This window comes from Hoplias malabaricus, chromosome 14 (assembly GCF_029633855.1).
Source record: "Hoplias malabaricus isolate fHopMal1 chromosome 14, fHopMal1.hap1, whole genome shotgun sequence".
Taxonomy (NCBI): Eukaryota; Metazoa; Chordata; class Actinopteri; order Characiformes; family Erythrinidae; genus Hoplias; species Hoplias malabaricus.
In genome coordinates this window covers 18,296,218-18,357,165 of record NC_089813.1, presented here as the reverse complement: position 1 = coordinate 18,357,165, position 60,948 = coordinate 18,296,218, and the positions used below count along the sequence as shown (strand labels likewise).

Below are 60,948 nucleotides of genomic sequence, written 5' to 3'. Positions count from 1 at the left end.
TATTGAAATCTCCTACAATTATAACTTTGTGATTACACACAGCTAGGTTTGCAGCAAAATCACTAGATTCTTTCAGAAATTCTGAGTAAGGCCCTGGTGGTCTGTAAATGTTACATAATAAAAATGCATCCTTTTTTGTGACTGGATTTGTAATAATGGTGGAGAGAACCTCAAAAGAAGTGAAGGTGTCACATTGTTTAAGACTAATTTCTAGGGTATGTTGGTAAATTACACATACTCCACCTTCTTTGCCTGATAATCTACATAATTATAGTCTAGGGGGGGTGGCTTCATTTAGTGCTGAATATTCATCTGGTCTAACCCACGTTTCCGTGAGACAGAAAACGTTGAATTTATGATCACTTATGATATCATTTACGATGACTGCTTTTGAGTTTAGTGATCTTATGTTGAGTAACCCAAAGTTTAGTTCTGAGGTGTTGCTGGTATCATATGTGTATGATTTAATATTGATTAGCTTGCTGAAACAGTTCACTGCAGTAGATGGGTTAAATGTGTAAGACACAAATTATGTTGTACAATGACAAATAATTGCAGATTTATTTTTGGAGGTAGAATTTTTTCTTATTCTTGCTTGATGTACAACTTCAGTTGCTGAACAGTCCGAGGTCTTCTTTGTCGTGTTTTACGCTTCATAATTCTCCACACATTTTCAATGAGAGACAGGTCTGGACAGCAGGCAGACCAGTCTAGTACCTGCACTCTTTTACTAAGAAGCCATGCTGTTGTAAGACATGCAGAATGTGGCTTGGTATTGTCTTGCTGAAATAAGCAGGGACGTCCCTGAAAAAGACGTTGCTTAGATGGCAGCATATGTTAATCTTTCAGCATTAATGGTGCTTTCACAGATGTGCAAGTTAAGCATGCCTCGGGCACTAAAACACCACCATACCATCAGAGATGCTGGCTTTTGAACTTTGTGCTGATAACAGTCCGGACCGTCCATTCCTCTTTGGCCCGGAGGACACGTCCATAATCTCCAAAAACAATTTGAAATGTGGACTTGTCAGACCACAGGACAGTTTTCCACTTTGCGTCAGTCCATCTCAGATAAGCTTGGGCGCAGACAAGCTGGCAGCGTTTCTGGATGTTGTTGATATATTGATTTCGCTTTGCATGGTAGAGTTTTAACTTGCACTTGTAGATGGAACGATGAACTGTGTTCACTGAAAATGGTTTTCTGAAGTGTTCCTGTTAAAAAATATACCAAGTATTTTGGAATCAAAATAAATAAGTATTTAGAGTTAAGAATGAATATCCTAACATGAATGATACTAACATAAAGAACAGTCAAGCAGTCCCCTGAAATAAATATTTTGCATGAAGCAAAAATAACATTTTGATTGATATATCCAGAATAATAGCAAGTCTCAATTTAAAATCAATAAAAACCTGTATGAATTAATTTGGAAAAACAAGCAGCACTATATTAAAAATGCAAATAAAGTCAAACCCTTTATTTTTTTCCTTGGGAGGTTTAAATATGATTGACTATGATGTTATGATTGGTAGCATTAAATTGAAGTGGTCTTTTCTAAGAGATGGAAAGTGTGCCTAGTTTAGTCTTCCAAATATTATTTTGGAATTACTTCTTTGGATTACTTCTCCAATCCTATTCCTTCTATCCTCAATCCATAGTCAGGTCTTACTGGAAGTTCATTAGCGAATATTTTTTTCTTCACACAATTATATGGTGGAATAACAGATAAAAACAACTTTATTTTTTAGGGATTGGACAGAAATAGGAATTCAACAGATAGTAAAGGAAACTTTCTTAGCTGCACAGAGCTTTTGAAAAATATAAGATAATTTGGACTTAAAAAATGTTACTGATGTTGATTAGAAGTATTCCAATGGGGTTTATACAATTACTCAAATCTGTAGTAGTGTGTACACTTTTAAAAAGTGTATTTGTTCTTAAGCAACTTTGTTGAAAGAGATCACACACACATTTGCTTTTTTCTGCAAATGGAAAAGGCATTTGACTTTACTACTTAAAGCTCAAGAAATACAAAAAACTTTGATCTAAAATACTAAAATGTTTGTTATTTTAGTTAATGATGAGAGAAATCGTAAATGTATATTTTTACATTTTGGAATAATAAACTCCATCCAGACAATGTTTATGAGCAGATGAATGAGCTCTGTAGTGATCAGTGTAGTGACTGATCTTCTCAGTCAGTGACTGGACGAATGGAGTTTAAATGGATTGGCTTTCAGGACCGGCATGTGGAGCTCATTATCTTATTTTAAAGCAGCTTTTAACGCAGTTGGTTTGGCTTTGGAACAGTATAAAATATGGTGCCCTGGGGGTTCAAAATGGCGGTTTTTTTTTTTTGGTTTTTTTTTTACTGCGTTTTGAACCTTGGTATTTTAATGGTCTAAAAGACGGTGGTATTCGTACTTTTACGGCGTAATTGACTGCGCACTCTTTGTTTGAACGTTATGTGTGTCCCACATTGTTATTTGTAATGTTTTTTTTTAGCAGAATATTACCTCAACACTGATATTGCAAGTTATAAATAACCATTTATTTAAAACTATAAAGAATATATGAAAGGCTAACACATGTTTATGTGTGTTTAAAGTTACTCATTCTTTACTTTGGAAAACAATCTTTGCGGCTACATATGCGTGAAGGTCAACGCATGCGCCGTCGAAATCGGGCAGGTCGCGCAAATCTGGTATTGGTCGGTACGTCTCGCCTTCCGTAGGACGTTTTACGAATCAAGATGGCTGCGGCCAGTCTAAGAACGATTAATAAGTTTGGACGAATGGTTTATGACAAACCAGCCTCAAAACTTACCGCACTTGTCCAGTCATTTCGAAGCCTAGGGAGAACATATGGAACCGATCGGTTAGGGTTCGCAGCGAGACTTTCGCTACCTGTTCTTATGCGCTGCGGCAGCTTTTGGGGTTTTGCATTCCTTGGCGGAGGCTTCGGATTCGGTTTATACCATACAGTGAAACTCACTCTTCAGTTTCACCTGGCAGAAGAAGAAGAAAAGGTGAGTTTTATTATCGTGACACAATACTCTCTTACAGTCTTAATTGTTTTTGTCTTCATTCAAATATGTACACAACGTACAAAAATGTTTTAAAACTACGGTCATTTGTTAGTAAAATATCCAAAGTAATCTATACACACTTTGTTTATTCTGAAGTCTACGTGAACTTCGTATAAAACAAAATTTGCAGGTTGCATATTTCTTCATCAAGAATTTTGCCTACATAGTGTCATGATTTATAATTCTTTATGCTTCACTCAAAATATTCAGCTGAAATAGCAGTGACTTGTTAAAAAACTGTCATTGTGCATGTCAATATCTGTTTTTACTTAACAAATGCCACATTTTCAGTTGTGCAACACTTACAATTTTATCTATTACAATTTTTTTTGTAGGCACCAGACCTGGGAAAAGATCTTCGGCTGACATTGTACCAGTACAAGACATGTCCATTCTGCAGTAAAGTGCGAGTTTTCTTAGACTACCATGGGATCCCATATGAAATTGTGGAGGTTAATCCTGTTATGCGACAAGAAATCAAGTGGTCTACTTACAGAAAAGTTCCCATTCTTATGGTGGATGGAACTGTAGTAAGCATCCTTTTTTTTAATAAATGTTTTGGGCTTCAAATTATAAAACAAGTACGTCATTCTCTTCCTCTACCATTTGTTTCTTTTATACAGCAACTTAATGACTCATCTGTCATTATTAGTGCTTTGATGACCTATCTAATTAGCAAGTGAGTATGTTTAGTATTGGCATTGAAAATAGTGTCACTGACTAATTAAAATCACATATCTCCATTTTTGGGACTGTTTAGTTGAACACAGTAACTATCCTTCGAACTGTGAAAATTTTGTGATGAATAAACCAATAAAAATGCTCAAAATATATTTGGAATTAAACTTTGTTACATTGATTTCCATTTAAAGGTTTTTCCTTTACCTATAAGTTATTATTTTAGGAGATTTATATACTGCTGTTAAATGTTTGAAGTAATATGGATTATTAGATTAATGTATACCTTTCAAACCCCCCCATCAGAGAGAAGACAATTCCTCAGATTCTTGCCTGTTATCCTGAAATGAAGGCAAAAAATGAAAGTGGAAAAGAGGTCACGGAGTTTTGTAATAAATACTGGGTAATGGTGAATGATGCAGAAAGTGGGCGCCTATATCAAGAAAAGGATTCCAGAAAGTAAGTGATAAATTATATTGATCACAATAATGCTTACATATGTTTAATTTGCAATTTATAATCTAAATGCTGTCTACTTTTCAGAGAGGAAATTCAGTGGCGTAAATGGGCAGATGATTGGCTTGTTCACCTCATTTCTCCTAATGTCTACCGCACACCACATGAGGCTTTGGCTTCATTTGACTACATAGTGCGTGAAGGGAAATTTGGCAGGTTTGAGGGATTTTTTGCCAAATATGTTGGAGCAGCTGCAATGTGGATCATCTCAAAAAGGCTCAGAGATAGGTAAGTAAAATTGTTAGCAAAGTACTGATAATTTGTGTTCATAATATTCTCTTATTTAAAATTAAATTCCATTTTGTAAAACATTAGAAAAAGACTATGCTTATGCTTATAAATGGTTTACAATATGTTTATTAATGGGCATTTAGTAGGCTGTAACTAGGGCTATCACGATACCAGAAATGTATGTCTGTTCCATTATCACTAAAATTCCACAATTCTTAATACCAATTTCGATACCACAACAAAAATTAAACCAATGAAACGAAGGCATGTCAACATAAATGCTTTTATTTAAAAGTCTTTCTTTTTTTTTGTTTTGTTTCGTTTCTAACCCAGTGCTCTACACCTTTTAAATGTCAGAGTTGTTAGAAGGTGGGAGGTTCCCCCTGATTGGCTGTAGAGCTAGGCAACCTCCCTCAGACCTCTCTTGTATTAAAATGGTCTAAAAAAGGTAGCTAGTGAAAAATCTAAGCTTTGAAAACATATTTATTGTCTTGATTATATGCAATTATGCAAAAAAAACACAAAGTTTAAAAATGGGTTTTAAGTACAGATATACGAAAAAGAATTAATTACATTTGCTTCGTTAGTGTACACCTCTGCTTTTACATCAGTCTACATTCAGCTTCTCAGCTCCAGCATATATTTGTTATGAAGTTTAACCATGTAATCACTAAGATGAATCAATTCATCACAAATACAATGTGTTTTTAGACATTAAGGATAATGTGGTACACCTTAACATACACTATATTTCCAAAAGAACTTACCCATTCAAAAAATTGAATTCAGGAGTCCCAATCACTTCCATGGCCACAAGTGTATGAAACCAAGCACCTAAGCATGCAGACTGCTCAACAAACATTTGTGAAAGAATGGGTCACTCTCAGGAGCTCAGCGAATTCCAGAGTGTTACCATGATAGGATGCCTGTGCAAGTCAGGATGTGGAATTTCTTCCTTGTTACGAAATAATCCACAGTCAGTATTAGACAAAAAAGAGGTTACTGTCACCCATTCTATTTTAAAAATGATTAATGACTTTTAATGTGCTTACATCTGAATTAATAACCATGTAATAAACAGATTTACATTTTTCTGTGTTTTACAATAATCAGTATTAAAGATTTTTTTATTATTATTGTTATTAGTTTAACAATTGTGTGCTGGTCAGAGGCTAAGTGTTTGGACCACAGCTTGAAGGAAAAGGAAGATACATTTTCAGAAGATGCGGTCAGCCCTCATTGTGGGCTTGTTTCTTATTATTAACACTGGGGGGGGGGTGTTTTGGGTATGTGCAATAAAATGATGATGTGCCCTCTAGAGCAAGAAAAATTTTCTTAAGAAATGCCCTTATGTTGTTGCCTTTCAATAGATAAGGGTGCATTATTAAGTGTCCTCTGTTGTGCCTCCTTGACTGTGCCTTCTCCAAAGTTACAAATAATAAATTAATTTTGGGTTTACTGTTTTTATGGTACTAATTTCTAATAACCCCCCAATAACATAGATATAACCTGCAAAAGGATGTGAGACAGGACCTCTACAAGGCTGTCAATGACTGGGTGGCAGCTATTGGAAGGAAGAGGAAATTCATGGGAGGAGATAGTCCCAACCTTGCAGATCTGGTATGATTTGATATTTATTAAGGAATGATTAATTTTGAACAACAGTAATGCACCAAGATCCAGATTTTGTATGAAATACACAATGTAGCATACAAATCAAAACACAACCAAATTGCAAAAAATTAGTGTGTGCATATTAACAGCAAACGTATAAAACAAATATACAAACAAATATGGTCTCTTGTATTAGGGTCATGATTTTTTAGATTGTTAAAAATTATAGTGATACTATCATGAGCAATACTATATGGCACAGCCTTAAGTCTAAGACATTAGGCTTCATGCATTTTTATTTGATGCCAGCAACATGTTCAAAAAATGTTAGGACTGGGAATAAAATTATGGTAAAGCTGTGTTTTTGATTATATGTTGTGAATGTTGCCTTTAAGTGCACTCATTATATATATATAGCTGTGGTTCTAAGTCACAGTATGTTTTGTATGGGAAGTTCATATTTACCTTTACATTTACATTTATGCATTTGGCAGACACTTTTATCCAAAGCGACTTAAAAAAGAGGATCTAACATTCAAACTACAGCACAATTTATACAAATTACCTTACATTGAGTGCAATATGCCAGGAAGTAATAAGTGCATTAAAGAAAGACTTTCAGTGCAAGAGATACTCTCGGAAGAGCTGGGTCTTCAAGGATTTCTTGAATGCGGAGAGGGTTTCTGTTGCTCTGATAGTGCTTGGAAACTTGTTCCACCAGTGTGGTACCAGAGATGAGAATAGCCTTGACTGACATGTACAGGGGGTTGGCCATGTTAGTTGGCGCTCCTTTGAGGAATGGAGAGGGCGGGCGCTAACATATGGTTTTAAGGGTCTATTGAGGTAGATGGGAGCAGAGCCAGTGAATACTCTGAAGGCCATTATTAGTGATTTAAATTTAAGTAAATCTAAGTAGCCAATGCAGCTCAACTAATAGGGGTGCGACATGTGCTTTTTTAGGCTGGTTGAAAACCAGGCATGCTGCTCAAACCACCTGCTCCTCCAAATATACTAACATAAAAATATTTCACTAACTAGTGTTGACAGTGGAGCTGACTAGCCAATCAGCACGCTGTCCACTCACTAACCAATCAATCATCAGAGGGCAGAAGATTCCCACGTGTACTGCCTTCAGCTTGAGTCTATACTAAACACAATAAATATATTTAATTAAATGTGTGGCAGGATATGTTATAAACAGGCTTTTTTGTACAACTCTTATTTAGTGCATTTTTTTTTCTTCACAGGCTGTGTTTGGTGTTCTAAGGGTTATGGAGGGACTTCAGGCTTTCAACGACATGATGGAGAACACCAAAGTTAAGAACTGGTATAGGCGTATGGAGAATCATAAACAATAATCATAGCCATGCTAAATAAATATTTATTTTCTTTTTGAAGCTGTTTGCTAAAAGGGTAGCTGGAAGTCAAAGATGCAATCTAAAATCTTACTTTAAGTTAACTGAAAGGTTTCCTCCTAAGTTAAAAGTAAAGTCTGTGGTGTTTTTCATTATGGTTTTTGTGTTTTTGCCCCTTTATAACTTTTCCTATTTTATTTTTCTCATTACAAGCTGGAATTAAAATGTATTTTTGGGGGCGTGGATTGGATCTTTTCCTTTATACAGCATGCCTGCCACTTTGAAGGTGCAAACTATATTCCTTATTAATTTTTTTTGGTGTAAAATGAAACAGATACCTTTTAGTGTGCCTAAGTAACTCTACCCACTAATACAAAAAAAAAAATAAAAATACTATGTTGACCCACAGATTGCTGCATTTAGAGCTAAAAGTCTCTACATATGTATGTACAGATTTAATAGCATTTATATTTACAAACTGAATGATCATATAAAACATTCAAGCAATACGTCTGTGTCACTAATTAATCTGTTTAGGCAGACTAATAATAATAAATAATTAAAATAACACCCTTTTCATACAAAAGTTTGCTTTACAATTCAAGGAGAAAGACCAAAAAAAGACATTATTAACTGGTATGAGGAGACAGATGAATATATTGTTTAAAAGGAAACCTAAGATTTAAAGGAGGCAAATGATGAATATGGGCAAAAAGTCTTTGACAATACGTTCCATATTTTGGGAGCCATGACACTAAAGCATCTGCGCTGGAGGAGATTAGTCTGTATTTTGAGTTATGGAGAAGCACGGCATTGGAGTATGGAGAGAGATTAGCCTCAAAATACTTTACGAATGCGTAAATGTTAATTCACAAATTAAACACAAGTCACATATGTTTCACTATTCACAAATGAACACACCAGTATGTGTCTCACAGACTGCAATTTGTACAAATACAGTTACATTTATAAATACATGTTTAGTTTTTCATAGATATATCATACTTTTGTGCAAAAATAAATACTTTTATTTAAATTGACATTGCAAATATTTGTAAAGTCGAAGTCCATCCATAATCTGTAACCGCTTATCCAATTTAGGGTCACGGGGGTCCAGAGCCTACCTGGAATCATCGGGCGCAAGGCGGGAATACACCCTGGAGGGGACGCTAGTCCTTCACAGGGCAACACAGACACACACACATTCACTCACACCTACGGAGACTTTCGAGTCGCCAATCCACCTGCAACATGTGTTTTTGGACTGTGGGAGGAAACCCACGCGGACACGGAGAGAACACACCAACTCCTCACAGACAGCCGGACACCCGGAGCTGGAATCGAACCCCCAACTCCCTGGAGCTGTGCGACTGCGACACTACCTGCTGCGCCACCGTGCCGCCCGTAAAGTCGAAGTGTCGACTTTTCCGTGACGTGCATTTGTTCACTTCCTCTCACGGGTTTTTGGATTTCGAGACTTTCCTTTCGCATTTCACCCGATCCAAATACAAATGCAGCCTGATCCACAAATGTGGTGAGCAGGCGAAAAAGCCAACCCCCCCAGTGTTTCAGGACTGACATGTTCCTGTGAGGGCCAGCAAAACAACCCCCGGTAGGCGGGACTATGACTCAATTGGCTGCCGCAGTAAACGATAGACAAAAAACTCTGGCTGTGGTTTGGCTAAATAAAAGTGGTGACTAATGAGAAGCGCATATTCTGTTTAGGAGCGGTGGGGTACCCGCCCTCCGGGTGAGGGTGTCTGTCTGAAACAAATCACCCGTTTTAACAGTCCAATCGCAAAAATACGAAACACCGCTTTTAGTGTCCAAATAAGGAATGATTTTAAAGTATTTTATTTAACAACCCTATCCTGCAGCGAAATTAGGGAAGTTCCGCTGGACGTTAACACCGTTAAATTTAGGACACCTTCAAGTGTTCCCCAGTGATCCCCAGCTCCTAACTGTCTGTGATATGAATCTGAATTCAGCGGCTGTTGTTCGAACTTCCACTTTAAATATTGCGCACATGCGTCTCCATTTAAGTTGTCCCCACACGTCCTAACACAACAGTGCCACCTAGCGATGGCTTGTTCGCCTGCTGGCCACATTTGTGGATCATGCTGCATTTGTATTTGGATCGGGTGAAATGCGAAAGGAAAGTCTCAATATCCAAAAACCCGCGAGAGGAAATGAACAAATGCACGTCACGGAAAACTCGTGAGTGACTCAATTCACAAATGCAGATTCAACAATTTACAAATAAATTTTAAATTCAAGACTTCGACTTTACAAATATTTGCAATGTCAATTTAAACAAAAGTATTTATTTTCGCATAAAAGTATGATATATATATGAAAAACAAAAACATGTATTTATGAATGTAACTGTACAAATTGCAGTCTGTGAGACACAGATTTGGATGTATTCATTTGTGAATAGTGAAACATATTTGTGACTTGTGTTTAATTTGTGGATTAACTTTTATGCATTTGTAAGGTATTTTGAGACTAATCTCTCTCCATGTTGGAGAAGTATTCAAGCAGATAGTAGGAATTTGGCTAAATTTGTTGGTGTTGACGGGTGTTTAAAACGAATAGATTGTAAGACATTTAGCCAGTGTAAATGGCTTTATTTGGACTTAAATTCAAGCAGCTGAATTTCAGACAAATTGAACATGACTGGTAAAAGCACATAAAGGTATGTACATTAAAGGTAAAGGCAATTTTCCTTTGCAATATAGGCTAATATTTTTCTGAGGAATGCTACCAGAAGCTGGTGCCTGGCTATGCGGCATAGGTTTTGCAGGTCATAATAGCATATTATGAGAACATAGTAGCAGAGTGCTCTACAATGTACTAAAGATGCCTGTCATGAAGGGCTCGAGTAATTCTAATATGGCATTTGTAATTAAAAGGGGCTTTTTATGTTAAATTTGTAGAAACAATGTTGTATTAGTTTAAATTAAAACAGCTAAATGTTTGTATTTTAATTTATTTTTTATCAAAGCTAATTTTGACTAGGAGTGTAATCTTTTCAATTACATGTAATAAATTAAAATGATTGTTTTTATGTTACAGTATTGGCAAGTCATATTTGAGTAGATTTAATTTCCTTTTAACCATATACAGCGTGTACATTCATTGTCTATAACCGCTTATACAGTTCAGGTCATGGTCCGTCTGGAGCCTACCCGGAATCACTGGGTTCAAAGTGGGAACACACCCTGGAGGGGGCGCCAGTCCTTGACAGGGAGACACTCACATTCATTCACAAACTCACACCTAGGGACACTTTGAAGCGTCAATCCACCTACCAACGTGTGTTTTTTGGACCGTGGGAGGAAACCTGAGCACTCAGAGGAAACCCAAATGGACACAGGGAGAACACAGTGTGTACAGTAGAAAGTGAAATGAATCATTGTTCCTCCAAGGCCAAGGTGCTACAAAAACAAGTCACACAAGACTACATATAATAAGTGCAAATGTGCCATTTTTCCATGATAAGTTCAGTGTGTGGGTGGTATGTGTGGTTGGCCACAATGGTTGCTTTGCAGCAGTGGCGGTTCCAGCTTGTGTGACGTCCAGGGCAAATCCACCTTTTAGCACCCACCCCACTACCGCCGACAGAGAGAGTGACAGACACAGAACAGAGGAAATGTTGCAGCGCAATTTGGTGGGGATGCTGCTACAGGCGTTTCTATTGGAAACCACATGGGCATTTTATTTTATATTTTTGTATTCACAGTATTTATGACGATTAAGCATATGAAGTGTTTTTTTTTTCTTTTTTCGCCAAATCATTAATGCATTTGTTGTCTGTAACCGCTTATCCAGTTCCATTACCAATTACCAAAATGTGTTTTTGGACTGTGGGAGGAAACTGGAGCACCTGGAGTAAACCCATACAGACACGTGGAGAACACGCCTCAGTCAGTCAGTCACCCAATTTTTTTTATCTTCATAACATTTTTTTCGTTTGTGCACTCCAGGTAAAATGAAAAATAAAATAAAACAAATTATTAAAACTATAGATGTCTGTTTTTGCAAATGCTCCTGTTTGCTCCCACAGTCCAAAAACACATGTTGGTATGTGGATTGGATAAGCGGGTTACAGACAAGAAAATAATTTTTGTTATGGACAGTGTGAAAACTTCACACATCATTTCACAAACTCAGAAACAATTTATAAAGACACTTGTGGTTAAAGAGGTTACTGGCAGAGCCAGATACACTATTTATTGTTGCACAATATACATTTATTACAGTAACTGATAATGCATTATATTCACCAAATAACGGCATAATAGCTAATTCAACTACAGGAAAATCTTATGATGTTACCTCATCAAATACAGTTTTAAGTTGTGGTACAGGCTAAGTAATTCCTGATAGAGACTACACATATATTTGTAGAAAATAGTGTAATTATTAATTAAATACAGTAAATACAGTATTTATTCAACACCTTCAATCAATAGTCTGTTTATATATTGTACATTATTACTCTTGGAAGAGTGCTATTTGACACAAGCTGCATCTCAGTTCAGGGGCTACATCCTTCCAAGGACACAGTTTAGGAAGGTCTATCCTTTGAAGACTGCTGAGTGTCCTTGGAATGCTAAACCGAAACGGACAGTCTAGTCTACAGCAGATTTTCTGTTTGACTGCTGTTATCATCAATAAATGCCATCCCTGTTCACTTCTGCGCCTTAAAGGTGGAGCCAGAAACTTTCATTTAATTGTTTTTCTCAATTTATTACAGTAGAAGATGAAAGTTTTTTATTATAGTGGATCCCCTCCCTGGATCACCACCTTAAAGTGGTGGAGGGGTCTGTGTGCCTGTGTGGGCCTAGGAGGTATGTTGTCGGGGGAAATAGCCCCTGGTAGGGTCTCCCAAGGCAAATTGGTCCTAGGTGATGGGCCAGACAAAGAGTGATCCATAAAGACCCAGATGAAGAGAATAACAAAAGAGGTACCGCTTCCCTTGAAGTTGATTCTTAATATACACTTTACAAGTTAATGTACACTTTAATATACACTTTACAACTTCATTTCTTAAGTTGGACTCCATCAGTGCTGCCCGTTGTCACTGGTTCTGTGCATAATTTTTTATGATTGACAGGTGGATTGGTGCAGCATCTGCAGTAATGCGGACTCTGTGCCGGTCCGTTGTGGTGAAGAGAGAGCTGAGCAGAAAAGCATAGCTCTCGATTTACAGTTCAATATACATCCCAACCCTCACTTATGGTCATGAGCTTTGGGTAGTGACTGAAAGAATGAGTCATATATGCTTTCTTATTAAAAAATGAAACATTTCTAGTGTAACATTTTTTTTATTTATTCATACTGACAGAGTAAAGTTGCTACAGTTTAAATCTATATTAAGACCATTGTTTCTAGGGAATGCATACGATTACTGTGTGGTTTGATTGAAAATGAAGCATGATTGAAATGGTAAATAAACCTGCTTTGTGTTTTATGAATGTGCAGGCATATTGCCTTATAACTTACCTCATTGTGTGGTTACAGAATTTTCCTTTTTGTGTAGGTGCAGTGTGAATTGTGCAGTAGATGCGCATATGATAAACAGAAATGTCCTTCATATTTATGCAAAAATGTTTTAAATAATATATTTTCTCTTGTGCTGTTTGTTTACAATTTATATGGGCAGTAGGTGGCCACATTTTGAATTTGCCCAATATGACAAACAAACTTGCCCTCCATACTTTTATATATATATATATATAAACAACTTCAGAATAGTCTTCTTTCATCCCCAAAGTAAGTCTTCTATATAGCAATTCTGTTCTGGTAGCATTCATTGGTAATAAGAATCAGATATTTTAATACATATATTATACCATCAAGACATACTTGTCTTGTTCTTGCTGTGAACATGTAGTAAATATTGCGGACTTGTTGTATGTAACAAATCCCTTGCACCAATAAGAGTACTATATGCATCTGTTGCTATTAAATTAAAAATATCCAGAAAAATGACTTCACTCCCAGGCTGATACTGATTCAGATATACATTGTATAATGTAACTTTTTGTTCAAGTTATTAGTCTGTCAAGATATGCTTCCCCAGAAATATCTATTAAAATGGTTGTAAAAGAGTGGTATGTATTATTCTGGTGGTATGTATGAAGTAAGTAATTCTGTAGCATAATAGGACAGTCTACTGGGAGCATTGTTTGGTAGGGGATATTAATCTATCAAGATATGCTACCCCGTAATCTCTATTAATATAGATAGAGTATAAAACTGTGCTCCCTTATTATTACTTCCGATGGGGTAGCACAAATCAATACTCTGCTATCGATTCACACTACGGTAGCATTTTTCGACAAAGCGGCACAAGAACACCAGCAGCTCTCACAAATCAGAATGAGTGAGAATGTGCAAAAAGTGCTGCAAAAGACATGTTTGCTTCCTTTCACGTTGAATTTATTCAGGGTTTTTTTTAACTCCAGAACTGAGATCACATGATTGAGACGTTCAGCATCATTCAAAAAGTAAACACGTGTCTATGAATGTATGACACGCGACCGAAAGTGCGACTGAACCCATGAAATGGCGTGGCATCACATTTAAAGTGGACACATACATTAATCCACTTCATTGAGGCGAACAGCTGCCTCTCTGAGCAGATCCGACACCAACCTTTGTGTGAAGTGTATTCTGTGTCAAACGTTTTACAAAAGCACAAATAAATCTTTTAGGTCCTTTACACCTTTATTTGCTACACAAAACATCGGAATTTCTTTTTTTAATTCATCTGAGAACTTACATTTACGTTTCGGCACAGCTGCTCGAGATGAGGGTAGGTACACGAGCTTTGCCTGACGTAAACAAGGACTACTGACGAATGACCAATTAAATGTTTACAGAGAAGGTTTTCGACCAATAACGGTAGCACTACAGTCAGACCGTACAATCCGAATATTCTAGGCTACTTCACCACGCCCCCTTCTCACTCAAGCGAACCAAACGGAGTAGGGACGGCGGGACTAGTTTGTGAACGAAACGCTTCTCGAAATCTATGTAAGCTCTAGAAAAACAAAATCCCAGACGTTTGTGAAATTCCGCCCGGACATTTTTTTAAAGTCTAAAAAAAGAGGACATGTCTGGGTCACACTACCTTTTTATTCTTGGCAGTTATTTGGTACTGATTTTTGTTTGCATTTTGCCAGTCTTTGCTTTCATTTTTTTTATCAAGGTCTTTTAATTCTGCCTCGTATTTTTGCTTCCGAGCAAAATTTTGTTAAATCAGTGATTTCTCTGCATTCAGTTCACTGGTATGGTCATGTAAAATGCTGTAAAAATATTTGAATTAGTTTCCATGTGTATGATGTAAATGTGGAGGGGAAAGTGTGTGTGTAGAGTAATATGTATTTGTTTCTTTCATGACTTATTTGTGCTTTTCTTTATTGATGTATGTTTTGTCCTCAGTAAATGAACACTTGGCTAGATAAAATATTCTGGACAAACTTGCTGCTATATATTGTGTTATTAAATGTGTCCTTATGGATTTGACAACAAGAAATTGTGTAATCCTTTACCTACATGGTATAACTACATTAAGCACGACAATGAATAATTAGCACACTTCACTAACATGAGATTTTTAAACTTCTAGTCAACTGAATGGAGAGAAAACACTGAAGTAGGGAAGGAATATGAACATCTGCTATATCTACTTAGCAATGCAACTATTTAGCAATCATGTTTGTAGCAACTTTTTAATGCTAAAATTTATTTTTCCAAAGCACACTCAAAAAGTAAAAGTCCTTAACATACACTTAAAATACTTGTGTCAATAGTGTTTTATGGAAATATGCTTTTGAACAGTTTTTCTAGGACATTTTGATGTTTTAATCAGTGAAATACATGGCTTGACAATCAACTGCATAGATACATTTTCAGTGCATGTTTTTATTTAATCTTATTATAAAATCAGACAAGTAGAATGGGTAGAGGCACTGATGTCTCACTGGCAGTCCCAAGCACCAGTCATGAAGTAATCCAAAGAAAACAGCTATGTTTGTGATGGATAGAATTCTTCAAACCCTCCCTTTATGACTTTCCCCCAGAACTGTCATTTTTTTAAATTAAATTATTGAAATCATTTTCATCAATTATGAACTCATCTGTGTGATTTCTCCTGCATTTTAAAGATGTAATTCTATTTTTTGCAAATGTCATCTCATTCTAATCCTCCGTCATTCAGATATGTGCAAAATTTTAAACACTCTGAAACAGAAACTCATCAACCATCAGTCTGAAAACTGAGTAGCGGCTGTGAAGGAAATCCGCCAAAGCAATGGAAAACTTAAATCCCTGTGGAAAAATTCGTCCCAACATATTTGAAAATGCATGGAAACTGGTGGGGTAGGCGTGGCTAGGTCCCATAGGCAGTTTGAGAGCACCAAATGAGTTACCAATGGAGATTCAAAGTATATATATATATATATATATAACATTCCTCATTTTTTCATTCCACTTTAATTTATTTATTTTTCATTTTGGCAGGTTTGGTGCCCCACAGCCAAGTAATAAAATGATGAGAATAAATCCCTTATTTGAAAAGAACGTGTACACCAATCTTCAGACACCTTTCCAGTTTCTTTTTATTTCAAGGTAACATGACAATTTAGAGGCGTTTTGAAAACAAATAAGAATATGGTGGTCAACATGAAAATACACACTTTAAAACAGCTTATTTCTCTTGCAATACAAGTTGAGAAATCACAAAGAAAATTTAGCAAGGCTGATCACTGCCAAGTTTTTCAACATTAAAAGTAAAAAGGGCAAATATGTAAATTAATGTCCTATCAACTATAACAAGAATGATGTTGAAAATATTTAATAAAAAACATTAGAAAAAAAAAATCCTGATTAGTAGGTATAATTCATTGCGGTCTCAATTTCAAAAGATTTTTTACCCACTATATTTTGGACTAAGATCTGATTAATCAGAGTCGCTGTCTCTGTCACTGTCAGCCTCCTTCACATCTACACTGAATTTGTACTCTTGGTCACAGCCCATGTAAGCATCACTCATGAAATACAATGTATAGTTATGGACTCCAACAACAGGGGCAACAAAGTCCAGTTTCACCTGAACAAGACAAAGAATGGAAATTATTTCAAAGCTACACCCAGAAAATGTAGTTTAAACACTCAAACATTTTGGTTATCTCAGTGTATTAAAATAGTTAATTCTAAGATTATGAAAATATGCAATATTTAGAAAGGATACGTGTGAATCAAATGTAAACTAAGAGAAAACTAACCTTGGCTTTCTGCTGTAATGTCAACCTTTTAATGGAGATGAGACTGTTAGACTTGGGGTCCCCAATAACAACCCACCAACCCTCTTCACGTTTCTGCAGAAACAAAAATCACAACAAACTTAAAATCCTACAATTATTTGAAACAGAAAAAATAGCATTAGGGTTTTAAGCAGCATACTTCTATGAACATATTACTGACCTGTGGAAAGAGTGGAGCAATGACAGGTCCTGTAACTTCTTCTTCTCTCTCTAACTGAACCTGAACCAGAACTGGACTGCCACTGCCGAAAGATCAGACAGATCAATGTAGTCATTACATCATTAAACAAATACTTCATAAAGCTAAGTACGCAGCTGACTGACCTCTCAGTCATTTTATTTTAACATGCAATCAATTAAAATTTGCAAATTAAACAGCTGTTTATTTGAATAATATTTTTGCCTCTGTTTTTCCATATTGTACAAGAATGACAGTTTCATACATTAAGCAGCAGAAACAAATCATGCCCCAAGAATAATCCACCACCAACTGTTGGTGGTCCTGACGATTGAGGAGCAGGATGAAATGGGGATAAGAAGGTATGTAGAATAAAGGTGGACTACAGTTTGTAGGTGCTCCTGAATGGTCAGTGCAGCTGATAAAACGGACAAGGTAGGTGTTCCTAAACAAGTGATTGTTCAGTATACATTGTGTGGGGACACTGCATTACTGTGCATCTGATTTTATACATTTGGCAATGAGTGTGGCTTAAACACTTAGATTTAATTATTAGAAAGTGTCCACACATTTTGGTGCCAAAATGTATATGGTAGAACAGATCATATAAATGATGTTTCACCAAACAAAAATAAGCACAGGGAGAAAATAAGCACAAGGGTGTCAAATTTTAGATGACCAATTTTCATGCAGATAATTGCAATTAAAATATACTATGATATATGAGGTTCAGAATTGCTAGTGCTGTCCCCTCAGATAGTGGAACTTGCGTGAGTATGAACTTTCCTCATGTCAATCCATCCATCCACCCACCCACACCCACACTCAAGCCCAAAATGATCCATACCCCTGGCAAATTTTGACTTAAATTTACTTTTATTCACCAGTAATTTTATTTTTGACTGGAAACAACACAGGTATCTCCCAGGAGATAATACGATGATGTACAAGAGGCATCATTGTGGAAAAAAAATATTTCTCAGCTTTTATTCACATTTGAACAAAAAAGGCATGTCCAAAATTATTCATACCCTTTGCAAACTGTCAATCTCTGGGAAAATCCAAAGTTCTATACCATTCCAAATAGTCCAAGCTGTTTTAAAGCATCCTAATTACCCAGATTCATTGGGAACAGCTGTTTTAATCAACTCAACAGGTGAAAAACAGCAGCTCTCTGCAGTTGGTTTGTGAACAGTCATGGCTAAGACAAAGGAGCTCACTAAGGACCTGCGGCTGTGCATTTTGGCCGCTTACAAGTCAGGAAAGGGCTATAAGGCCATATCAAAATGTTTTCAAGTTCCAGTGGCTACAGTGCCAACGGACACTGCACACTGCTGGGTTCCACGGACGCAGACCAAGGAGGATGCCACTTCTCCAGAAAAAGCACACAAAAGCCCGCAAATGCTCATCTGGACAAAGACGACGACTTCTGGTCTTCTGTTTTATGGTCAGATGAAACAAAAATTGAATTGTTTGGCCACAATGATGTGTCCTTCATTTGGCATAAAAAAGAAGCCTTCAACCCTAAGAACACCATCCCCACTGTCAAAGGTGGTGGGAACCTAATGCTTTGGGGGTGTTTTTCAGCCAATGGACCAGGGAACTTGATCGCAAGAGCAATACATCAAGATTCTCAACAACAACATTGAGAATCTGTGGAGGAAGCTAAAGATCAGGGTGATGGTAAGGAGACCTTCCAACCTCAAAGAGTTGGAGCTCATTGCTAAAGATCAATGGGCAAAAATACAAGTGGAGACATGCCATTTTGGTTCAAATGTGAATAAAAGCTGAGAAATATTTTTTTTCCACAATGATGATGCCTCTTGTACATCATCGTATTACCTCCTGGGAGATGCCTGTGTCATTTCCGGTCAAAAATAAAATTGCTGGTTGAATAAAAGTAAATTTAAGTCAAAATTTGCCAGGGGTAAGATTTTATTTATATATTATATAAACCGGATTCCAAAAAAGTTGGGACACTAAACAAATTGTGAATAAAAACTCAATGCAATGATGTGGAGGTGCCAACAACTAATATTTTATTCAGAATAGAACACAAATCACCGATCAAAAGTTTAAACTGAGAAAATGTATTATTTTAAGGGAAAAATATGTTGTTTCAAAATTTTATGGCGTCAACAAATCCCCAAAAAGTTGGGACAAGGCCATTTTTTACCACTGTGTGGCATCCACCCTTCTCACAACACTCAGACGTCTGGCGACAGAGGAGACCAGTTTCTCAATTTTAGAAATAGCAATGCTCTCCCATTCATGTCTAATACAGGCCTCTAACTGTTCAATCGTCTTGGGCCTTCTTTGTCGCACCTTCCTCTTTATGATGCGCCAAATGTTCTCTATAGGTGAAAGATCTGGACTGCAGGCTGGCCATTGCAGTACCCGGATCTTCTCCTACGTAGTCATGATGTTGTGATTGCTGCAGAATGTGGTCTGGCATTATCTTGTTGAAAAATGCAGGGTCTTCCCTGAAAGAGATGACATCTAGATGGGAGCATTTGTTGTTCTAGAACCTGAACATAGTTCTCTGAAATAATGGTGCCTTTCCAGACATGCAAGCTGCCCATGCCACAAGCACTCATGCAACCTCATACCATCAGTGATGCAGGCTTCTGAATGGAGCGTAGATAACAACTTGGGTTATCCTTGTCCTCTCTGGTCCAGATGACATGGCGTTCCAGTGTTCCATAAAGAACTTCAAATCGTGACTCATCTGACCACAGAACAGTCTTCCATTTTGCCACACTCCATTTTAAAAGACCCCTGGCCCAGTGCAAAAGTCTGAGCTTGTGGAGCTTGCTTAGAAATGGCTTCCTCTTTGCACTGTAGAGTTTCAGCTGGCAACGGCGGATGGCACGGTGGATTGTGTTCACTGACAATGCTTTCTGGAAGTATTCCTGAGCCCATTCTGTTATTTCCTTGACAGTGGCATTCTTGTTTGAGGTGCAGTGATGTTTACGGCCTTGACCCTTACGCACAGCAATTGTTCCAGATTCTCTGAATCTTTTGATTATGTTACGCACGGTTGATGATGATAACTTCTTTGCTGATGATAAAGTCTTTGCTATTTTACGCTGGGTAACACCATTCTGGTATTTCTGCACTATTTTTCTGTGCAACAATGGCGGAATTGGTGATCCTCTTACCATCTTGGCTTCAGAGAGACACTGACACTGAGAAGCTCTTTTTGTACCCAATCATGTTGTCAATTGACCTAATTAGTGTTAATTGGTCTTCCAGCTGTTCGTTATATGCTCAATTTCTTTTTCCAGCCACTTATTGCTACTTGTCCCAACTGTTTTGGGGTTTGTTGACACTGAAATTTTGAATCAACATATTTTTCCTTTAAAATGTTTAAAAATTTACTCACATTAAACTTTTGATCTGTCATCTATGTTCTATTACGAAAATATTGACATTTGCCATCTCCACATCATTGCATTCCGTTTATATATATATATATATATACACACATACACACACTAATGAGACAGTAATAAGCATTATTCTTGCTTAAATGCAGCAATTCACTGAAAAGAACCAAGGTCCCACGAATCAGGAACAGAACCAGTTCAAGAACCGGAGTTCATCTGGTGTAAAAGCACTATGGTTGACAGCAACAAATCAGTGTTCTGATTGGTTCAGCTAGAGCTTTCCTATTGGTCCATCAATGGGCTGTCAAAACAGGGTTTTAAATCCGCAACTGCAAAAAGATTCGCACACGCAACAGAGAAGGCGAATGTGTGGATTTTTTCCACCACATTCAGAATCTCCCACTGTCACATTTGGAACCTTAAAAAGGTTTGCTCTTGCACATTTTAAGCCGTTTGAGAAGGTACTGATTCAAAGTCTGTTACATTTGTGAGTATTGTTTTACAAACTCAAACTCTTTTGACCCTTTTTTGACTCCATAGAATAGTGGTGGGTAATATGCTTGTTCACCTCTGCTGTTCCAGTGCTCAAGTCAAATAACCTTTGCTTTATATAGCACATTTAAAATTTTGTTTTGACCAAAGTGCTGCACAATAGCCAAAACAGTTTCCTTTAAAAAAACAAACTAAGCACAACAATACAATGCATAAAATGATTACTGCCATCTGACCATGGAAAATGGGTGTCAATAGAGATAATATTGTATATCTATTCCCCCACAGAGAATGGAAGTTTATAAACTCATTTCACATGAAGTAAATTTGTTGACTGACTCAAAAAAAAATTCTCAACAATGGCAAGAATCTTATCCTCAACAGTTTGTAGATTTATTGACAACCTTCTGGTTTGATCCATTTCCACTAGCTCTATATCAAAGCTCTCTAATTTGGATAATATAACTGAATGGTATTCCAGTCCGCTGTCTTGTAGACTACAAAAGGGCACATGTCCCTACAACTTTGTATGTTCTGTAGTGTATACCTCTTTATATTGTCTTTGTCAGCTACTTCGTAGGACAGCTCAATGTTAGGGTAGCGGTTACAGAAACGTGCCACATCAGCCATCTGAACATCTGACAACTGCAGAAGAGTGGTGCGGTCTTCATCCTCCATTTCCATAATGTCAAAGATACTCTCAACACCCTATACACATAATAAAGCAATGTAAGTCGAAAAAAAATCTTTTACAAAAGCCCCTTACTCCTAAACACGCAGCTGCTTCTCACCTTCTCAGTGCAGCGTTTGATGTGCTCTGAAGTGAAGTGTGGTAGCTGTTTAAGATACGAGTCTTTAGACCACATGGCCTGGGTTACCATCTGAGCTAGCTCCATAGCTGCAAGAGCAGGACTAAGCCAGCCATTACTAGAGAGTACATCCACGCATGCTTGAATGAGACGTACAGCCTGTATCCACACAAACATGAACAAAAGTAGTAAAGGAGAGGTAACAACAGCGTTTATCCCAGACTTACAATACACTGGACCACATGCATAAATTACTGTATGTATCTATGATTCCAGGCTTTGCTCACCTTGCTAAGGATTTCTTCAGTGTCAGACTGAAGCTCAGCACTGAGCTGCATACGGGAAAGATGGGACTGCAACAGCAGGTTTGTCTTCACATGGGGGTCGTTGAACTTTGGGCTGTTCAGCTTGTGAGGCACTTTCTGAGCCAGCTACAAAATCAATATGTTACATACCCAAGCCAGTTCAAACTTTTCATTAAATTTGTGAATTTACACAACATACCTGGCGAAGCAGGGTGTCTTCATGGTGTCTGATGGGAATGTTCTTGTACTCAGCTGCATTTGAGATTATCTCGATTAAGCCACGGATCTTAGTCTTGGCATTCAAGGACATGCTAAACAACTCTGCAAAAAAAAAAAAAAAAAAAGGAAAAATACACATCTAACCCTGTGCGTCTCGAGGTATTTCATTATGGGGAATCTACCTCTTAATGATCAAACAGACATCCTTGGGCACTTTGACCTTGGACCCCAGAAAACTCAGTGGACCAACACCAGCAGATGAGATTGTGCTCCAAACCATCACTGACTGTGGAAACTTTACATTGGACCTCAAGCAATGAGATTCTGTGCCTCTACTCGCTTCCTCCAAACTCTGAGACCGTGATTTCCAAAGAAATGCAAAATTTGTTTTCATCAGAGAACATAACTTTGGACCACTCAGCAGCTTCTGAAGCTGTCTCTTGTTCAAGAGTGGCATGACACAAGGAATGCGACAGCTGAAACCCATGTCTTGTTGCAGTCCAGTCTTTGTGAATCTCCCCCACATTTCTGAATGGGTTTTGTTTCACAATCCTCTCCAGGGTGTGGATATCCCTATTGCTTGTACACTTCTCTACCACCTCTTTTTCTTCCCTTCGCCTCTCTCAATGTGGTTGGACACAGAGCTTTGTGAACAGCCTCTTTACAATGAACTTTTGTGTCTTGCTCTGCTTGTGTAAGATGTCAATGCTCGACTTTTGGACAACTGTCAAGTCAGCAGTCTTCCCCATGATTGTGTAGCCTACAGAACTAGACTGAGCAACCATTTAAAAGCCTTTGCAGGTGTTTTGAGTTAATTAGCTGATTAGAGTGTGGCACCAGGTGTCTTCAATATTGATCCTTTTCACAATATTCAAATGATCTGAGACACTGAATTTGGGGTTTTCATTAGTTGTCAGTTATAATCATCAAAAAAATCATAAGAGAAACTCTTGAAATCGGTCTGTGTGTAACGAATGAGTATAATATACAAGTTTCACTTTTTGAATGGAATTACGGACGTAAACAAACTTTTTCATGATATTCTAATTTTATGACCAGCACCTGTATATTCTATGTAAAACTCTTCAGAATAACTCACCAGGAGAAACACTAAGTTGCTAAGAAACATTTTATCACTAATATACTCCGTGACGACCAGACAAATAATAAATTGACTTGGTGTAAAAGATTCCTTTGTTTTAGTTCCTGCCAAATCGAGAAGGCGGAGCCTCAGGACTAAACTGTGACTGAAACGATGTGGACCAATCTGCCCAAACCCCAGGGTCCAATCGGCGCACAGGCTCCTCACTTGAGGGGGGAGCTAATCAACCCAAGAAAAGCCTGTGCACAGATTGAGCCAACAGTAAGAGTCTACAACCAGGAGTCAACGCTTTTTAATAATAAGAACAGTGTGTTTCCATCTTTACCATCTTGGTGTTAAAACTAACAAACAAATCACATCTGCTGAATCGGCACAGCATGTATATGCATGCCACAAACCATAGCAGGATGCTAACCGTTCAAACTGTATGATGCAGATTTTTGCTTAAGCTGGCCTCGCTCTATAGGTTTGAAAGATGTTACATTAATGTAAATTAGGTGTCTGAGTGTTTCACATTTTGACATTCACATGAACATATGTCAAATATTAAATACTTGGTTTACTGGACAAAAATGTTCCTTTCCTTGTTTAAGATGTGCACATCTCAGGGAACTGAACTGCCATTCAATCATGTTTATTAGGGTAAAATATTAGTGGGTTGCCACTTATGTTTAGATGTGTGGTACACACCTATGAGAATATGTCCTTGTTGACAAATATATCATTGGCAGAGAGGGTGGGTAATCTGGTGTCAATAAATCTCAACACCTGCTTAATTGAAATATTAATTTTCTTACCAATGGTGGTATAGTTAATGTAGTAGTATGCTGCAATCATGCCCAGGTTAAGAGGAGCAACATCCATCTCATCCTCTATGCTGATGCACTTGGATTGCTCCAGGTCTTGAAGTGTGTTCTCCACCAATTCTGACAAGTGGTCGGACAGGTGCCGATGAGACATGCCTGCCATATAAATAGTCAAAAAATGTTGCAAGACATGAGAAAATACTATGGCAGATGCAACAAATAAAATTCTGGTCATTTACAGCTTTAAAGCTTTTACAATCTTGGCTTGATCCATCATGCTATGATTAGGAGGTCCTGATACCAGACATTTTGTAGTCTGTACCAATACCACTGAAATTGTATGATTCTATTGGTAAAATATTTAAATACAAATTTTAAAATACAATTGTATTTAGTTGCAAAACAGCAATAATGCAAATAAATACCCCAGATGTGTTGTGACAAAATATTCATATTAAAATAAATTAATTGAACATATTAATATGACATTTTGTTTCATAAACCTCTGACATACATTAATTAATTCATTTTATGTAAAAGCTTATATAGTTCAGGGTTGCAGTGGGTCAACAGCCTACCTGAAATCCCTGGACACCAGGCAGAAATCTCTGATAAATTAAGAGAATTTGTACCCCCCCCACACCTTTTTTTCCCTCTGTAACTGCTACTCTAGGCTCAGCACTGCAGAAAATGCACTATGTAACTTAAAATTGAATAGGAAAGACATCCCACTCCTTCTCCCTCCTTCATTGATTTCAGTACAGTGCTGTAAATATGAATCACACTAAAAGGAGCAAACAACCCTAGTGTTCCTTTAAATGTCACCCCCCCCCCTTTAAATGGATTCAGTGCAACAGTAGAATAAATTTACTCAACATCTTCTCAGTCACTCCACTATGCTGATTTACATTTAATTACATAATTAAAATACACAAATTTGATTTCTTAGTTTGGAATATATTTACCTACCATGACCATTTTATCATGGTATTATTATTAATATGTTCACTAGCTTCAAACAGGTTAACTCATAAGCTAAACAAGGTCCAGAAATATCACTCTACTGCTGCCAACCACACTAGTTATACACTCCTTACAAAGCATTCAGTGTGCAGCGCACAACTCACCAGTATCCAAATATAATTTGTCATAATTTTTATAATTTATTAGCTAGCCAATGTCAGCTTAATTGATTAAATAAATGAATAAATCATAGACGTCATACATATTGGAGATTGTTTTCCTCAGTTAGTAATTTGAAGAAAAACAAATTTATTCTGTACTCAACTCATCAGTTATACCAGTATCGTCTCACCTTGTAGGTTGTAATAATTGGGGTTCTGTGTCATGCGGCGATAAAGAAAAGTCCATGTCAAGTAATCCACGGCATCCTGCTTATTTTCCACTGTCTTGGTGACAATCTCAGCATTAAAGTGGTCATGAAGACAGTGGTCCAGGTGAGATTCAACAGGCAAGGGTTCATAAAGGAATTTCTTAAAAAAGTCCTTGTGAAATGGAAAGAAAATGTGTTAAAAAAACAAAACAAAAAAAAAACAACAAAAAATAGAAACTGGAAAAAAGAATTTTGGTATACCTTTTTGGATCCTTGGCACATAATGACACAGCGCCCTTCGTCATCCTGTAGAGGGCGATTAGCCTTCCCCACCATCTGAAGCACATCATAAATGGGGTAGTCCACATACCTAAAAAAATTGCGATATAATATTAAATTAGCTAAACCAATAATAAAGAAGATTTATCACAGTTACTGAATAAAGATCAAGAATGTCAAAATACACACGCATGGATTTTTCCGTTGTAATACTGTGTGTCCATGACGATCACCAAGTGGGCAGAGATGTTTGTTCCCCAGCAAAGGGAACGAGATGCCACAACAACCTGAATGGCTCCTTAAATACAACAAAGACAGAGAGAACATTATTAACAGGCAAGTAAATGTTTTGCAATGTACAAAATAAAGACCACAAGGTAGTATGAGTATGTGGGAAAACATGATATATTTTTACCAGAGCTAAAGAGCTGCTCAACAATTTTGAGTTCTGTGGTTGATAGTCCCTCATGCAGGTAGCCCACACCATTAGAGAGTGTCTCCTTTAATGTTACATCAGAGAGTTTTTCCAGGAATGGGGCCAGCTCTTTCTCAGAGCAGTGCAGGAACCTAAAGGTTCAGTGATAAAATAAGGCAATGACTGGTCAGCACACAAATGTTCTGAGTGTTCAAATTACTCAAATTACTTTATCATAACTGACCATCTGAATATTACGGTAGTTATTTTTGATTGTCTTGATTACTAAAGGCAGGATGAAAGCAACTGACAAGGACAAAGTGTACCTTTGAGGAACCACATCAGCAGCACAAAATGTGAGGATATCAATGGCTGTAAGGCGGGTTTGGCGCCTGGAAGGCACAAACACCAAGACTGGTTTCGATGGAGAATGCTTCATTATAGCATGATACACAGGTTTAGCCATAGACAAAAGACGGGTCTGTGTATGGCTCACATTGAAACCCTAAAAATATGGCAGACAAGGAAAAGGGGAGTAGACAGAAATGGGAAAGCAAGGAGAAACATTTATTAAAAAGGTCACCATGAGGACAACATTAAAAGTGACACGTCTTTTATAGCTTGTATTGCATGGCATTATTATTATAGCTAAAGCTAGTGTGCTCATATTGCCCAGCACAACATCACAATTAATTGTACATTTTACACAATTATGATTAATAACCTATTATTTTGTTTTTGTATTTTTGTCTCCTCATCAATTCAGTGATGAGGCTCATACTGTAAATATGCTATAGTATTAAAGCTGGGATGTTTTCTAATAATGCAGGGAGCTTGTTCCTCTTTTTTTTTTTGAGTACTGTTTATATTTGGTGTGTGACTGTGCTTTGGTCACTGCTATGGTTTCCTCAGCATTTGGCTTTTTGTTCAGTGTTGTCTTAATTACAGACAAAGCAGCAGCTGTGTTTTTCTTTTGTATGAGCTGCTCGAGTTGACTGGTCAGCCTCTGAGTTTAGGTTGCTTCCATGTGGCAGGATAGGGGCAGAATCTCATGACAACAGCTTGGTAGTGTGGTTTTAAAAGGACAGTACATGAACACACAGTGGGGACATAATCTTGTCTGTATCGATTTTAAGTTCTGAATGTCAATTTCAATTAGTTTTTGATTAATTGCCCAGCCCTATTTAAAACTATTTCAGGACAAATTTAAAACAGCATATGTCTGAGAATTTTTACCTGAATGTGGAGCTCCAATGGCACAGGCCTGACATTGGGGTGGAAATTAAAGGTGGCTGTGGTGCTGCAACCAAGCCAGTGGGCTACATCTTTAGCATTGGACAAAGAAGAACTCAATGCCACAATACGGATCGGTCTCTCAATCTGAGATGAGATGTACCTCATTCTGGAGCAGATCACTTCCAGCACAGGCTGACACATTAATAAAAACAAGCACACAGAAGAGAGTCAATTTTACAAAGCCTCAAGGAGAAAAGAGGGAAGCTCTCACAATAAGACTAATTCATAGTTTCACCTTTTGAATTTCTACTACTTTCAACAAGTCTTACCCCATTTTCTCCTCCAATAAGATGCGTCTCATCCACTATAAATAGGCTGACATTCTGGACATTCTTCCTCTGTTTCCATCGACGAGAAAGTATGTCCCACTTGTCAGGAGTGCTGATGATGATGTCTCCTTTTCCCAAAAGCTTTAAGTCAGTGCTGGTCTCTCCAGTGAGTATGACTACTTTCTTGTTCAGAGCATCCTGGAACTTCTGGTGCCAATCCACAAATACCTATGCACAGCCAGGAAGTATTATAAACCAGCTGACAAGACAGTGTCATATGTATAAAACCCAATTGTGGACAAAGTATACAAACCATTTACAATTAAAATACAGCTAATCAATGTAAAATAATACTCCAGTAAAAGCAGAAGTCCTCAATTTAGTTCGCCACTTGGATAAAATTACAAAAGTATTTACCTTCAAATGTACTAAATTATCAAATGTAAAAGTAACATGATTTATTAAGGTTCTAATGTCCTATTACCATTTTACAGATTTTGAAGCGAACCCTATGCTGTAGCCTGACTCGCACCTCTCCAGAAATATAACACTTTGAATCAACACAAAATGCAATGACTGATTGGTCTGCAGTCAGGTCAAAATGGATCAAACTGAATTAAAGTTTTGAAATATTTCTTGTTTTGACCCTGCCTCAAGTATTGTGTTAATTTACTGTAAATTGATAAACACTCTTAAATAAACCTGCAACTGATTCTCACCCTTGGTTTGGAGTGATTAATGACAGCTACAGATCCGTAAACCATGTACTATGAATGAATAGTATTCACTGTGTGATGGAAATTTGTTTACATAAATGATTCATTATCAATAGAGACATTTAATCAGCAATGGCCACGCATGTTTGTGTAAACTGAAATTGTTTTATTCCTAATTCTCTGTGTGAGACCGCAGACTTGTGTGTATGTGTGTGTTTCAAATAACATATCGACACCTCCCTTTGTCTCCAGACCAAGGAGGTAGAGGGGGAGGCACAGGCCACGTCTGGAAAGGTGTTAGAAATACAGGAGTCAGGGAAAAAATTGGTGGGAAACTGAGTTTTGGGAACAGGATACAGCGAAAGATGACTGAAATGTAAAAGAGCGAACAGATGGTGTACTTCAAAGGGTTTTCCATGTATAAAAAGACGCTGATCAAAAATGGTCAGCAGAGAGGTGAAAAACAGCGTTGCGCGCACGTCTCTCTCTCACGTTAATTAATAAATGCTGTCTTACTTGATGCCGACTCAGAGACTCAAAGAGCTGTCTTATTTTCTGTCATGATTTTTCCACCAAAACTGCTAACTCTAAAATGGTACAAATTATTTTGTTAATTCATAACAGTTTTAAGAACTAAAACAAGTGATTACTTACAGTCTCAAATACGCACAATAAAATAGATAAAAAGATAAAAAAAAAAGATAAATCTATACACTTGCCTTTCCTAAAGGAAATGCGAAAATGTTTGTGCAGCTTGGATCGTTCTCCCACCCTACTTTGAACACATCGTCCCTATACCCATCTTTCTTTGTGTGACACAAATGGGGCAGGACACCATCTCTCCCTTTCCACCTCACTCTCTCCCCTCCCCCTCCTCGCAGGCATGCACACAGCTCTGGCTTTGACAGCTGTTCATTTCAATGCCTTATGGGAGTGTACACACTCAGAACAAACACTTGTAGAAAAATTCTTTTGGAAATTCTTTGCAAAAACACTTGACAAAAGACCCTGATGATCAATTTGTTGCAAATATTATGCAGATTGGGCATAAATTGGTCATGTTATCACAAGTTAAACACAGTGAAAAAGCCTGCTCAGAATTTACATTGAACTCTATGGCAGCAGAGACGCTCTGTAGTGCCAAACCAATGCTTGTAATTTGAAAAACAATGTGAAACCATTTCAAACGTACTGGCGTTAAAAAGGGGAACCTTTCTCTACCATGTAAAGTTTAAATTAAGTCTATGTGAAAATATAATGATTTTATGCGCTGAATAAATCGGTGACAGGGAAAATGAGCATAAATTACAAGCATAAACATTCTGACTATGGGGACTGTACAGTTATGTAAACTGCTGCACGTTACACATGGGCAAAGTGATATCGCCACACACAGTCTTAAAAAATATGTATATTGTATTTTTTATTGTATAATATGTTAATATATATAGGAAAGCCAAATCTACCTACCTGTTCAGCCAGAGCCTCCATTGGTGTGATGTAGACACAGCGCCCTTCTGCATTATGCAGCAGCATCCTGAGAATGGCAAACTCGGCACAAATAGTCTTCCCACTGCCAGTTGGCGCTCCCACAAACACATTATCATCACTGTTGTACACCGCATTGAACACTAGAATGCAACACCAAAAAAAGAAAAAAAAGTTTAGTACACTGCTGCAAGCAGCCAACATTTGTTTGAATGCACTAAAGTTCCCTTAAAATACCTTGAGGCTACATTCACACATCAGATATTGTCCCAATCTGATTTTTGTGTGATCTGCTGTAAACACTGTCTATGTAATGTGACCAATATCTGACCCACATGCGCAAAAGGATGTTGCTTTAGGCCCTAACAAGAAAGAAACGGAACTGGAATGGTGTTATACTGTTCAGCACTGTATCGCATCATCATCATCTTTTCCGCTTATCTATTTCAGGGTTGTGGTGGCAGCAGGATGAATAAAGAAGTCCAGACGTCTGTGTCCCCAGCAGCTTCCACCAGCTCCTCCTGGGGGAGGTATTCCTAGGCCAGCCAAGAGATATAATCCCTCCAGCGGATGCATGTATCTGCTATCTTGTTCTTTCGGGACATTACCTAGAGCTCATGACCATAGGTGAGAGTGGGTACGTAGACTGACCGGTAAATTGAGAGCTTTGCTTTATGGCTCATCTCTCTTCACCACGACGGTTTGGTACAGTGACCACATCACTGCAGACGCTGCACCTAATCTACGGTCAATCTCACTATACCTCTTCCCATCATTCATGAACCCCTAGATACTTGAGCTCCTTCGCTTGGGGTAGGTTCTCACCCACTACCTGAAGGGAGAATGCCATCTGTTTCCAGGAGTTAACCATGGCCTCAGATCTGTAGGTGCTGATCCGCATACCGACCGCTTTACACTCAGCTGCCAACTGCTCAAGTGAGAGCTGGAGGCCTCCGTACAAAGAAGCCAGAAGAATATCGTCAATACACAAACAGCAGAGATGCCACCTCCTGAGCCCATGAACATCTAGACCAGGAGTGGAGACAAGGCACAGCCCTGACAGAGTCCAATGCCCATATTTAACAAGATTGACTTACTGCCAAAGATGCAAACACAATTCAAACTCTGAGTACAAGGACCGTACAGCTTGCCGGACTAACCCTGGCATCCCATACTCTCAAAACACCTCCCACAGAATCTCTCAGGGAATGCGGTCATACGCCTTTTCCAAATCCACAAAGCATGTGTAGAGTGGAGTAGCAAACTCCCATGCCTCCTCAATCATCTGTGAAAAAGTAAAGAGTTGGTCCATAGTTCCACGGCCAGGACAAAATTCGCATTGTTCCTCCAAAATACTAGGTTTGACTATTGTTTATTGATTGATTATAGTTGCCTTTTCAGGCTGAGCCCGGCCACCAGACGCAGAAAGAAATCCCGGTTTTAACCTTGCTAACATGTCCATGAGCAACATTAGCAGACAACCTATCGCGAAGCATTTCAATGTATACAAAGCAGGTTATCAGGACAGCCAGATTTTAACATCTCACATACCTAAGGTGCCAATTTGCAACAAGGCTTTACATCCACATTTAGCATAATAGTATTGTGAAACGAGGGGTATCGGATGGCAATTACAGCTACATATTAACTTGCAAGATTCTTCACAATTGTCTAAACAATAGCAGAGATGTGCCCTTTCATTTGCAAAATTTTAAAAGAAGGTCAGCCTTCATGAAATAACAATGGTCCTAAAATCTGAGAATATGTAGTAGCTTACTATGAAAAATAATTGGCATATTTTGGAATCAGTAAAGGATTAAAATGATTTTTGTCTTTAAACAAAGTTAGTCTTGTGTTTTGAGAATGTATTCTTTTGCAACTACAAATTATCAGACAGTTCCGATGGCTGTTTGACTAACCAATTTGAAGGCAAGGAGTGGTCGAAGCAAGTAAGATTAATCTCTGAAGTAGCCAAGTACAAGCAACTTAGTATATTTATACATATTTTATATTGTATATATAGTATTTATTCAATATTTTTTCATAGTGAAAATACAGATTCAGTGGTGTATGTCTAAATTGTTACTGGTGCACGTGCAAGCCTACCCTGGGTCTGAATGGGATTGAAAAATGGAAATTTGTTCTGATACAGGCTCTCAAAAGCAGCATTTCTCAGGGCAGATACTGGCAGTGGTTGCAGATCCAGGAGCTCAGTCGGAGGAGGATATTTCTCTGGGAGAATGAGGTGACGAAAAGATACAGGCAGCTGGGTCTCGCATGCTACCAGTAAGTGAGAAATATAAATAATAAAAAATTAATGTAAAAAAAGTTAATGAGCATACTTGAATAAGACACAAAGCATGAATGGAAATCTAGACAAGTCAGACTTAAAAAGGATTCTCTCACTTACATAGCCAGCGGTCTGAGACCACTCTGATAAAGTACTGTGGAGGCAATGGTTCAAACACCGGCACAAAGAAAGTGACCAGGTGTTCGTCCTGAGCATACTTGGCCTTGAGAAGGAAGTATTCATGGTGTAGGATCACCTCACTATCAACGTCCTCCACCAAGATCCAAAATGCCTCAGAGGAGCCATGCACCTGATGCAGAACAATATTTATTGTACCTCCATGTTTTCTTTAATTTGTTTCATTTTAATGTAACAAAACAAATATTTCAATATACCAGATTATAAAATACAATTTAGCAGACTGACCTTATCGTCCCACTGGAAGTCTGGCGTGATGGTGAGCTCCACCTTAAGTGTGGATCGGGTGATGGGCTGAAGATGTACTGCCAGGTCCAGTTTTGGGAACTGGTGCACATATTTATGAATGGTTTTACCCATCTTTGGCATGCGTATTAACTCACCTAAGAGAAATCACTTATTATATTTAAGCAAACAAGAAAAACCCAATAATTGAAAACAATTTTAAGAAAAACAAACTGCCTTATATGAAACTGAAAGGAAGTACTCAAAATAATAGAAAAATACCAATTTCATTGTGGTTAAGATCATACAGACGCTCAAAGGGAAAGCTCTTCTTCTCAATCTTTTTGATGACTTCTTCTGGAAGCTTGCGGAATTGGCGAAGAGGGGACATAGACTGCCACCTATGACAGAGTGGACAGAGCAAATGCTACAAACATAATGAAGTATTTAAAATAATAATAATAAATAAATAAATTGATGTGTTTGGATAATGCAAAGGATTGCATTGCTGAATGTATGAATATATGTCTAAAAAAGCTTAATTTCTAAATTCTGGACATCATTCATTTATGAAATATGCATACATATGCATACAATTGGTTTAAATTTGTTTAGATGTTTGGAAACTGCTCTTAGTTGTTGGCCAATATTAATCAGTCAATAACATCAGCAATTAATATCAGCAACTACTCTATAAGGGGATGGATGTTATTCAGTGCATTCGAGGCACTTTGGGTCTTACACCATTAACATGCATTTGGTATCAGGATAGTGTCGATAAATATTGACCGGATTCTGTTTACACTCTGTTTACACTCGGCGCACTAACACACATGCATAATTTCCATTTTACTTTCTCTGACTGACTGTAAACATAGGTTCTCACATACTGGTATAAGTGTATATGTTCTCAAACACTAAAGAATAAATATTTAAATCAGTCAGTGGATCATCTGCATTGGCCGAAGAAAAAGGCTGTCTATGCATATCAAAGAATATTTTGATTAGCCAGAGAAGTCAAAATTAGTGGGCAACACTTGAGTCCAGTTTTACAGAGATAATTCCTGACATTTCTTTGTGTATGAAGACAGACATTCAAGTTAATCTGTGAAAACCCTGGCCACTGGCTTAATTAAAAAACACTGGTTTGGCCACCTATGAACTTAAAATGAGCTTAACAATCTGATCACAATGTATATTGAGCTTTTCATGATATGATAAACTAAACAAGAATATTATGTTATATCTTATGAAATTCATTTATTCTATCTTTTTATCATGTTTATATATTTAAAAAAAGAAAAAAAAGGTTAAAACAAGCAATGTTAAAAACTAGGTAATTTTTTTATGTTGTTTATAAAAATATGTAAGTTAATGTCATGGTTATCTGCTACAAACAGGTACAGGGGAGACCTTTTCAAAATACTGATTGTGCCTAAAATACAAACTCAAACTCCAGACAACATACATCCTTTTGTCGATCATCTTGCAAAGGTTCATTGTTTTGTCTGTGAGCTGGGCCCAGCCTCGGCCAAGAACAATCTCAAAAATGGCCCTCATCAATCGACCTGCACTCTGGAAACAAAAATAAACAAACAAAAAATTTGTTCCTCATCTAAAATTCTAATTCTCTGTACAGTAATTGAAACAAACAACCTATATATTCAAACAGGACTAGGCTTCACTGCAGACTTTCTGTAGACATTTGTAATATTCCAGTCTGATCTGATTTTATTAGTTAGGAACAGTTTTTGTAAAGAGTTATCACTGCAGACTAACCTGGGTAACATAGACCATGTCAGCCATTAGGGCAAAACCCTCCAGTTTGAGCTGAGAAATGTAAGCCTGCAGCAGCACATTTATCTAAGAAAAACAACAAAATTACATTATCCTCAGCTTAATGAACAGAGTTTTGATCAACAATGACTATCAAAAAACTCATTTTTTTTTATATAAATACACACCTTAGCACTAGGTTCCTCAATACTTTCCTTTACTGGAATTGGCACCCTCTCCAGAAGCTTCTGAAGCTCCAGTTTCTCCTCCTGTTGAAAGATGACAGCCATATAAAGGTTTGTACTTTCTGGAATACTGTTCTCTCATGGTGGTGGTTTGTTGCATTGTGCACGTATTTTATACTGTATTTGCATGTCTTTTAATTTTTCTAGGTATCAACAATTATGAGCGTTTGACTTCTTATAAAGCACTATATAAATATTATTATTATTGTCTTTATTATGACTACTATTATGACTACAAATATTACTATTATTCCCTCTTCACTATTATCAACACTTACACTGTTGACACACTTTGCAGTTGTAAGGTCAGAGACAATATCTCAACATTCCCTGCGTTTTGTGATTCTATTGTCCTTTATAAGTGGACACATAACACTTCAGTTTGGTTGCTTTTGGTTGATAAGTGTATTCCCAGCCCAGTACAAACACTGAAGTAATGAAAAAAACACAGGGGTATTGCTGTGGCTGATTGACACTAGCTTTGTGGTGGTTCTGTAGGTTTCCCATTTATTGGGACGAAAAAAAAAAAAAACCTACAAATGCACGCAGAACAAGATATCGACTACAATCTGTAATTGAAGTGCAAGGAGATCATATTTTATGGCTGATTGATTTAACTATTTAAATCTGGCTAACTATGTTTGATTTTACAGTTCTATGAAAAATGTTTTATCCAAAATTAACTTTATTAATAACCATGAAAAAAAAAATATCAAAATGTGTGGGCCACAATTAGAAATCTTAACTGAAGTATATGAAATTTAGTTTGAAGTTCATGGGTGATAAGCACAATAATTTTGTTTTACTGTGTTTTAAATATAAGAATACCATTTTATTTGCATGCATTATTTTATTTTACATCTGGTAAATTTTAAAAAAGCTAAACAGTTTGAAATTACCATCTTTATAATACTCCATTTAAAACTATCAGACATGGAGAATGTCCCAAAAGAAACACTTATGTCTATATTGACCCCAAACACTGATAAAAATTCTTCTGTTGGTCACAGTGGAGGAAATTACCCAGACTACCCCGATTCCATCTACATTATAGTTCTTCGAGCTAGACAATGATCCAAAGCACATCTCAAAATCAATAAACAAAAAATGGTTCAGTAAATGCAGAATCAATGTTTTGCCATGATTACCCCAGTAATTATAAACTTAACTATGAATGTGACTTTATAAGTGTTTATTACTGAACTTCAAATAGTAGCTTAATACAGTAAGGGTAGCAGTAAATGTCATTCTGAACTAAACTAATTATATATTAATACAAGCTGAAATTAATCTTAATTATATGGAACAGAGCACAAAAAGATGAAATTTTACCTCTCTGACGGCGATGTTCCTAAATTCTGATGAGAGGGAGAACACCCTGAAGAGTTCAATTTCACTTAGTGTAGGCTTTAGCAGCTGGTTGTAGGTCATTATAGACTCATGGGTGATGTAGAAGTGACTGGCAATGCGTCCAAGGTCAGTCACCTAAGGAATAAGATGGAGGTGTCACAATCTGTAAACAAGTATACAATACACTATGCAGTGGTTTCCCACATGGGGATTAAGGCCAGTCCAAGAATAAACAGCATTTTGATTTGTAATTACCTATATAAAGGAAAATATAATCCTTAGTGAAATCCTTGTCTGGGAAACCACACCTATATGTATGATTTTGTTCATACAGAATTAGCAATTAGGTAGCTAGGTATTTTGACAATTAAACAAGGTAAATAGGCTGATCAGAATATTTAAGCATAAATACATAAAAAAGGAGTGGTATAACTGGAGTGTTAAATTTGACTGTATTATTGCTTAAAGGAACACTAGATAAGATCTGGTATTTTTGCTCCCCTACAGTTTCATTTTTATAGTACGGCTCTGAAAATGGGATAGAGGAGTTTTCTACTTAGTTTCTGCACTGCTGGGCCCAGAGTGTTCACAGCAGAGGCTCTATTATACCCATTACATGTCACTGGACGATCACAATGAATTTAATGTTTCAATTTTAAGGTGAAAATACTACCTATTGTGCATTATTGAGCAATACTGGCACTCCTAGATTATCTCGCAGTAAATCAAATCCAGGCATGGAACTAATTGTTGTATAATCAGTCTTGTGGCTTCATAGAAATTAAACATTGATCACTGAAGAGCACAAATTGCAAGCCTGAGGTCTCATTTTGTCTTTTATCTTTAAATATTACAAACAGACCGAATCCTAAACACAAATTATGCAAGAATCATTTGTTTGTCATTCCCTCAGAATATGTAATTAGGGGTCCAAGCACTGCAAGTGCTGGAGCCCTATTGTTTTTGTTCCGGTTTTTCTTCTTCTTTTTTCAGTTGTGCAACTGCAAGCCTAGGGGGCGCTATAACATAAAATTATGCTTCACAGGATTGTCCGATTGACATGCATGTAGTGGGTGATGAGCTGACTTAGATTCTATGATGATGATGTCATATTCGAAAAAACATGGCCGCCATCGACCAATCAAATTTCAGCAGCTGTTTCATGACCTTAACAAGGTCCTATCATCATGACACTTGCATGGTATGTCCATGGCAGCACTTCCTAAGCACATAATTTTCATTACGATAGCCAGTAGGGGGCGCAATTAATTTTTTCCACATGAAAATATGGAATATCTCAGCGAAATATAAACATATTGACAAGTAGTTTGCTTTAATGCATACTCTGCATAGTGTCTTACAACTTTGTAATTGCAACTATTGTCAAAAAATGCTTAGATTATACATAATAGTCAGGTATGTGAAAATGGAGCTTTTCAAACTCCTCCCTGGAAATTTGTCTTATCAATAAACAACTGGTATTTTTGCCATCTGTATAGACTATAGGTCAATATATTTTTTAAAAAGTTGGAACTTTTGACATGCTGTTGCGGCAGTAATTTAACAAATATGCATGGGCGGAGCTCCATGCACTCTTTGAGCTATAACTATAACAAACTTCACCTAAATCAAACACAACTTGGTGCACATATGTATGTCATTACTCTGAAGTACTCTGCTAAATACGCCCGCATTGCACAGAAAGGGGGCGCTACAATTAGACAACAACTGGTTGCATAGGTTCGTAATTCATTACACTGCCAACTAGAGATGCAGTACCAGCAAGATGAGGCAGATATATTCCAAAGACCATGGGAAAGGAGCTTTTGCATTTTCCTAATAATCCAATAAAAAGAAATAAACACAAAATATATTGGTCTGTGTGAAATGAATGAGTAAAATACTCATATGTATCACTTTGAATGGAATTACTGAATCTTTTTCATGATATTCTAATATTGTATGACCAGCACCTGTAGATATTATTTATAGTTTGAGCAAATTGGAAATATTTGAGCTTAATTTTAACCTGGAAGCTACCAGTCCTCTTGTCATATTTGATCAAGTTGTTCTTCTCCAGTACAGTAGCAGCAGTGTGCACCAGATCCATCCTGCGGCGCTCCAGAAAAGGGTCCATATTACGCTCGTCATTAGAAATCCCATAGAGTGTTGGGTTTCGTAGCATCCTCACATACAAGTACGTGTAACCTAACCAGTTCACTGCGTCCTTAAAAAAAAAAAAAAAAAAAAAGTGTTATGTCAAATTATAATCTGTGGCTAGACTGACAACTGTTTAAATAAAAGCATTGCACTCTTAGGTAGTCAAGGTTTCTTATCTGGGTTTACACTGAAGGTGTAGTGAACAACAGAAAAACTAAGGGTCTCTAGACCAAAAATTCTATAAATACATATACATGGATTAAAACAACTCTGAAATAACACATAGCTGCAACTATGATCCACTTACATGGTTCAGAAACAGCGGTAGCCATAGCATGTGCCACAGTGTTATGTCAATTAAGGTGGAATGGAAAATTGGAATAAATGCTGTAACAGCATGTTTTGTTGCCCATGATGTTCTCATACGAGCAAAACTAGTTATCTGGTTTCATGTGCATCCAGCAATATATAGTGCGTTATTCAACCTTTTAATGTTTAATCCATCCTCCAATCTAGAGCTCCGACGTACCTGCCTTTTTCTGTGCTACCTCGTTTTCTGTGCTGTGTTCTCATTGGCTGTTGAAAGGACTCGTGCAAGCATTGAGTTGGTGGAGACTTTACAATATGTGACTATGTCCAAAGTTGGGTAGGAAAAAAAAAAAAAAAATAAAATAAAAAAATCAAATGTGATATGCCACGACTGGTCCGAAACGCGATTTTGAGACAAATTTTTTAATCGGGCTAAAAGTCATGTAGTGTAACCCCAGCTTAAGGCATGCCGAAGAACATTGACTTCATTTAAGCAACCACAAAGAAGCACGCTAACACAGGTCAGCAGCAGGCCTTTAGAATGTGCATTTAACAGTCGTGATAAACATCGTGACAGTGTAAAAAGCTGTTCAGTCAGGCTAGACTATGTCTCCTTATTTGTACTTGTTATTCCATTGTGGAAATATTTAGTTTTTCATGTCTCTGAAACTTTCTAATTAGCAATACAGAACACTGTTTCACCAAAATAAAATGTGTACGTATAGCATTATAAACATCTGGATTTACAGGCACCAATCTAGTAGTTAAGATGGATATAGTTGCTATCAGTACTCTGTTTCAGCAGATCCTTGAACATGAAATATCTGTATCAAAAGGGAAAAAGTGGTATCGGAGCATCCCTATTGGATACACAATGAGAACAGTGAACACCTAAATACTTGAGGAAAATAGATAGCAATGTCTGAGAGGAGAGACAAAACTCAGCAAAGAGCAGATAAATCTCATGGGTTTTAATATTAACATCTGCTTGGATGGCCAAAATATGCTAAAATTACATTACCAACAAACAGTGTCCCAAGAGTGATCAGGGGGAGTTACAGAATGTGCTGCACATTCAAGAGACAGCCAATTAGAACCAAAACAACTGTCAGGAGCCAATAATTTCATAATCATGTGTGTAAACCATACCTTAGCATTCTGGACATTGCCCAGCACAATCTCTGCATTAAGCATGTCAGGTAGTTTGCTGACCATCTGGCTTTCTATAGGTAGCTGCTGGTTGAGCAGAGACAGGTAATACTGCAGCTCTCCATGGGACGTGATCAGAATGCCCTCCCCTTTAGTATCATACTGTGGGCGGCCTGCACGTCCCAGCATCTGAGGTCCAGTAAGATAACATCTATCAATTAATCAAGTTTAAAAAAAAGAATACATAATTTCCATCATCAAGCTTTATAACAGTCCTAAGCCTACCTGAAGAATGTCCAGAGCACCCAGCTCAGTCCACCTGCCTTTCTCTGGGCTGTAAACTTGTGTGCCTTTGATGATGACAGTGTGCGCTGGCAAGTTAACCCCCCATGCAAGAGTGGCAGTTGACACCAGTACCTGTAATAATTTATTTTTATTTATGGTTTAATTAATATTATGTATAAATAATATTAATATAATATTATTAATATTTATGGTTGCACTTATACCACATTACACACAATGTGAATTGAGTTTTATACAAAGTATTTTGAAACCACAGTCACTATATTTACCTGTATATGTCGATCAGCAAACAGATCTTCCACCAGAGTCCTGTCTACTCTGGTCATGCCAGCATGATGGATGGCAAAGCCATATGGCAAAAGATCCTTCAGCTCCAAGTTCTTATGAATTATTTTTAATTTAAATAAAAAACAGAAAAACCGAGATTATAAAAAAAGCATTTTTGCTTGTCAAGCACACAAAAAAAAATAAATAATTAAAAAAATAAATGAATAAATAAGTAAAATAAAATAATAATAATAAAAAAGGGTTATCCCCACTAGTGAAATATCTACCGCCACAAGCACACATTATGACCTTTTAACCACAGTCTAAGGCTGGTAAGAAATTAAAGCATGAAAAGTGTGATCCAAGAACCAAGCCTGACCTTGCACTGCTCTGCCTCTGTCCTTAGGACCTCAGTAGATGCAGAACCCTCTCGAAGGAAGAGCCCAAGAGTGTCTTTCTCTAGACACATGTCTCTGATTGCTCTAGCAGTCTTCCCAGTCTCCTTTCGTGAGTGTACAAACACCAAAACCTAAGCCCCAAACAGAAAAATAGCACAGAATGTTTATGCAAAAAATTGTGGAGGAGAAAAAAAAAAAAACTAAAAAATAATAATTCAAATACTCATTGTACCTGGTTCTTTCCAGCATGTTCCATGATCTTCTCATAGACAATCTCATTCATGATCTGAAAACGCTTGATTGCTTTTTTCTCTGTGATTCCTACATACGTCTGCTCTAGTGGAACAGGTCTGAAACTGCATAAGAGGGGCGTGGTTTGCGTTGGTGACAAAATAAAAATCTATTAGCTGTTTAAAAATTTATTTTTGTTTTTGTTGTTAATTCAGTCATGAAAAGCAAAAAAGGACCCATTCAAAAAATATAATGAAAAAGTTGATTCATTTCCATAATTCCATTCAAAAAGATTCAGGGCCCACAATTTAAACAATTTCAAGTATTTGTTTGTGCTCATAAAACAAAAAACTCATAAATCTCACGAAAACAGAAAAAATATATAATACTGTGGAGAAATCAACCCAAAAGCACCTGCGCAGGTTTCCCCAGGTGTCATTAAATTACTTCAGTTTGGATCAATTGTCTCAGTCCAGTTCAATACGGGGAAGACTGCAGACATAACTGTCCAGAAGACCATCATTGATGGGTAAGCCCACAAAAGTTCATAACTAAAGAGTTCATAGATTGCTGTGTCCAAGCGTATAAATGGCAAGTCTAGCGGAAGGACAAAATGTGGCAGGAGAAAATGCTCCAGCAGAGATCCAGAAAGAGTGGAATGAAGCAGGATTCTCAGCTTCAAAAACCACTACATTCAGACGCATCCGGAAGAGGGGCTACAACTGTCGGGTTCCTTGGGTCATGCCACTTCTGAACCTGAGCCATCGTAGGAAGCGTCTCAACTGGGCCAAGAAGGGCTGGACCACTGGCCAATGGTCCAAGGTCCTCTTTTCAGATGAAAGTAAAGTGTGCCTATCATTCGGGAATCAAGGTCCAAGGGTTTGGAGAAAGACGGATGAGGAACAGATCCCAAAGTGCTTGAGGTCCAGAATGAAATATCCACAGTCAGTCATGATTGGTGGTGCAATGTCTGGTGCAGGTGTTCATAAGCTCTGCTTTCTTAAATCCAAGGTCACTGCAACAGTCTACCAGAATGTTTTAGAGGTCTTCATGCTTACTTCTGCTGAGGATCTGTGTGGAGATGCAGATTTCATCTTCCAGCAGGACCTGGCTCCTGCCCATGCCGCCAGAAGCGCCAAAGCCTGGTTTGATGCCCATGCCATCACAGTGCTTGACGGCCCAGCCAACTCGCCAGACCTAAACTCCACTGAGAATCTATGGAGTATTCTCAAGAGGAAAATGAAGGCCACCAGACCCAACAACAAAGAAGAGCTGACAACATGCATCAAGGAAATCTGGTCTTCCATAACTCCCAGACAATGCCACGTCGTATCGAGGCAGTGATTAAAGCAAAGGGATTCCCAACCAGGTATTGAAGATTGACATATTGTTTTGAAAGTACCATATTTTGATTGATTTGATCCAAATTTCTTTTTGTGACCCACTAAAAAAGGCATTTACCTCAATCTTAGACTCTATTGGTATTACTCAAAATGTAACAGGGCCTACACACTACTGCAGCCACACTTTAGACTTAGTTCTGACACTAGGTCTTAACATTGACAAAATTAATATCTTACCGCAATCCTCAGCAATCTCCGATCATTACTTAATTTCATATGAGCTACGTTTTAGCCATAATATATGTAAGAACCCTCACTATTCTACAAGGCGTATAATAAAACCATCTACCGCCCTACAATTTATAGAAAACCTACCAGAACTATCGACCCCAGTTCCAACTCCATCAGACCCAATGGACCTAGATGTACTAACTGATTACCTAGAAAATACCTGTCGATCTACTTTAGAAAAGGTAGCACCACTTAAACATAAAAGTATAAGACAGAAAAAGCTCGCACCATGGTATAATGATAAGACCCGTACTTTAAAACAAACATTACGAAAACTAGAGCGGAAATGGCGATCAACCAAGCTTGAAGTGTTCCATTCTGCCTGGAAGGACAGCCTTATAGAGTATAGAAATGCCCTCACTAAAGCTCGCTCAGCATATCTGGCCTCGCTGATCTCCAATAATAAAAATAATCTGAGAGCACTGTTTAGTGTGTTTTCTAGAATTACAAAAAAATGAAGCAGGTTCTGAACAACTAATTCCAGCAACTCTCACCAGTAAAGATTTTATGGACTTTTTTAATAATAAAATTGAGAATATTAGACAACAAACTCAAGCCACAGGATCAAATCCATCCTGGCTGCCACCCGATGTGAATGATATAAAACATAATATAACTGTAAAAGAAAGACTTGAAACCTTTTACCCACTCCCACAATTCGAACTAGAGAAGATTATCACCTCCGCAAACTGTACAACTTGCACACTTGATGCAATTCCCACAAAGTTGCTCAAAGAAGTACTACCAGCTTTTATCGATCCTCTTTTAACTATAGTAAACTCATCCCTTAGTCTGGGCCATGTACCCAGAGCTTTTAAACTAGCAGTTATTAAACCTATGATCAAGAAATCAAATCTTGATGCTAGTACACTGTCTAATTACAGGCCTATTTCTAATTTGCCATTTCTGTCCAAGATCTTAGAAAGAGCTGTGGCCCAACAACTTAGTTCATATCTACATAAGAATAATATATATGAAAAATTCCAATCTGGATTCAGGCAACATCATAGTACAGAGACAGCTCTAGTCAAGATAACAAATGATCTTCTTCTTGCCTCTGATCAAGGCCATGTATCCCTGTTGGTGCTTCTTGACCTAAGCGCAGCCTTCGATACAATAGACCACAATATTCTCATAGAAAGGTTAGAAAACATGGTTGGAATCACAGGGACAGCCCTATTATGGTTCAAATCTTACTTAACGGAACGTTATCAATTCGTAAAAGTAAACAATCTAAATTCAAATTATTCTAAAGTAAGATTTGGAATTCCACAAGGCTCTATTTTAGGACCATTATTATTTACATTATACATGTTACCGCTAGGCACAGTTATAAGAAACCATGACATTAAAATTCACTGTTACGCAGATGACACGCAATTGTATATTTCAGCCAAGCCTGATGACAAACACAGATTAAAGAAAATAGAGGACTGTGTAAAAGACGTGAAAGGCTGGATGTTGCGTAACTTCCTCCTTCTAAACAGCAACAAAACAGAGGTCCTGCTTTTGGGTCCAAAAGTGGCAAGAAATAAATTATCAGATTTAATTTTAAATCTAGCTGACTTTCCAGTTAAACCTGGTTCAGCAGCAAAAAATCTTGGTGTCATAATTGACCCGGATTTATCATTTGATCAACACATAGGTAGTATCACTAGGACAGCTTTTTTACATCTTCGCAATATTGCTAAGATTAGAAATGCCTTATCCCTTCAGGACGCAGAAACATTAGTACATGCCTTTATTACTTCAAGGCTTGACTACTGTAACGCCTTACTCTCAGGATGCACCAGCAGCAATTTAAGAAAACTTCAACTAGTTCAAAATGCTGCAGCTAGGGTCCTCACTAAAACTAGAAAATTTGAACATATCAGCCCAGTTTTATCATCACTTCATTGGCTGCCTGTTAAATTCCGCATTGACTACAAAATTTTGTTATTAACATATAAAGCTCTACATGGGCTTGCTCCTGAATATCTTCAAGATACAATTTCCTATTATGAGCCTCTACGTTCACTCAGATCACAGAATACTGGATTTTTAATTGTTCCCAGAATTCAGAAGGCCTCAGCTGGGGGAAGAGCCTTTTCTTATAAAGCCCCCAGACTCTGGAATGATCTTCCAGAAAATGTTCGGGACTCAGACACAGTTGCAATCTTCAAATCTAGGCTAAAAACACATTTGTTTAGTTTATCATTTGGTAGCTAATGCTCCCCCATAGATAAAGGCGGCAGATCCGGGGGGTCCATGGACACAGGGATTATAGTAAACTGAGACGCTGGTGCTGTCATCCCGCCTCTTCTCGCGATCACTCAGGTTTGTTGACGGTGCAGCGGAGGGATGCCAGTGTTTCAGGATGCTCCCGTGTCTGTGTCCCCTCCTGGTTCTCTCCTTTTAGTTAAAGCTGTCATAGTCAGATCTGCCGGAGTCATTAGCCACACTCTGGAAATTTTCATATTTTCTACTTTACAAACACAAAACAGTTCAAAACTAATTCCATCCCTTTACATCTTTCCGAGTAAACAACTGTCCACCTGTCTGTCTGGACACTGATGGATGACAGTCGAGACCCTCCTCCACGCTTCAGACCAGCTGCCCACGCTCCAGCAACCACGAAGTGCCTTGAAGCTGTCCCTAAACTGAAGTTCTCATGGACTACTAACTATCATCACCAGTAGATTGACCAGAGGAGGATGGGTCACTCCTTGTGAGCCTTGGTTCCTCCCAAGGTTTCTTCTTCAGCTGGGGGAGTTTTTCCTTGCCACTGTCGCCCCTGGCTTGCTCACTTGAGGGTTTTACATTTGTTTTTACATTTCATGTCAAATCTTTGTCTTACTGGAATTCTGTGAAGCTGCTTTGTGACAACATCAGTTGTGAAAAGCGCTATATAAATAAATTTGATTTGATTCTTTTTCTGCAATAAGTAGTAGTTTGGGCTGATTCCTCCACAGTTGGACACCCAAATTATGTGAAAATAAACAAATAAATACTTGAAATCATTTAAATTGTGGGCCCTGAATCTATAATCTACGAAAGTTTAACTTTTTGAATGGAATTATAGAAGTCAACTTTTCCATATTTGGAATGGGTCTATATATACATATACGTACACACACAGACACTCAAACTTCCAGACAAGGAGAATATAATGAAACTTTAAGCCAAACGCAAGAAATAATTTAGGAGAGTCAAAATGTTATCTTCCAAACATCTGTTACGTTTTCGGGGCAAAGGCACAATGGGATCAGTTTATTTACACTGAACAGGGTGAAAATAATGAGACAAAAATGTGGCTTGATTCTCTAGTCTATTACACATAAAAACAAAACATGACTGAAATAAGGCTACTAAGCTTGATGATCTGAGTATAAATAACTCAGCACAGGCAGAAGAGCTGTATATGAGAAATGTATCCAATTTTCTCATCCGCTTACATTAGTGTTGCGTTCTAGATATGGTGCCCATGGAAAGGGGAAGTAAAGAAAAAAGAAACGTGACTGCAACCCATGGATATGTTTGTCTGATTCTCCTACATATAATTATAAATAAATTATAAATAAAGGCTGTAGAATTTGCCAAACCTGTTGTCAAAGTAGAAAAGACCTTTGGCAGGGTCCACACGCAAGCATGTGGCAACATCCTCATAGTTCGGCAGAGTAGCACTGAGACCAATTAGGCGTACATCTTCCTGCGTCAGCTCCACATTTCGGATAGTTCTAGCGATCAGAGATTCTAATACAGGGCCACGATCATCGTGTAGCAAGTGGATCTCATCCTGAAAAGGCATTAAAAAAAATTGGCATAGAAAAAGTAAGAGGTGAAATCCTTAATGAATTTTTAGCTTTTTAATATCTTCTTTATAGTCTACTTACAATAATGATAAGGCGCACTAGCTGGGTATATGTGCGCTCCCCTCCCTTGCGGGTGATGATGTCCCATTTCTCAGGTGTGCACACAATTATCTGAGTGGCATTGATCTCCTCTTTACACAACTGGTGGTCTCCAGTCAACTCAGAGACTGTGATGCCATAACTGGCCAAACGCTATTTAAAAAAAGTATGTTAATGATATGAAAAACAATAAAACTTGTTAAAAACTATTAAGAGTAAAAGAAAATTTGTGACACAAGGCAAGTCATACCTTTCCAAAACTGCCCACCATTTCCTGCACCAATGAACGCATAGGAGCAATATAGATAATTTTGAAGTCGTCTACATTGATGGTGCCATCCATATTTATATGCTTGCCAATCTCTCTGAGCATGGCCATCAGAGCAACATTAGTTTTACCAGCACCCTAAGCATAACAGACAGAAAGGTATTAAGAGTCAAGAAAGGAGAGAAAACATTGGTTTTGAAGAACACATGACTTAAACTTTCTTCAAAACACTTACAGTAGGTGCACAAACCAACAGATTCTCATCTGTTTCCATTGTAGTCTTGAATAATTTGCTCTGGATGCGGTTCAAAGTTTTAAACCCCTCAAAGGCTGCCTGGGCATACTTTGGCATTTTCTCAATTGCCACCAAGGTCTGAAAGATGTAATGTAAATGTGAAGCACTGCAAATCAAAACACCATTGAATACAATAGTCATTGCACACAATAAGGGGGGGGGGCAACTTTGAGGTAAATATAAAGCATAAAATTTTATAGTTATATGCAAAAGTGTGAACATCCCAGGTCATGAAATTTAACATCCACAAGGAATAAGCACATATGCCTAAACATGGATTTTAATATAAAATAATCTCCTCTTGATCTATTTACTAGAATCTAATAATTATTTGCATTCAGGTGAATCCATTTCCTGTGTCCAAGATGCATGTATCGAGCTTCCATGTTTACACATCACCTAGAGCCATCTATCTATGGTGGCCTGTAAATGTAAAAGGCACACACAGACCAACACACAAAATAGGTGTGCTCACATGAGAACAAAAAGCACACAGATACATGAAGAGCAATACACACTGAAAGAGAACTAAGAACTCACTGTGTGCACGTTCAAACTTACAGGCTACTACATATCTTAGCGCACTTTCACATGATATGCTGCAAAACCGTGTTGCGCTGGTGATTTTCACTTCGCCGCCACGCTACCATGAGCAGTGTGCACCACACCGTTTTGTCGTCGTACTCAAATTTCAAACCAAACTGAACTCTGACCTACTTTATGCTGACCTTTCTGAAGCGAAGCCAATGAGACTGAAGTGTATAATGTAACACAAGCAGCTCCACAGGTTGACAGATACTGTAGATGTGGAAGAGAAACTAATTCTCACAGTTTCCCAGTACCCAGAGCTCTATAACACCACTTTAAAAGTAAATTATGTCGCGTAAAGCAGCAACGCGCAGAACACTTGTCTTGTGAAAGCTTCCCTCAGCCTCGTGACAAGTGACTTGAAGAATGTGAAAGCCCCCTTACTCATTAAACACAATTTAAAAAGTTAATGCAAAATCAGCCAACATTTGCAGCAATTTTGTAATAGAGCATCTCTAGACCAGAGAGGCTGATCTTCGTTCCCTATCCACACAAGCCTTGGGGGCACACAACCTTATGTTCAACTACACATTTCTGGTAGGTACTAAGTACTAGAGATGGAACGATCAAAGTTTCTGAGGCTGATTCCGATCCCTGATCATATTTCAGCACTATCGGCCGATAGCCGATACAGATCGAGGGCGGGGCTATATGCCACGGCAGGGCAACATGCAATTTTTAGCACGCAAGACACGAAACTTGGTCTAAAATTATTTATTACCATTTTTAACGAACTCATGTGAAACAGCATAATACAGAAAATTAGCAATAAATACGAAAATAAGTTCAAACAATGATTACTTTTAGACCATTCATTAATTAAAAAACAAAATGTAATTAAATGCAGTCAAAACTGCAGTCATTAGACTCTGGGTTATTTTAAATGAAAAACTGCAACCGTTAGTTTTGATTTATATTTCTTTTTACAATTGTTTTAAAAAGAACTTGAATTGTTTTAAAAGAGTACACCAAAAAATAAGATACTGCAATCATTAAATTTAGACCATTAATTATTTTAACACGAAAAAACAGTATATTACATAAATACAGTCAAAATTGCAGGTATTAAACTCAGAGCCTGGGTTATTATAAAAACGAAAAATTGCAACCATTAAATGTAGATATTGAATTATTGTTATACAATAAATTTTAAAAAAATGTCTGCATAGCGTCACTGAAATTGTGCAGTTAGGTCTTGGATGAATTATAGATTTAATAAAACAGCAGGTATAAAATATGGAAAGTTTGAAATTAAACAACCGGGCCTGTTTTAATGGGAAAAAGGCCCATCTGCCGAACTACTGGTTCTTAATGTTGAGTTTTAAAGGCATATTTCTTTTCACAAAGAGTAAAATTTCAGCTTTCTGGGATGACAGTCTGTTCCTCTTTTCAGTCAGTATATTTGAAGTGACGCTAAACAATCTTTCACTATCCACGCTTGTGCAAGTTGCAGTGAGATAGGCTCGAGCGATTTCGGCAAGAGCGGAGCCGTATTGCTTTTCCAATACGCTAGTGCTTGCGCGCTCCGGGAGATGGTGGGCTCCGAAAAATATCAGCGCACTTGGGATGCGATCGGACTGTTGCTCTCCTGGACCTCCAGTATTTCACTGTACATGGCAGACAAGGAATCTATTCGTGATTTTTCTGTTGGCTTGGCTGTGTTCATCTGACTTGGTCCTGGCATTTCTTCACCGGAACACGGCTCCCGTTTTGTTTGCGCAAAACCCTTAGGTGGGATATTAAGCGGCAGAATCCCTCGTCTTCTACAACCGAAAAGGGCTGATTATCTAGCGCTATAAATTCCATCAATTTGGCTGTGATTCCTTTAGCCTTTTGGCTGTTGCTGCTGTACTTTTCGTACCGGTCAAATGTGGTCTGCACGGTTTTCTGCGTTATTTGTTTTGTGCTAGCTCTGCTGTTTTCTGATACTCACTGTATGCAGCCGCGTGGTGTACTCTTAAGTGCCGTATCAGATTAGTAGTGTTAAATGACTATGTTTTGGTTCCCCCACGAGACACGTTGGTTTTACAAATTTTACAAAACACCCTGGATGAGTCTGTGTCACATAAGGTGAAAAAACTGCCAGACTGATGACATGTTTTCTAACAGTTCAGATAGGAATTGCAGGGACTTTACCGGGGAGGTTTTAAGGAGGCTCCTCCTGGATGAAACGCTAGCTCGGGATTGGCTAAATTTGAGAAATATCGGCCGATCGCGATCTCATATTTTGATTAAAAATCGGCCGATACCGATACATAGCCGATCGATCCTTCCATCTCTACTAAGTACTGCAAAAATGCCCCTGACATTTATGGAAATGCTCTGATCCAGCCATCACAACTTGGCCCTTGTTAAAAGGTACTCAGATCCAGAACTTCGGTCAGTGTCATTATGGTGTAATATTGGCACTCCTGGAACATCTCTCAGCCGGCTCTGAGAGTTATGGAGTGTAATAAAGTTATGGAGTGTTCCATCACTTTAGAAACAAGTAAACAATGTTTACTTTATTGGGCTACAAGAAAGCTGCTCTTTTGCATGAGAATGTTGACACCCAAGAGAAAGAATGATCATGATTACAACTCTATTGCAAGAAAATCTTTCTAAACTTTGAACACTAGGCAGTGATCAGATTAGAAAGAAATGAAAGACACTAATGGCACTATCTACAGTAGAGCAAAAGACATTTACAAACAAATACTGAGATGCTAACTATAAATGGGGAGATGGAGATAAAGCCTTAGTAAAAGATAAAATGGTGAGAAAAAAAATCTCAAAACATACCTCATCCTCTGCAAAGGGTTTTGGTTTAAGTGCAGGTACATGCACCTCCTCATAGCCTTTTCTTTGTTTGCGGAATGATCCATCAGGTAACTGGCAACGCTTATTGGCCATAAAATGACTACCCTGCGTGAAGGCAAGGTCCTCAAGATCTAGCAGTTGTCTTGCTGTCATTGCCTAGAGGTTGGAAAAGAATGACAATAGTTCTGCTGAGTCTACATTTGGGAAATATTGTTATATAAATAAGCAATAAACATAGTGCCCTAGTCAATGTGTTTTGAAATACTTCATTTTACCTCTGCATGATCAATGTCCATAGACTCCAGATCGTTGTCAACCCGAGACTTCCTCAGCCTTTCCCTACGAGACCTCTCCTCCTACAACGCAGACATTAAAAATATACTATTATGAAGCAGTACATTTCCTGGCAACAAAAGGTTTATACCAAGAAGAAAAAAAATTAACAATCATTAATATATAATAAAGTGCTTACTCGAATAATGTCTTCTTTCTCAGTCTCTTGCAGCTGGTAAAGAACTTTGGACAAGTCCTGATCAGCTTCCATTTTGCTGATTATTCTCTCTTTTTCTCCTTCACTCTGAGCACTGGCTAACATTGTACAGTAAAGAACTGCAGCAGATAAAGTGAGAAAAGACCCATGAGTTACAGGACCAGTTGTACTATTATGGGAAAATATTAGCCTCACCAATCTACAAATGAATACAATCATTATTTTAGTATATTTAAAAAAAAAAAAGCAAACAACTTCTGCTGTACACTCACTCATGCGTCTGTGTTGGCGTAAGATTTTGATGAAGTCAAAAGTATTAAAACCCAGTAGGAGTACCAACTGATTCTCACATTCTCTGTCATCACTAGCAGTCTGCAAACAGGAACAGATGAGTCAGTCAACTCATACACAAAGAAAACTACAAATTTAATACTGTAAGATACAAAGGTTTCAACAAAACTCTTAGAAACTCCTTCGAATTACACAAATTTCAGTTCTGAAAGGAATATTAGAACAGTTTCTTTACCTTAAGAATCTCCAGAACTTCATCTGCTTTTTTTTGAGACACAATAGCATCATCATAGAAACGGCTGAGCTGTCTTTGAAGCCAAAATGCATCAATGTCTCTTGGGTGAAGGTCTTTCTTTTTGGTTGTCATCACATCGCCAGCAGTTCCCAACTAAGAAAAGAACAGTTTTACTAATATGTGCTATATCTAAGGTCCCTAACCATACTTGAACAGGCATGTTGGCATGAATGGAAAAAGTAATAGATGCAAAACCTATTACTGATGAGCATGCAATTGAAGATAACAAAATAGTTCTTCTACACAGACACAATATGGTGAATCTAATGCTAACCCTCCAAACATGTAGGCAAGTTTAACAAATAATTTGGAAGGGATACATGAGATAAAACAACTCAGACTTGCACAATGTTTATTTTCCCTGATTTACACTTTAACCAAAATAAGTCACTATTAAAGCCCCGGTCAGTGGGTTTTCGCCAAATATGGGAGAGAAAACAGCAGCATGTGCTGTATTTCGTAATTCTAACAAAAATAAATAATTAAAAAACCTGCTTTATGTCACCATATTTACACCACAATTATCAATGCTTTCTCCATGTAGGCTCAGACAGAGTAACAAAAACACACATCTCACAAAAAAATACAATCTAAAGCCTTGGAGTTGCACAGGTGCATTTCATCCGATACATAACTCTGACATTAAATGGCAGCATCCTGAATACCTAAGTGTTTTCTAGTGTTTCTTCAACCAGATTTAAAAAATGTACAGATGCAAGTGGACAAATCCTGAGGTGTGCATCTACGGCCTGGTGATGTACACTGGTAATCCAGCACTGAATTGTGATGTACACCTGTAATCCAGCACTGAATTTCAGCTCTCACTGACTGTACTCCCAATTTAAAATTTAATATACTACAGCATCCTTGCTAATAAGAGAGGCATGCTTTTCACAAAAGCTACAGTTGGTCTTGAATTGCACTTCAATCACTTAATCTGGCAAATATCTCTTTCTTGCCAAATACAATGTACGACCTCCAACTTCAGCTGATTGAATCAGAATAATACAATGCACCATAATTCCTTTTTTAAAATCGTGTAATATAAAAAAGGTACTTGATTACTTACATTTGCAGATAGTGTGCAACCCACATCTGCTTCCTCTCCCTCACTGTCGTCAGAGCCTTCTTCTCGCACCTCGCCATACTGGTCCTCATCCCCTTCCTAAACAAATGTGTTATATGAATGTTGACACAGCAAATATTTTATTAGCAAATTCTACATTCAATTGGTTTAAAATATTTCAGAATTATTTTTTTGACATTTTAAGAACAAATTTAGCTAATATTGTATCGATTTTAAATGGTGAAAATGATAAAGTTTCTCATTTAATTTTATTATTCTTTTGATCTTCACAGATGATATATCACTTTTAGAATATGTGCTACACTGGTACCATCGACATCAAGTAGAATTGCAATAGTAATAAAATATAAAATGATATAATCTCAAACACACAACTACATAAGTGTGTGTGCGCATCTCTAAATTTAAATATCATCCAAAAGTTAATTTATTTCAGTTATTCAATTCAAAAAGTAAAACTCAGTAAAAAATTATGCAGATTAATTAAAATATTGGAGTGGATGAATGTTTCAGGATGCTCCCGCATCTGTGTCCCCTTCTTCTTCTCTCCTTTTAGTTAAGCTTATATAGTCAGATCTACCTCTTCATCTGACTCGAACTGCACATTTACTCCATATGTTTCATCTATGTTGTCATCTGTTTTGGAAAAAAAACAAAAAAAAAAACATTACATTAGTACTGGCCTGATTTTTATGGATTTTTCAGTATAAATTATTAATCTCACTGAAGATTTATGCTGTTCTAAGTATTTTAAATAAACCAGATTTCAATAAGTATAGTCTTACACATGAATATTTGCAATTTTGCAGTGCATAATAAAACTGTTTGTTTACCTTGACAATTGAAATTACATAAAATTATGTTTATGAAGTACAAATTTTAAAACCTCTTTAGTGTTATATTTTACACATTTTTTATATTTTGAATGCCAAAGAGATATGCTTGAGATGTGCTGCACTTTAATGACTGAATTACTTTTTATTCCTCTAAAAGTTATTTGTAACAAGTCAAAATTATACATTATTTAAACATTTTCCCATATTAGAAAATATATTTATTAAAAAACTAAACAATCAGTATTAGGTAAAATACTATATAAATAAATAATCAGAAAACCAAACTTGCAATACAAATTACATACCAAAATGTAAAGAAAACTGTTTCCAAGTATTGATTTTGAATGTGTTTTAATGAATACTAGAATTATTTACTTAATTTCATTACAAAAATGTTTTTCATATCTACAATTTTACCCATATTTTGGAGGTCCTTGTCTCCGCCGTAGTCTGTGATCTTCTTGCCCAGGTTAACCAAGACGTGGTAGCGTGTTTCATCAGTTGGTCCAAGCAACTGCTCAACCTCCCGCCTCCTTTCCTTATCCCTCATTTTATCATTCTTGAGGACAGCCAAAACCTCATCGGCAGCACCACACAGAATGTCTCTTGGCTTAGGATACAGTGGAAGAAGGACGAATGATTAAGAGATATCACAAATCTGTAACCATGTCATTTTTTTCTACTCTTCTACATAAGATTACATTTCAATTATCCAAAAAAGTAAAATAAATAAATAAAACCGCTTTCAAAATCAGCACAATTACACAGACTGTATGCAAACCACTGAACATCAATGATCACTAGAACAGGAATAAGTTACTTGGGAGTCTCAAAACCTGGAAAAGATAAATCAAGAAACCTGGAACTTGCCTGGTCTCCAAGGGCAGCCTGAATGAAGCTGAGGAGGATTTCATATGTTTCTCTTGTCTCTTTTGTCTTGGGCTTGTATACAATGCCCACCATCTCATCAATGCCTTCAGACAACAGAGTAAATCCTTTCATTTTGTTGATATCATGTCTGTCCTCGTCCCTCTTTCGTCTCCTGCACAATATCAAAAAGCAGACAGTTTTTCTAATATAATAATAAACGCAGAAATCCAATTATTAACATGCTAAACAGGAAAAGACTTACTTTGCCCTCCTCTCTTCCAGCATCTGTGGCCTTGTTCTTTGACTCTTGTCTCCCATTTTAGTCCCCTCCAGCTTTCCAACAAGTGACAGAACCTCGCCTGTGGGTTCATCTCGCCGAGTACGGTCAATGAGAGAGCGGTCAGCTTGCAAAACCAAGTTCGAATTCTACAGTACCAACAAAGAATTACACAAATATAAAAGTAACATACAAATGAAACGTTATGATAACACACAAACCCAGCTAAATGTTCCTTACATTTCATTCTACCGTTCAGCTTACTTTATCAGAGCCTATCGACTTCATTAACTAGCAACTTTCAAAAAGGAGGGAACACCATTAATTACACTTACCGCTTTGTATTCATACTGTAAGCTTCGCGCTGTAACGTCCGCCATACTTTTCTTTAAAAAAAATACATAAAATGAAAAAACAAATTTATGCAGCCCTGAGATTAACCATTTAGCTATCTAACGTACATGTCTGGCATACCTATGGTACGACGATCTAGCAAAGCGTTTACTGTACTAAAAACGTCACGACGTTTTGATGATCCTGTTGAATTTGTGCTCAACTATTATTAACTAAAATTAAACCTATTCTGCGCGCTTTTTGGAAAAGCTCGCGTGCGTTTCAAACACACTGAACGCAAGCACAACGCTCACACAAACGTTGATGAATTTCCGGTCCCAGACACTTACGATTCTTAGAGCGGTTCATCGCCTCCATGTGGACCGGAGACTCTTTGCCCTATTTTCATTGCACATGCGCAGAGCTTCAGGCACACATTCACAAAATCGTTTAAGGATGACATAGGCTCTACGTTATTAAACGTCTAAAAACGGCGCATTTTACGTCCGATTCTCACGCCGTTAGAAAACCACACTTACAGCATTCGTTAAAGCGGCGTTTTATGAGCTCCAACTTCCAGGTCTGTGGAGAATGGGCAGCATACGTAACAGCGCATTGCATTGTGGGTAGTTTCCGCCGTTTTAGAGAAAAAACGCCATAGCAACAGGGAAAAAAAATGGACCGGGCGAAGAGAAAACGCTCCCAGTATTTTGCAAAATCCATGTAAAGAAAGCCTAGTTTAAGCTTCTTACTGAACGTAAGCAAATGATAAAGACAGGCGTAATTCGGACTTTATTGCAAAAGGGCAAAATGGAAACAAGAAAAACAAACCGAACCCAAACCCAGCGAAATACTCCTAAACCCAGAAAAATTAAATCTAGAGCAGTGGTTCTCAAACGTTCTATCATCTCAGAAGAAGGGGAATTTCCCCGTGCCCCACATGTACCATAACCCCCCCCACACACACACACACACACACAATTAAAATAAATAACATACACATGCAAGTTTACATTTTTCTAATTTATTTATCGCATCAACTTCTCTCTCAAATCAGTAGCTTAATGTTATAACACCAGATACAACATTAACATCAAGGTTCAAAAATACAGAAAATTGGCCTAATATACTATGCTTCAGTTTCTCACTTTTCAATCTGCAAAAATGAGCAAAGGCACACTTTTTCACAACCTGAACACAGCTAATATTAACATTAACTAACTCTCAGGTTAGTGATGGGAATTTCGGCTCTTTTGGCTCGGCTCTTCATAAAGAGCTGGCTCTTTCGGCTCCTAAATGGCTCTTATTTCCACTGGTACAGAACAATCTTACCTACATCTTACATGACTATATGGACAAAATATTATTGTTCAATATTAAAAATAATAAATAGTGTTGCAATGGCCAATTGTTTTTATAGCTGTCTTGTAATAATTCACTGATTGCACTCACACATTCAATTGTATAAATAACTGGATTTTATATAACTGGAAATAACTTAATAGAAATCACTTGTAAACTCTGAAATATAGTCAATGGAACCCAAAAGGTAGGTATTACAAAATAACTTATTAAATTAAATAATCATCCATTACTGATTAATAAAATAAACAAATACAGTGGAACCTCTACTTACGAACACCTATACTAACGAACTTTCCAAGATACGAACCAGGCATTTGAATATTTTTTGCCTCCACCAACGAACCATGACTCTAGAAACGAACCCGAGCCTCTGCCAAGCCGGCGGCTGGAAATGGCCACTGACCCCCATAGGCGAGTCTCCCAGCGCACCCAGACTTGAGTCATTGACCCGTTTTCTCTCGTTTTCTTGACCCTCGAGCTTTTAAGATAAGAAAATTGTAGTTTTAGCAATTTAGCATTAGTGCAAATGGCAGAAATTCGTGCTAAGTTAAGCCGTATCTACGCGTCGTCTCCCCACATTCACTCGCCTACTCTCCGTTATTCCACCCACCCCCACCTCCCGTTATACAGCCAGTGCCTGTGTTACTCCTCCAGCCAGTCGTTTATTACTCTTACTACTGTATTTCTTTTTTATTTTTAGTAACGCTACATGCATTTTTACATAAACTATTTTTTGGAAGGCAGATTGGCATTCAGGAAAACCAAGTGTCTCAGCTTTGCTTGTTGTTCTTTGATTGGTTGAAAAATGGCTCGGTCTTAGACGGGAACCGGCTCTCATCGTTCACTTACAAGAGCCGGCTCTTTGAACCGGTTCGTTCGCGACCGACACATCACTATCTCAGGTCCTCCTGTTTCACTTAGTTATCACTAGCTATATACAAGCCGCTTTCTTAACTGTAATTAGCTGTCACTGTTATCTGTTGTACCGCGACCCTGAAATGGAGAAGCGGAAAAGAAAATGTATGTATGTATGTTATCTGTTGTGCTCTCGTTAATGACCTCAAGCCCAGAGCTGGTAGAAACTAACTTTATAAACCAGACTAATGGTGAATCGGAGGACTGTGAAACTGATGATTAGAGCAGCTCTATATTTGAACAAGTCCCTTAACGAAGGTTGAAAGAAGACCCACATTTTGTCTGACTCGCAGCCAAAACACGTTAATTTCTGTGGCGCATTTTCAAAATAAATGTTTGGGAATAAAAACATTTTGGTTCCAGGCAAGCTGCATTTTTCTGGTCTCCTAGCTAATGTTCTTTTAGTATGTTTAAGGGCTATTAATGAATCCATTGTGAGTGGGTGCTTTTTACTGAGTATGGTTTATAAGCAATAGGCATTAATATAAAAAATGCTAATTTCTTCATATTCCTTGGGCCCCACCTGCAATACCTCACGCTCCACTAGGGGAGCGCGCCCCACACACCGATTGGATCCATGAAATTGAATCTCAATGTAAAAAAATAAAAATCCGTAAAATTTACAGCAAAAAAACTGGCAGCTGTGGTTGCAAGAATTTCACCGTAAAATATACTGTCATGGCAATCATACATTTTTGGCAATAATAAATTTTACATTTAAAAACTACAGTAATTAAAAAAACACATATTCACTGTAAAAGTATTAGTGTAAAACCATAGCATTTACATAAAAATAACAAAGAAACATTGTTTTGCCATAAAATTAACATGTAAATTGTGTGACAAATGAGGGAATGGAGATATATCCATATTTAGATATAGCCAGATCGCATTCTATATTCAGTCCTAAAAATGAGGTATTCCTGAAAGGTCAAAAGAGATGTGTGGGATTTGGGTGATGGTTGAACTTTCCTGACCAACACACATAACATGCACAGAAACACAAATGCACACATAAATACACAAAATAATCACCCCAAAGCAACCCAAAATCAAAGAGTCTCAAAGACAGAAAAAAACAAAGAAACTCTGAAAATCACAGAAAATATGGAGAAGCAAGGCGTGCTGGGAGCTCCCTAAAGAGTCTCAGCTTCTCCCAGTCCTTGGACACTTGTACCGCCCCTAATGGTTTGTGCCTTTAAGTGTGAAATAATGTATTTTTTTACAGTAAAGAGATGTAAAAAAATTGTATTTTGGCTGAAATAAAAAATATTTACACCCACACTCATTATTGTCATGTTTCTCTTTTCTCTGACCTCATGTAATAAAATGCACATATGAAATTTGTTAAAAACAGATTAACTCTGATCATCAAAATTAAATTTGAGCATTTAAATCATAACAGCCGTTGTGGAATAGGTTCATTACATTAGTACACAGGTTTCTGAACAGGAGCGCAAGGAGCGCACTCATATTTTACAAATAAAAATAAATAAATGATCATTTATTCTGTTTTATCCTGAGTAAACACAGACATCACTGTACATTTACCTCAGATTAGTATCTACTAACAAATCTGATTCCAGAAACATACATTACTCCATTTCATTGAGGCGAGCAGCTGCCTCTCCGAGTAGATCCGACACCAACCTTAGGCCTGACATTTTTTGCTCTCAGATATCTGTATTAGAATCAACTTCTGGACTTGACTGAATAAGTAAATAACACAAAACTAGAAAAATAATAAATACAGAAAAATAATAATAATAATAATAATTATATATATATATATATATATATATATATATATATATGGGTGGCACGGTGGCGCAGCAGTTAGTGTCGCAGTCACACAGCTCCAGGGACCTGGAGGTTGTGGGTCGATTCCCACTCCGGGTGACTGTCTGTGAGGAGTTGGTGTGTTCTCCCCGTGTCCGCGTGGGTTTCCTCCGGGTGCTCAGGTTTCCTACACAGTCCAAAAACACACGTTGGTAGATTGATTGGTGAATCAAGTGTCCGTAGGTGTGAGTGAATATGTGAGTGTGTGTTGCCCTGTGAAGGACTGGCGCCCCCTCCAGGATGTATTCCTGCCTTGCGCCCAATGATTCCAGGTAGGCTCTGGACCCACCGCGACCCTGAATTGGATAAGCGGTTACAGATAATGAATGTATATATATATATATATATATATATATATATATATATGCACATTTATTTTTTGTTTTATGTCCCTTATTAAATAATTTATTTATTTTGTTATGATTTTATTTACCGCGACCCTGAATTGGATAAGCAGTTACAGATAATGAATGAATGTATGATTTTATTTCCTCACTTATTTTATTTCTTTCTTTAATTCCTTTTTTAGCATGTATTTATTGAATGAAACTTTGGCTCACTAGGACCTGGGGAAGCTGCTTATTGGGGCTTTGGGAGGAGTTGTAGTGAGTTTCCTGACCGCGAGTGACATTTCAAGACAAAAATCAGAAGAAAGGTTAATTGAATGCCTGTTACAATCTTTATTCAAGCAAATTGAAAAGCTACTGATGCGGTAGTTGAAATTCATTATGCTAGCAGAGGAAACCTGATGAACCTGATGTAAGCCTGCTGAAAAAGCCCGTTAATATGTTCATCCATTAAACACTGCAGTATTTAAGGCGGACTGAAGTGATGTTAATAATTGTACATATATATATTGTAAAGGCAGTAGCTTTTCCAAAGGCCAGTCAGGTGAGAGGATTTATTTTTACAGTTTAAAGAAAACATTAAAATTAGATTTAATTGGCTCTTGATAAAAAAATATTGTTTACTCAAGGCCTTAAGCAGAGGGAGAAAAAATATGGAGGAGACTAACCTTGATTTAGAACGAAGAAGCAGGCTTGATTTAGGTTAGTAATAATAATAATAGTAATAAACCATTTGATTATATAAGGCCTGTTACTCATAGTGTTCCATTCAATTTCTTTCATGATACTTTTTCCTTGTCTTAAAAATTCAAAAATCAGTTTAGCAAGAATGAAAAAGAACATTTAATTGAGAGATTTCTGTTGTCAAATGTCATATTAAGATATCTAGGTTTTTAAACAGAACTACAACTATAAAACAAATGCACATTGATTGTACCAGTCTATATTCTCAGTATTTGAGTGTATTTGGGACCTGCTACTGTATCTAACTTTGTGGCTTTACTTAATCTGTACTTTTTAAATTTTATTTTAAGATTTTAACGCAGGGCAGCACGGTGGCGCAGCAGGTAGTGTCGCAGTCACACAGCTCCAGGGCCTGGAGGTTGTGGGTTCGATTCCCACTCCGGGTGACTGTCTGTGAGGAGTTGGTGCGTTCTCCCCATGTCCGCGCGGGTTTCCTCCGGGTGCTCCGGTTTCTTCCCACAGTCCAAAAACACATGTTGGTAGGTGGATTGGCGACTCAAAAGTGTGAGTGTATGTGTGTCTGTGTTGCCCTGTGAAGGACTGGTGCTCCCCTCAATGCAGACTAATGCACCAATACTATTTTAGAATTGATTTCAAAGCCTGTGACTGCGCATCCATTGGCTCTTTGTCTCTAACAGTGTCTTGATAGCTTAATCTAGCACAGTGGCAATCAGTACAAATTATGTAGTATAAATTAGTGCTGGTCGAGGGTTCCCTGGTGGCCAGAGCCCAATGGGCATGTGCCCAGTAGGTCAGGTTGGTAATCAGTCCCTGTTTCTAGGGCATAATATCTGTAATTTGCTGGACAATTTTGGCAGGGTTTGAGTAGTGTAATCCACTCATCATAGGCTTCTGATGGCAAAGAGTGGAAACCAACAATTAAATATTTATATGTATACTTGTGTAACATAGGCTAATACAGAGGCAAGAACATTCAGAACACTTTGATTTATTTTTATTGACA

At 37.5% G+C, this 60,948-nt stretch overlaps 2 protein-coding genes across 5 annotated transcripts; one reads left to right on the top strand and one right to left on the bottom strand.

Annotated features, from left to right (window-relative positions):
- Positions 1–2,693: 2,693 nt before the first annotated feature.
- On the top strand, positions 2,694–10,501 carry ptgesl (prostaglandin E synthase 2-like). Of its 3 annotated transcripts, XR_010795328.1 has the most exons (8): positions 2,695–3,029; positions 3,425–3,619; positions 3,713–3,768; positions 4,074–4,226; positions 4,311–4,511; positions 6,017–6,134; positions 7,376–7,769; positions 8,585–10,501. XR_010795328.1 is itself a non-coding variant. In XM_066643828.1 (7 exons), exons 1-7 carry the CDS (start codon positions 2,754–2,756, stop codon positions 7,484–7,486), a joined length of 1,107 nt encoding a protein of 368 aa, XP_066499925.1. In that variant the 5' UTR covers positions 2,694–2,753; the 3' UTR covers positions 7,487–10,501. The 3 variants fall into 3 exon arrangements, 2 of the variants coding, with proteins under 2 accessions (XP_066499925.1, XP_066499924.1); XM_066643828.1 differs by having other exon boundaries at positions 2,694–3,029; positions 3,425–3,616; positions 7,376–10,501; XM_066643827.1 differs by having other exon boundaries at positions 7,376–10,501.
- Positions 10,502–16,098: 5,597 nt separating this feature from the next.
- Positions 16,099–55,331, bottom strand: snrnp200 (small nuclear ribonucleoprotein 200 (U5)). Of its 2 annotated transcripts, none has more exons than XM_066643497.1 (46): positions 55,314–55,331; positions 54,777–54,827; positions 54,427–54,590; positions 54,165–54,336; positions 53,712–53,904; positions 53,039–53,094; positions 52,441–52,536; positions 51,312–51,464; positions 51,058–51,157; positions 50,768–50,904; positions 50,571–50,651; positions 50,278–50,451; positions 46,849–46,986; positions 46,596–46,751; positions 46,328–46,498; positions 46,037–46,230; positions 40,823–40,946; positions 40,572–40,721; positions 40,195–40,305; positions 39,905–40,036; positions 39,620–39,808; positions 38,031–38,228; positions 35,984–36,136; positions 34,595–34,675; positions 34,410–34,493; positions 34,099–34,205; positions 32,913–33,031; positions 32,634–32,788; positions 32,328–32,517; positions 32,024–32,197; positions 29,900–30,060; positions 27,714–27,941; positions 27,385–27,576; positions 26,475–26,653; positions 26,149–26,300; positions 25,923–26,031; positions 25,716–25,824; positions 25,437–25,626; positions 24,113–24,277; positions 22,194–22,315; positions 21,977–22,120; positions 21,672–21,848; positions 21,428–21,588; positions 16,982–17,063; positions 16,783–16,875; positions 16,099–16,607 (listed from the first exon to the last, which is right to left on the bottom strand). In XM_066643497.1, exons 2-46 carry the CDS (start codon positions 54,819–54,821, stop codon positions 16,458–16,460), a joined length of 6,411 nt encoding a protein of 2,136 aa, XP_066499594.1. In that variant the 5' UTR covers positions 54,822–54,827; positions 55,314–55,331; the 3' UTR covers positions 16,099–16,457. The 2 variants fall into 2 exon arrangements, with proteins under 2 accessions (XP_066499594.1, XP_066499593.1); XM_066643496.1 differs by lacking the exon at positions 55,314–55,331 and adding an exon at positions 54,916–55,101.
- Positions 55,332–60,948: the final 5,617 nt, after the last annotated feature.

What these genes read in the sequence shown, in the direction of transcription:
- ptgesl (XM_066643827.1), top strand. Translation starts at nt 2,754, where the DNA reads ATGGCTGCGGCCAGTCTAAGAACGATTAATAAGTTTGGACGAATGGTT. An exon ending in ATGACCTATCTAATTAGCAA is followed by an intron (nt 3,769 to 4,073) that starts GTGAGTATGTTT and finishes CCCCCCCATCAG; the next exon opens with AGAGAAGACAATTCCTCAGA. An exon ending in GTCCCAACCTTGCAGATCTG is followed by an intron (nt 6,135 to 7,375) that starts GTATGATTTGAT and finishes TTTTCTTCACAG; the next exon opens with GCTGTGTTTGGTGTTCTAAG.
- snrnp200 (XM_066643497.1), bottom strand. Translation starts at nt 54,821, where the DNA reads ATGGCGGACGTTACAGCGCGAAGCTTACAGTATGAATACAAAGCG. An exon ending in AAGTTCTGGAGATTCTTAAG is followed by an intron (nt 51,158 to 51,311) that starts GTAAAGAAACTG and finishes TCCTGTTTGCAG; the next exon opens with ACTGCTAGTGATGACAGAGA. An exon ending in TTGCTCCACTCTTTCCACAG is followed by an intron (nt 16,876 to 16,981) that starts GTCAGTAATATG and finishes TTGTTTCTGCAG; the next exon opens with AAACGTGAAGAGGGTTGGTG.